This window comes from Hyla sarda, chromosome 2, assembly GCF_029499605.1.
Source record: "Hyla sarda isolate aHylSar1 chromosome 2, aHylSar1.hap1, whole genome shotgun sequence".
NCBI lineage: Eukaryota > Metazoa > Chordata > Amphibia > Anura > Hylidae > Hyla > Hyla sarda.
The window spans coordinates 436,846,204-436,918,292 of NC_079190.1; the positions used below are offsets into that span (position 1 = coordinate 436,846,204).

At 44.7% G+C, this 72,089-nt stretch overlaps 1 protein-coding gene and 1 long non-coding RNA gene across 2 annotated transcripts; one reads left to right on the top strand and one right to left on the bottom strand.

Moving 5' to 3' along the window:
- Positions 1-13,466: 13,466 nt before the first annotated feature.
- On the bottom strand, positions 13,467-53,817 carry ASB9 (ankyrin repeat and SOCS box containing 9). Its single transcript, XM_056559178.1, has 7 exons — positions 53,413-53,817; positions 33,279-33,358; positions 31,158-31,265; positions 27,542-27,692; positions 21,156-21,290; positions 17,041-17,232; positions 13,467-13,611 (listed from the first exon to the last, which is right to left on the bottom strand). Exons 1-7 carry the CDS (start codon positions 53,492-53,494, stop codon positions 13,487-13,489), a joined length of 873 nt encoding a protein of 290 aa, XP_056415153.1. The 5' UTR covers positions 53,495-53,817; the 3' UTR covers positions 13,467-13,486.
- Positions 19,001-33,272, top strand: LOC130356961 (uncharacterized). The gene is made up of 3 exons (XR_008889044.1): positions 19,001-19,580; positions 28,590-28,793; positions 33,067-33,272. It is a non-coding gene; the product is annotated as an uncharacterized LOC130356961 (long non-coding RNA).
- Positions 53,818-72,089: the final 18,272 nt, after the last annotated feature.

Genomic DNA, 72,089 nt, shown 5'->3' on the forward strand with positions numbered 1-72,089 from the left:
GTCATCCTTTTAGCTACATGTGTGTCCTCAGGATGAAGATGTAGTTTATTACTATGGCAGAACAAAAAAAACATCAGCTTCCTGCCCCACCATACTCTCTTGTCGGCCACAGGCAAGACTTGACATGAGGCACTGAGATTCAGTTAAGTCACCTGCCCATTGCAGTGCCTAAGGCCATAGGCCAGAAAAGGTAGAAGTCTTCATGGCGGTATGGACCAGAGGGAGATAAAATGGGAAAATAAATTATTCCAATCAGAGGAGACATCACATGTGGTCACTGGATGTAATTGCACTGTAATTACTTATACAGTCTGTGGAGCCTGTGTAGAACTTACTACAATGTACCTCTGCAGTTGTAAACATGTTAAAGGGGTACTTCTGTAGAAAACTTTATTTTTTTAATCATCTGGTACCAGAAAGTTAAGCAGAATTGTAAATTACTTCTATTAAAAAATCTTAATCCTTCTAGTACTTATTTGCTGCTGAATACTACAGAGGAAATTATTTTCTTTTTGGAACACAGAGCTCTCTGCTGACATCATGACCACAGTGCTCTCTGCTGACATCTCTGTTCATTTTAAGAACTGTCCAGAGTAGGAGAAAATCCCCATAGAAAACATATGCTGCTTCGGACAGTTCCTAAAATGGACAGAGATGTCAGCAGAGAGCACTGTGGTTGTGATGTCAGCAGAGAGCACTGTGTTCCAAAAAGAAAATAATTTCCTCTGTAGTATTCAGCAGTTAATAAGTACTGGAAGGATTAAGATTTTTTAAAAGACAAATTTACAAATCTGTTTAACTTTCTGGCACCAGTTGATTAAAAAAAAAAAAAGTTTTCCACCGGAGTACCCCTTTAAGTTTCAGGGCTCACACAGGACTCTGTTTTGTCCCTCCCCCTTTGTATCCCAAACACCTAGCAACTCCTCAGACCCTAACCATACCATACCTATGCTTGGCAAATGTTTATTAGCATGGTGCTCTCATGGAGTCAATCATAGTCATAGCACCAGCTTAAAAGTGTCATTCAGGCAGCCTTCCCTTTAACACAATGGCCCTCATTTACTTAGAAAATCGGGTTGTAAGTCTATCTTGCTTTCTTACCCGACTGCTTTTTTCCCCTGGTATTTATTATTATGTCGCATCCTGTTTGTCGCACGTGGGTTTTGTAGGTTTTGGTTTCCAACTCCTCTGAGTTGTCGGGAAAAAATCCACAACAATTCAACAAATTCGGGTTGGAAACCTTTATAAATACGTGAGATAGCTCAGAAATGTCGGGTTACGCCCCTTTTTCGGGTTTGGGAGAATCCACATCGGGTCCGTCGGGAAAAAATGTTGCATCGTGTTGCAGACTGGCGCACGATGTCTGCGACATGGCGCAGACAAAGATGCGACAAAAAAAATGACAAAACAAGTCGGGTTTAGAATAGTAAATGAGGGCCAATACCTTACAATATAATCGCTGCAGTAACCTTTAAAAGGGTTATCAAGCAATAGAAAAGCATAGCTACTTTCTTCCAGAAACAACAGCACTCTTGTCCCAGGTTGTTTGTGGTATTGTAAGTCAGTGATAGTAAAACAAATGGAGCCAAGTTGTAATACCACACACAACCTGAGGAAAAGTGTGGTGTGTGTTTTTTTTTTTTCTTAAATAAAGCAGCTATGTTTTTCTAATCACAGAAAACTATTTTAACATTGCCAGATACAATCCCACAAATTATGCCAGGCAGTGCCCTGAGTCAAAGAGCCAATTTACAGTTCTTTTACAGGGATTCACTGCTGTTGGTATCCAGCTCTGGGTAAGCAACTGTGACATCTAACACAAGAGGCATTCACTTAGGTAAGCTACTATGACATCACAAGTGGGTACTGGTCAGGTAAGCTGCTGCTGTGACATCACAAGTGGGTACTGGTCAGGTAAACTGCTACAATGACATCACAAGTGGGTACTGGTCAGGTAAGCTGCTGCTGTGACATCACAAGTGGGTACTGGTCAGCTAAACTGCTACAATGACATCACAAGTGGGTACTGGTCAGGTAAGCTGCTGCTGTGACATCACAAGTGGGTACTGGTCAGGTAAGCTGCTGCTGTGACATCACAAGTGGGTACTGGTCAGGTAAGCTGCTGCTGTGACATCACAAGTGGGTACTGGTCAGGTAAACTGCTACAATGACATCACAAGTGGGTACTGGTCAGGTAAGCTGCTGCTGTGACATCACAAGTGGGTACTGGTCAGGTAAGCTGCTGCTGTGACATCACAAGTGGGTACTGGTAAGCTGCTGCTGTGACATCTCAAGTGGGTACTGGTCAGGTAAACTGCTACTATGACATCACAAGTGGGTACTGGTCAGGTAAGCTGCTGCTGTGACATCACAAGTGGGTACTGGTCAGGTAAGCTGCTGCTGTGACATCACAAGTGGGTACTGGTCAGGTAAGCTGCTGCTGTGACATCACAAGTGGGTACTGGTCAGGTAAACTGCTACTATGACATCACAAGTGGGTACTGGTCAGGTAAACTGCTACTATGACATCACAAGTGGGTACTGGTCAGGTAAACTGCTTTTGTGGTACCCATGGGATGATAGTTGTTGTAGTGCAGGTCAGCTGGGAGCAGTAGTCTTGCAGGGACGCAGATGGTAGTGTCACATGGTAGGGTGGTGCAGCTACCCTGGTGGCCCCCTGTGAACCCGACAATCCTTTTGTCAAATATGTTGTCCCTGTCCGTAGTGCTTAGTGCTGATGAATAAGACATCTGAACAGCAGGATTAGGTTCAACTAACTTGAACACTTTTACTGAACCTTCTGTGCAAATCAAAATACAATACAGTCTCTTTGGCACAGAGTGGCATGTTACAGTCTGTAGAGCAGATGAATGGATATATTTGGTTGCTTTTTCAGAAGATATACTGTGGAAGGTACAGTGCATTTTGCATGTGTGGGGGAAGTTGCTAATGTAGATGCAGACAGGATACAGACATGATAGAGTCCAGTTAGCGTGTACTCTACCATGGAAGGCCTACACTATTAGCTTACTGTGGTTTAAATACTTGTACTTTTTAACTCATACATTTTTGCAGTATGATACCTAGTGCGTAGGGCATATGTAGGAAACTTCTGGGATGTGTTAAGTTACACAGAACTAACTCCTACATTAGGTCACTGAATAGATTAGTGTATGCAGAGGAACCCTTGTTCAGTATTATCCAACTCTGAATAAAATGATGCTCCTTCTTGGAGCTGGAACTTTATCACTTTACCTTCCTGAAGTGGTCAGGAGATGACCTCTTGGGCGACATCCTTCAAACTCCATACAGTGCCATACTCACTGCATACGCAGACCGAATCTGTTTCAGATGATGGAACTTACAACTGGAACAGGACGGTGACTTCCTTAAATCAGGCTTTATCATGAACAGAATTAAACTTAAAGCGGTACTCTACTGCCCCAGCGTTCGGAACATTTTGTTCCGACTGCTGGGTGAGGGCTGTGGAGGCCCCTTATTTAGACTTGTATTTAAGGGGGCGTGGCGGCTTTCCATTATCTGCTGTCACAACCAGTTTTAGTCAAGAAAGGTCCTGGTTGTAAATATCATGAACTATGAAACTCTCAGTTGGAAATCAGGGAGCCTCCAAATATAACCCTGTCAGACCTGTACCCCTTAAATATAATCCTGCTACACACTATGCCCCCTGAATATAGTACTGCCACATATTATTATATTTAGGGGCATAAGACTTTGAGCAAAATGTTTGTTTTGCATTGTTAAAAGGATAGGTGGAAGAGCGGGAAACAGGAGAACCTTAAAGGTGAGGCCATTAGGGAAGTGGGAGCTGAACACGTAATAGGGTGAAATATGGCACATATGGGGGGAAAAACAGGGCACATATGAAGGACTAGAGCTTAGTAGGTATGAAGAAGAGCAAGGCACATATAAAGGCATAGGCTTAGACCCCCCCCCCCCCCCTCCCTCCACATCCCCTGCCCTGTGTAAGAAAGGGCCCTGTTACGCCGAGCGCTTCGGGTCCCCGCTCCTCCCCGGAGCGCTCGCAACATCCTCGCTACTGCAGCGCCCCGGTCAGATCTACTGACCGGGTGCGCTGCGATACCGCCCCCAGCCGGGATACGATTCGCGATGCGGGTGGCGCCCGCTCGCGATGCGCACCCCGGCTCCCGTACCTGACTCGCTCTCCGTCGGTCCTGTCCCGGCGCGCGCGGCCCCGCTCCCTAGGGCGCGCGCGCGCCGGGTCTCTGCGATTTAAAGGGCCACTGCGCCGCTGATTGGCGCAGTGGGTCTAATCAGTCATTCACCTGTGCACTTCCCTATTTAACCTCACTTCCCCTTCCCTTCCTTGCCGGATCTTGTTGCCATTGTGCCAGTGAAAGCGTTTCCTAGTGTGTTCCTAGCCTGTGTTCCAGACCTCCTGCCGTTGCCCCTGACTACGATCCTTGCTGCCTGCCCCGACCTTCTGCTACGTCCGACCTTGCTCTTGTCTACTCCCTTGTACCGCGCCTATCTTCAGCAGTCAGAGAGGTTGAGCCGTTGCTAGTGGATATGACCTGGTTACTACCGCCGCTGCAAGACCATCCCGCTTTGCGGCGGGCTCTGGTGAATACCAGTAGTAACTTAGACCCGGTCCACTAGCACGGTCCACGCCAATCCCTCTCTGGCACAGAGGATCCACCTCCTGCCAGCCGAATCGTGACAGTAGATCCGGCCATGGATCCCGCTGAAGTTCCACTGCCAGTTGTCGCCGACCTCACCACGGTGGTCGCCCAGCAGTCGCAACAGATAGTGCAACAAGGCCATCAGCTGTCTCAACTGACCGTGATGCTACAGCAGCTACTACCACAGCTCCAGCAATCATCTCCTCCGCCAGCTCCTGCACCTCCTCCGCAGCGAGTGGCCGCTTCCAGCCTACGACTATCCTTGCCGGATAAATTTGATGGGGACTCTAAGTTTTGCCGTGGCTTTCTTTCGCAATGTTCCCTGCACTTGGAGATGATGTCGGACCAGTTTCCTACTGAAAGGTCTAAGGTGGCTTTCGTAGTCAGCCTTCTGTCTGGGAAAGCTCTGTCATGGGCCACACCGCTCTGGGACCGCAATGACCCCGTCACTGCCTCTGTACACTCCTTCTTCTCGGAAATTCGAAGTGTCTTTGAGGAACCTGCCCGAGCCTCTTCTGCTGAGACTGCCCTGCTGAACCTGGTCCAGGGTAATTCTTCCGTTGGCGAGTACGCCATCCAATTCCGTACTCTTGCTTCCGAATTATCCTGGAATAATGAGGCCCTCTGCGCGACCTTTAAAAAAGGCCTATCCAGCAACATTAAAGATGTTCTGGCCGCACGAGAAATTCCTGCTAACCTGCATGAACTCATTCATCTAGCCACTCGCATTGACATGCGTTTTTCCGAAAGGCGTCAGGAGCTCCGCCAGGATATGGACTTTGTTCGCACGAGGCGTTTTTTCTCCCCGGCTCCTCTCTCCTCTGGTCCTCTGCAATCCGTTCCTGTGCCTCCCGCCGTGGAGGCTATGCAAGTTGACCGGTCTCGCTTGACACCTCAAGAGAGGACACGACGCCGCATGGAGAATCTTTGCCTGTACTGTGCCGGTACCGAACACTTCCTGAAGGATTGTCCTATCCGTCCTCCCCGCCTGGAAAGACGTACGCTGACTCCGCACAAAGGTGAGACAGTTCTTGATGTTAACTCTGCTTCTCCACGCCTTACTGTGCCTGTGCGGATATCTGCCTCTACCTTCTCCTTCTCCACTAAGGCCTTCTTGGATTCCGGATCTGCAGGAAATTTTATTTTGGCCTCTCTCATCAACAGGTTCAACATCCCAGTGACCAGTCTCGCCAGACCCCTCTACATCAATTGTGTTAACAATGAAAGATTGGACTGTGCCGTGCGTTACCGCACGGAACCCCTCCTAATGTGCATCGGACCTCATCACGAAAAAATTGAGTTTTTGGTCCTCTCCAATTGCACTTCCGAAATTCTCCTTGGACTACCGTGGCTTCAACGCCATTCCCCAACCCTTGATTGGTCCACAGGAGAGATCAAGAGCTGGGGTACTTCTTGTTTCAAGGACTGTCTTAAACCGGTTTCCAGAACTCCCTGCCGTGACCCTGTGGGTCCCCCTGTAACCGGTCTCCCTAAGGCTTATATGGACTATGCAGACGTATTTTGCAAAAAACAAGCTGAGACTTTACCTCCTCACAGGCCTTATGACTGTCCTATTGACCTCCTCCCGGGCACTACTCCACCCCGGGGCAGAATTTATCCTCTGTCCGCCCCAGAGACTTTTGCTATGTCTGAATACATCCAGGAAAATTTAAAAAAGGGGTTTATCCGCAAATCCTCCTCTCCTGCCGGAGCTGGATTTTTCTTTGTGTCCAAAAAAGATGGCTCCCTACGTCCTTGCATTGATTACCGCGGACTTAATAAAATCACGGTAAAGAACCGCTACCCCCTACCCCTTATCTCAGAACTCTTTGATCGTCTTCAAGGTGCCCACATCTTTACCAAACTGGACTTAAGAGGTGCTTATAATCTCATCCGCATCAGGGAGGGGGACGAATGGAAAACTGCATTTAACACCAGAGATGGACACTTTGAGTATCTAGTCATGCCCTTTGGCCTATGCAACGCCCCTGCCGTCTTCCAAGACTTTGTTAATGAAATTTTTCGTGATCTCTTATATTCCTGTGTTGTTGTGTATCTGGACGATATTCTGATTTTTTCTGCCAACTTAGAAGAACATCGCCAGCATGTCCGCATGGTTCTTCAGAGACTTCGAGACAATCAACTTTATGCCAAAATGGAGAAATGTCTGTTTGAATGTCAATCTCTTCCTTTCCTAGGATACTTGGTCTCTGGCCAGGGACTACAAATGGACCCAGATAAACTCTCTGCCGTCTTAGATTGGCCACGCCCCTCCGGACTCTGTGCTATCCAACGTTTTTTGGGGTTCGCCAATTATTACAGACAATTTATTCCACATTTTTCCACTATTGTGGCTCCTATCGTAGCTTTAACCAAGAAGAATGCCAATCCTAAGTCCTGGTCTCCTCAAGCGGAAGACGCATTTAAACGGCTCAAGTCTGCCTTTTCTTCTGCTCCCGTGCTCTCCAGACCTGACCCATCTAAACCCTTCCTATTGGAGGTTGATGCCTCCTCAGTGGGAGCTGGAGCGGTCCTTCTACAAAAAAATTCTTCCGGGCATGCTGTTACTTGTGGTTTTTTTTCTAGGACCTTCTCTCCGGCGGAGAGGAACTACTCCATCGGGGATCGAGAACTACTGGCCATTAAATTGGCACTTGAGGAATGGAGGCATCTGCTGGAGGGATCAAAATTTCCAGTTATCATTTTCACCGATCACAAGAATCTCTCCTATCTCCAGTCTGCCCAACGGCTGAATCCTCGCCAGGCCAGGTGGTCGTTGTTCTTTGCCCGTTTTAACTTTGAAATTCATTTTCGCCCTGCCGACAAGAACATTAGGGCCGATGCTCTCTCTCGTTCCTCGGATGCCTCGGAAGTAGAGGTCTCTCCGCAACACATCATTCCTCCTGACTGTCTGATCTCCTCTTCTCCAGCCTCCATCAGGCAAACTCCTCCAGGGAAGACCTTTGTTTCTCCACGCCAGCGTCTCGGGATTCTCAAATGGGGTCACTCCTCCCACCTCGCAGGCCATGCGGGCATCAAAAAGTCCTTGCAACTCATCTCTCGTTTCTATTGGTGGCCGACTCTGGAAACAGATGTTGTGGATTTTGTGCGGGCCTGTACTGTCTGTGCCCGGGATAAGACTCCTCGCCAGAAGCCTGCTGGTCTCCTTCACCCTCTGCCTGTCCCCGAACAGCCTTGGTCTCTGATTGGTATGGACTTTATTACAGACTTACCCCCATCCCGTGGCAACACTGTTGTTTGGGTGGTCGTTGATCGATTTTCCAAGATGGCACATTTTATTCCTCTTCCTGGTCTTCCTTCAGCGCCTCAGTTGGCAAAACAATTTTTTGTACACATTTTTCGTCTTCACGGTTTGCCCACGCAGATTGTCTCGGATAGAGGTGTCCAATTCGTGTCTAAATTCTGGAGGGCTCTCTGTAAACAACTCAAGATTAAATTAAACTTCTCTTCTGCTTATCATCCTCAATCCAATGGGCAAGTAGAAAGAATTAACCAGGTCTTGGGTGACTATTTACGGCATTTTGTTTCCTCCCGCCAGGATGACTGGGCAGATCTTCTACCTTGGGCCGAATTCTCGTACAACTTTAGAGTCTCTGAATCTTCTGCTAAATCCCCATTTTTCGTGGTGTACGGCCGTCACCCTCTTCCCCCCCTCCCTATTCCCTTGTCCTCTGGTTTGCCCGCTGTAGATGAAGTGACTCGTGATCTTTCCACCATATGGAAAGAGACCCAAAATTCTCTTTTACAGGCTTCATCTCGCATGAAAAAGTTTGCCGATAAGAAAAGAAGAGCTCCCCCCATTTTTGCTCCCGGAGACAAGGTATGGCTCTCCGCTAAATATGTCCGCTTTCGTGTCCCCAGTTACAAACTGGGACCACGCAATCTTGGTCCTTTCAAAGTCTTGTGCCAAATTAATCCTGTCTCTTACAAACTTCTTCTTCCTCCTTCTCTTCATATTCCTAATGCCTTTCATGTCTCTCTTCTTAAACCACTCATCATCAACCGTTTCTCTCCCAAGCTTGTTTCTCCCACTCCTGTTTCCGGTTCTTCTGACGTCTTCTCAGTGAAGGAGATACTGGCCTCCAAGACGGTCAGAGGAAAAAGGTTCTTTTTGGTTGATTGGGAGGGCTGTGGACCTGAAGAGAGATCCTGGGAACCTGAGGACAACATCCTAGACAAAAGTCTGCTCCTCAGGTTCCCAGGCTCCAAGAAGAGGGGGAGACCCAAGGGGGGGGGTACTGTTACGCCGAGCGCTCCGGGTCCCCGCTCCTCCCCGGAGCGCTCGCAACATCCTCGCTACTGCAGCGCCCCGGTCAGATCTACTGACCGGGTGCGCTGCGATACCGCCCCCAGCCGGGATACGATTCGCGATGCGGGTGGCGCGCGCGCGCCGGGTCTCTGCGATTTAAAGGGCAATCGGCGGCGCAGTGGGTCTAATCAGTCATTCACCTGTGCACTTCCCTATTTAACCTCACTTCCCCTTCCCTTCCTTGCCGGATCTTGTTGCCATTGTGCCAGTGAAAGCGTTTCCTAGTGTGTTCCTAGCCTGTGTTCCAGACCTCCTGCCGTTGCCCCTGACTACGATCCTTGCTGCCTGCCCCGACCTTCTGCTACGTCCGACCTTGCTCTTGTCTACTCCCTTGTACCGCGCCTATCTTCAGCAGTCAGAGAGGTTGAGCCGTTGCTAGTGGATACGACCTGGTTACTACCGCCGCTGCAAGACCATCCCGCTTTGCGGCGGGCTCTGGTGAATACCAGTAGTAACTTAGAACCGGTCCACTAGCACGGTCCACGCCAATCCCTCTCTGGCACAGAGGATCCACCTCCTGACAGCCGAATCGTGAGAGGCCCCTTAAGGACTATGTCTTGGGCTGGCCTTACTAGAGCGCTGTGCCCTCCCAGCAAAAAGGGGGAGCTACTTGGCCAACCCTGTCATTATGTGCTCTGCTCATCTCCACATGAAGGACACAGGAGCACATGAAGCAGAGAGAAGCATTGCCAAGTCGGTTCCAGGCAGAAAATCCAAACTCTGCCGATTTACTGTAAATGACTATGAATGACTATGTATATATGTGACTGTATGTATGTGTCAGTGCGTCTATATGTGTGTTTATCTATATGAGTCTGCTTGAGTGTGTATTGGTATATATATATATATATATATGTATATACAGTAGAATCTCCCAATAGCGGACATTCATGGGGAATAAAAAAGTGTCTGCTATTGAGAGGTGTCCCTTATTGGGGAAAAAGGCTCAAAAATCTCCCTAAATGACAGAATACTGTAATCACTCCAGAGTGTAATTACCTATACAACACAATAAAAAGCAATATAACAGTAGAATCTCCCAGTGTCGCTTAACCTTCCCTTATTCCCTCCCTGTACCATTTCATTCCCCCTTTTATACCCTGTGCCATCTTATTCCCCCCGTGCATTGTGCCAAATGATCCCCCCTTACTTTCTGTACCACGTCATTTCCTCTTGATCCCCCTCCCCATGCCATTTAATTCCCCCTTTATTACCCTCTGTGTAAATTCATCACCCCCCTCTTTATGAAGTGCCACAGAGGGATAAAGTTGAAATAAAATGGCACAGGGAGTGGTAAAGAGGGGGGGATAAATTTGCACAGAGGGCAATAAAGGGGGAATGAAATAGCACAGTGGCAATCAAGAGGAAATGATTTGGCACAGGGGGATCAGGGGATCAGGGGAGGAGGGGGTGAATGATGTGGCCAGCGGACGTACAGAAGCAGGAGACCACTGTTTAAACATCGGTCTTCTGCTTCTGTGCTGGGGCTTCTGTAGGGGGATGCAGCGGGGGCCTGGGCCTCTTACTGGGGTATTGGCTGTACCCCCTGTGGGCGGGCTTGTGTACAAGGTAGGGCCAGCACATAAGCCTGGTTGTCCAGTAATGGGAGTGTTTTGTCCCCTAATGGGAGTGTTTTGTGACCTATTGTCCCCTATTGCGTGTGTCCGCGTCCGCTATTGGGAATGTTCCCTATTTGGAGGGTGCAAATACATAAAAAAGTCTTATGGGAACTCTGCCTGGGATTTAAAAACTGTCCACTATTGGGTGGTGTCCCCTATTGGTAGGTGTCCGCTAAGGGAGATTTTACTGTACAATGTAAAGTAATGAGTGCACAACCTGTATAACAGTGTTCAACCCCTAGAGGAAGCAGGGCATACAGGTACGCCCTGAGTCTTTGACGCAATTGCAGGAGCATCATAGACCACTGGTCCTGGCTGCTCTCAGCAGCCAGGGACCTGCCGGTAATGGAAGTAATGGCGGACATCAGCAATCGCACTGATGCCCGCCATTAATCCCTCAGATGCTGTGATCAATATTGATCACGGCATCTGCAGCTATGCAGCAGTTCCGGTGGCTGAGCTGATCACTCGTGGCATGGTGCAGGCATCAGATCAGCTAAGATGGTGGCTGGAGGTCTCCTTACCTGCCTCCTGCTGCCATCATGGGGCCTTCTGCTCAGGTCTGCCATCAAGCAGACCAGAGAAGTAGATCGCCGATTACAGGGTATGACACATATGGGGGATTACAGCAGGACACAAGAAGAATGGGGACATCTGGTCTGCCTGTATAAGGCAGCATTCACATCTCGTTTTGTACATACGGGCGCCGGATTCGGTGGGGGGAGGGGCAAACCGGACGCTCCCGTACCCCAGCCGGATCAGCCCGTAAGTCCATTTACTTTAATGAGCCGCCCGTAGCCTACCGGAGTCAAACGGTGACTCCGGTAGGCTCAGGTTTGATCCGTATGCGGTTTCCTGACCGGACCTCAAACCGTAGTATACTACGGTTTGAGGTCCGGTCCAAAACCGCAAACAGGTCAAAACTGAGCTGACCGGAGTCACCGTTTGACTCCGGTCGGCTACGGGCGGCTCATTAAAGTAAATGGACTTACGGGCTGATCCGGCTGGGGTACGGGAGCGCCTGGTCCGGCGCCCGTATGTAAAAAACGAGATGTGAATGCAGCCTAAGTAGGAGTTTGGAGAGGGGGGGGGTAGGTGAGTTTAGGGGGGGCAGGAAAAGGTGGAGCCAGACTTCCTACCGGGACTGTGAGCAGCCTGTCTACCCTAAAGAATGTTGGTGGACAGGAGGGGGCTTGTAGTGTCTTACAGGCCTTCTACAATTGGGTTAAAAAGTGGGGGCTATCAGAAATATAGTATTCCCTCATTTGTTATTATGGAGATCACAGGACAGAGTTGCTTACACTGAGATAGGTCCCTGGGAGCTGTGATGTAGGGCATACACTCCCGACTAGCTGTCAGACCTCCATAACATTTGCATATCATTTACATGGTTATATTTTTATATGTATATACATTTAAGAGAAGAGACGTTTAAGGGGGAATATGATAAACGTATATAAGTATATAAATGGCCCATACAAAAAATATGGAGAAAAACTGTTCCAGGTTAAACCCCCCAAAGGACGAGGGGGCACTCCCTCCGTCTGGAGAAGAAAAGGTTTAGTCTAAAGGGGCGACACGCCTTCTTTACTGTGAGGACTGTGAATTTATGGAACGGTCTACCTCAGGAACTGGTCACAGCAGGAACAATTAACAGCTTTAAAACAGGGTTAGATACATTCCTGGAACAAAATAACATTAATGCTTATGCAGAATTATAAAACTACATCCCTTTCCCTTATCCCCTTACACCCTTCACTTCAATTCCCTGGTTGGACTTGATGGACGTATGTCTTTTTTTTAACTAAGTTACAGGTTACCTCATTTTAAAGCAGTTTATTTTAAAGTTTAATACAGAGGTTTTGTGGCCATTCACTCCAACTGCAACAGGGTGTAGTGTGGTTTTATTATAGGGGATCGGGTAGTATAGGGAAAAGGTTTAGTAGGCTCTAGAAGGAATGGTTGGTTACACAGCTGTAATAACGTCAGTGATACCCAGGTCATGTGAGCAGACAGTTCGGGAGTGGGTAGGGTCTCACCACACTTTCTTTAATCAATGCCAGATGGATGTCTCTCCTTCTGGACAGCAGACAGATACAGGCACCATTTAATGTTCAAGTTGATCGGTTCTTGTTATAAGGATCCTTTACATGAAGTAGTAGTGGAAATGAACGGCCATGTAAACGATTGCTCGATTGTTCGTCCGGCCATTCACTACATCCCCTGTTTACATAGGGAGATGTGATCACTGGGTCTTTTACACAATGATCAGAAACAAATGTTCCTCCGAATATTCATTGGCCAATAATCACCTTGTCTCTTTTGGAAACTGAATGAATCAAGTTCCAGTGTACATGATCAACTCTATCGATTTCTGCCAATGAGTATCTTAAAGGGGTACTCCACTGGCCAGCATTCGAAACTAAATGTTCCGAACGCTGTTTTCGCACTGCGGGGGGTAGGCCATGCCCCTCATGACATCACAGCCACGCCCCCTCAATGCAAGTTGCGAAAACAGCGTTCGGAACATTTACTTCTGAACGCCGGCCAGTGGAGTACCCCTTTAATGTGGGTCACATGTACTGAATTTAGAGAAAAGTGACCTTGTTTACTCACAGCCACCCAACAAAGGCAATCTACAGTGCACCGAATAGATGAAATGTAACCTCTGACTAGTATAGTGGGTGACAAGGACGTGACAGTATAGGTGTAAAAATGTGAGTAAAGCAAAAAACAACTCAACCAAATGACATCACAATCACATCATGTGGTTTTCATAGTTTATATTGAAAATACAGCAGGGCTACAACAATTGTTCAAGTCATATCAGGATATTTCAATAAAAATAATGTATGCACCAACTATCCAACTATTTATTTGTGTAAAAGGTATTGTTTTAAAGTATCTGGGAGCACAAGCTGACAAATTTTATGATGTTGTTTTTGTCCAAAGCACTTCCTAATACAGAGGCGGCATATCTGCTTCAAAGTCAGCGGCCCTGGGAAAAGAATTCCATAATGTTAACAGTGTAAACTTACAAGGCCACAGAAAACAAGCACATCTGTTATGTACAGTAGTGTGTCCAGTCACAGCAGTACATCAATGATAAGTGATGGCATATTGTTACTATATCCCATTGCATTATGATCAGTGGGGGTCAGACCTATGTGACCCCCACCGATCGTGAGAATGAAGAGGACGCAGTATTGATGTATTTATAGGCCATTGTATACAGAGCACCCAAACTCCAATTTCTGCTTCTGGGGATTATAGTATTAGCTTTTAGAGCCTAATAGTATAGCCCTTTATTAAAGTCTAATAAATGCCTCTGCACACGGTAGTATAATAACTATGAAACCACCACAAATCAGTTCATTAAAGGGGTACTCCGGCGCTTAGACATCTTATCCCCTGTACAAAGGATAGGGGATAAGATGCCTGATCGTGGGGGTCCCGCCGCTGGGGACCCCAGTGATCTTGCACGCCACACCCGGTTAAAATCAGTCCCCAGAGCGTGTTCGCTCCGGGTCTGATTACTGTCGATCATGGGGACGGAGAGTTGTGACTATGGGAGCTGTCACGCCCCTCCCATAGGCTTGCATTGAAGGGGCAGAGCGTGATGTCACACGGGGCGGAGCCGTGACGTCACAACGCTCCGTCCCCGTGATCGACAGTAATCAGACCCAGAGCGAATATGCTCCAGGGACTGATTTTAACGGGGTGCGGCGTGCAAGATCATGGGGGTCCCCAGCAGCGGGACCCCCGCAATCAGGCATCTTATCCCCTATCCTTTGGATAGGGGATGAGATGTCTAAGCGCTGGAGTACCCCTTTAATTCATTCATTGACTTAGACAACAAGAGACACTGAAATTTTCCCCCTCACTGCCCTTGACCACCAAAGTCTGGTTTACTGACATTAAAGGGGTACTCCGGTGGAAATTATTATTTTTTTTTTAATCAACTGGTGCTAGAAAGTGAAACAGATTTGTAAATTACTTCTATTAAAAAATCCTTCCAGTAGGCGCCATGTATGCGCCATAGGAAGTTATTTTCTTTTTGAATTTATATGCTCTCTGCTGACACCTCTGTCCGTTTCAGGAACTGCCTGGAGCAGGATATATTTGCTGTGGGGATTTGTTCCTGCTCTGGACAATTCCTGACATGGACAGAGGTGTCAGCAGAGCGCACTGTGGCCAGACAGAAAATAAATTCAAAAAGAAAATAACCTCCTTTGGAGCATACAGAAGCTGATAAGTACTGAATGGATTAAGATTTTTTAATAGAAGTAATTTACAAAAGTACTAAGACTTAATGATAGTTTGGAATTTCTGGGTGTTAAGATCTCTAGCGCTGTCTTGGATTTTGAGAGATTAAATTTGGTACCTCTGTTGGGGAAGGTAAGGGGAAAGGTAAATACATGGAGGAAAATGAGATTGGGAATGGCAGATAGAATAGGACTGCTGAGAATGGTATTACTCCCCATGATAACACATGATTTGAGAGCTTCTCCCATATGGATTAAGTTTTTTTTTTTTTTCTTTTGTGATAATGATGTAAGCATTAATGGATTTTATATGTATAAAATTAATAATAAAAATTTTTTTTTTACAAATCTAAGATAAGCAAAGGGGCACGTACGTGCACTCACTGCTCAACGGAGATAGTTGCGTCTGGAAGTCCGGTATCGGGATGCCGGGTCAAGGCATAGGCGCAGGTGTATGGTGCTCAGAGGCTACGCCGGCAGTTTTGCACGTAAGTGCGTGCTTCTTCCGGCCTCAGAGAGGCCGGAAGAAGCACGCACTTACGTGCGAAATTGCCAACATAGCCTCCAAGCGCCATACACCTGTGCCTATGCTGTGACCCGGCATCCCGATACCAGACTTCCAGACGCAACTATCTCCGTTGAGCAGTGAGTGCACGTACGTGCCCCTTTGTTTATCTTATATTGATACTTCATACTGTCACGCTGAGCGTTCCAGGTCCCGCTGCCTCCCCAGAGCGCTCACGGCGTGCTTCTGTCTGCAGCGCTCCGGTCGGCATTGCTGACCGCGAGCGCTGCTCCCTGGTCCCTGGAGGGGACGCGATCCGAGGCGCCCGCCCTCGGATCGCGCCCCATGTCACTTACCTCTCGCCCCCGTCTGCTTCCTCCCGGCGTGCGCGGCCCGCGCCGGCTTGCTAAAATTTAAAGGGCCAGTGCACCACTAATTGGTGCATGGCCCAATCACTCCCTAACATATAAAAACCCACTTCCCCTTCCTCTCCTTGCCGGATCTTGTTGCCTTGTGCCCTGAGAAAGTGTTATAGTGTGTTCCAAGCCTGTGTACCCAGACCTTCTGCTGTTGCCCCTGAATACGAACCTCGCTGCCTGCCCTGACCTTCTGCTACGTCTGACCTCGCCTCTGTCTAGTCCTTGTGTACTGCGCCAGTCTCAGCTGCCAGAGAGGTCGAGTCGCTACTGGGGAACATGACCTGGTAGTTACTGCCGCAGCAAGTCCATCCTGCTTTGCGGCGGGCTCTGGTGAACACCAGTAACTGCTTAGAACCGATTCCCCAGTACGGCCCGCGTCATCGCCTCTCTGGCACAGAGGATCCACCTCCAGTGTCTTCACCAGCCGCTAGTCCGGACCCTGACACATACATTTGTATATGCACCCTGCAGGAGACATTGACATAGGTCGCCGAAGACGACGTTGCAGGTCGTGGAAGGTGAAGTTGCTTCCTCGGTGCTCCTACTACTTTTGTTCATTTACAAATCTGTTTAACTTTCTGGCACCAGTTGATTTAAAAAAATAATAATTCACCGGAGTACCCCTTTACCACTCAACAACTCTAGATCACCAGGGATTTAGACTTTTTGTGCCCTAGACAACCAGGGATCTTTACATTGATTTTCTCACTGTCCTAGACCTCCAGTAATATTTTTTTGCTATATTCTGGGTTCTCCTGGAATGCATTCCAATCCAAGTAAATCCAAGTTATTCACTGTAACAAACTACAAGTCTATAGGTACTGGTTCCTGATGTTTTCCCGAGTACTAGAAACATTTACTGATTTTAAAGATTGATCTGACCGCACTGAAGGAAAACTAAGGACTGGTCCTAGAGAGGCTGGTATGATGACATTGTGGGTTGTAATCCAACTGGCAGCCAAAAGAGAACGGTACAGGATGTGTGCCCATTGTTCCTATTTTATCAGGTACAATATCAGGAAAAGAGAATAAGTTTAAAAGTGTAACTGTGAATGAAGCCTGAGAAGGAACAACTTTTGTTTTACCGTTTTAATGGCCTAAAAACGTGTATAAAATGTACAGACAAAAATAAGAGTATAGTTAAACAGAGCAAATATGAAAATTGATACAAATATACTGTGTGATTCCATATTATCTAATACAAGACTACAAACTGTTTGTGACAGATTCATTGCTACCTTCTCTCTTTATAAAGAGCTGATACAAAGTGCTGTGCGGTGGGATGAGTTCTGAAGGCCGTTTCCCATCTGCGTTCTTGGATTGCGTTTTTCCTCCATAGTCAATGAGAAGATCTACCATTTCTGCATTGCCATTTCTTGCAGCAACATGTAAGGGGGAGTCCAAGTCTTTACCAACATTTGCGCTTGCCCCTAGGGATTAAAACCCAATTATTCAGTTCGTTGTTCAAAACATATATATATATTGGGGGGTATTTATCAAAGGATCTATGTTTTGTTTTTTTCACGTAACTTTGGCGCAATACTTTGGTGCAGTGTCTTTTTGCGACAAAGTTTGGCGCATCTTCTCCACTGTCATTTTTACAACTTTCTCAAAATCACACGGTCCTGTGTGTGATTTCAACCTTAGTCAGTAATTCATCATTTGCGCCAATCGATCTTTGGCGCAATCCCGTTTTTTGGGCGCAAATCCCCATCAAGAAATTTTGTACATGGAAAACACACTTAGCAATGTCAGAAAATGTAAAGGCGTCAAAATACATTAAAACATTTTTTTGGTGAAAGCAGCGACGCCTCCAGGGCCGCTCAATACTATCCTGCGACATAGTTGTCTCTGAGGAACCTTCACCCTCCGTTGAGCCAGCATTGGACATGGCCACACAGGTTCAGGAAAGGTAAAGCACTAAAGCAGTGGTCTCCAACCTGCGGACCTCCAGATGTTGCAAAACTACAACTCCCAGCATGCCCGGACAGCCAACGGCTGTCCGGGCATGCTGGGAATTGTAGTTTTGCAACATCTGGAGGTCCGCAGGTTGAAGACCACTGCACTAAAGTACATACACTCTCTCACACTTCTCCTCTCTTCTCTCAGTTCTGTCGGCTGCATATCTGTGTATTGTTCTCCTCACTTCCTTACACTAACATAAATGGAGTAAGAAACATCTCAAGTTTATCCAGGAAAAAACTTTTTTATATATAGATATATATATATATATATATATATATATATATATATATATATATATATCTCAACTGGCTCCAGAAAGTTAAACAGATTTGTAAATTACTTCTATTAAAAGATCTTAATCCTTTCAGTACTTATGAGCTTCTGAAGTTTAGGTTGTTCTTTTCTGTCTAAGTAATCTTTGATGACACCTGTCTCGGGAAACGCCCAGTTTAGAAGAGGTTTGCTATGGGAATTTGCTTCTAAACTGGGCGTTAGACACGTGTCATCAGAGAGCACTTAGACAGAAAAGAACAACCTTCACTTCAGAAGCTCATAAGTACTGAAAGGATTAAGATTTTTTAATAGAAGTAATTTACAAATCTGTTTCACTTTCTGGAACCAGTTGATATATAAAAAAACGTTTTTTCCTGGAATACCCCTTTAAATACACGCTACACCAGATACAAATATAGCAGAAGTCTTCTTGTGCCACGGCCAGCTAACATAACTCGACACTTAAAGGAGTTTTCAGGAATTTTTTTAATAAAGGCCTAGCGACAGAATATTTCTGAATAATGGCCTAGACACAGGATATTTTAAAACGTAATGAGATCGCTCCGTGGTGTAATAAAAGAGAGACAAGAATTCAATAAGAAAGCTGTGTAGCCGCTCACCTGAAAGTGTTGTGTAACCACATACACAACAATGGTGAGCACATGAAAATGTATAATGTCCGCAGCCCCCCGGCTAGAAATAGTAGAGAGAGGGATGGCTTCAACAGGAACGCCGGTTCCACATGGTGCAGGACACAAACAGCCAATGTAGGATAAAAGCAAGGGTAGTTTATTTCCCAGAATGCAACGCATTTCACTGCTTCCGCAGCTTCACCATGCCTGATTAAGCTGTGGAAGCAGTGAAACGCGTTGCATTTTGGGAAATAAACTACACTTGCTTTTATCCTATCTTGGCCGTCTGTGTCCTGCGTCACGTGGAACCGGCATTCCTGTTGAAGCCATCCCTCTCTCTAGACACAGGATAGGCCATTAGTTGCTGATCAACGGGGTCCCTAATCTGGCACCCCCACTGATGAACTGTTCAGTGCCCCACATTGTATAGTGAATAGGAAAGGCCATCATATGCTGATAGGTGGGGTGCTAACTTACGGCACCCCGACTGATGAGATGTTTGGTGCCCTGAATTATAAAGTGAGCTGCTGGACTGTTTATTGTATAGTTGTAGCGCTGGGTATTGTGGTTTGGAGTCCCAGAAAACCCCTCCGAGGTCACATTACATGGGCCAGTTATGATTATTGGCCAACTCAATGTTCATATGAATGGATGAATGAATAACTGACCCATGTAAAGGGCCAAAGATCAACAAACAAACAAGAAAAGGCTCATTTGGATATTTCCTGCAGAATTGTCATTATCAGTCGCACATCACCCTGTGTAAACTTAAGATGTACAGACCATGATGAAATTGAAGGGCCACGTGAACGATCCACAGATTGTTGTGTGTCCTGGCCTGGATTTACTAACTAAATGGTCACTCTTTATAGGGACCCGCTTGGCCTTTGTTAAAGAGTCCTTAGCAGGTAACAGTCTATGTCACTTGCTGATGTATTGTGCTGGAGAAGAAAAACGATTCTAATGGCAGCACACAGCACATTTCATATTTAACTCCATATCTGAATGGAACCTGTCGCACTACAGTGAATAATGCGGCATGAATCATTACTATCTTTGTAGATTACTATGTTCAAAGGATGGATGTAGTAGTCCAGGGTAGCTGAGGGTAGTAGTCCCTAGGGTAAGGCCCTCTGGGGAGAGGTTTGGACTTGGGAGACTCCTCCCTCAGACTTTTCTTGTAGTTTTTGCATAAAAGCTAATTGAGTAGAGTCATGTGACCAATGTTCCGTGCATCCTTACATATATTGCTCACTTGTGGTGGCAGCAGAGAAATGTTAACCCTTGCACATCCATAACAGCACAGTGTACGCAGTAGTAGCAATTTGACACAGAATATAGCAGATTATACTTACAATACTGGGACAATAGCTCAGCAAGATAACTCCTTACCCACACAACAACAATACACTTCAATAGCTGAGATGTGGTATCGGGGCACTGCCCAATAAAGTCAGTATAATTTTATTTCACTTTGGGGGAGATTTATCTAAACCTGTCCAGAGGAAAAGTTGCTGTGTTGCCCATAGCAACCAATCAATTCACTTCTTTCATTTTTAACAAGGCCTCTCCAAAGTGAAAGAAGCGATCTGATTGGTTGCTATGGGCAACTCAGCAACTTTTCCTCTGAACAGATTTTGATAAATCTCCCCCTTTGACCTTAAAGGGGTGGAAAACTTTTTTTTATTATTATTATCAACTGGTGCCAGAAAGTTAAACAGATTTGTAAATGACTTCTATTTAAAAATCTTAATAATTCCAGTACTTAGCTGCTGTTATGATCCACAGGAAGTTTTTTTTGCTTTTTGAATTTCCTTTCTGCCTGACCACAGTGCTCTCTGCCGACACCTCTGTCAATTTTATAAACTGTCCAGAGCAGGATAGGTTTTATATGGGGATTTGCTCCTACTCTGGACAGTTCCTAAAATGAACAGAGGTGTCAGCAGAGAGCAATGTGGTCAGGCAGAAAGGAAATTCAAAAAGAAAAGAACTTCCAGTGGATCATACAGCAGCTGATAAGTACTGGAAGGATTAAGATTTTTTGATAGAAGTAATTTACAAATCTGTTTAACTTTCTGGCACCTGTGGATAAAAAAAAAATGTTTTACAGTGGAGTACCCCTTTAAGTATAAAATGTATGTTCCAGGCACCCCCTTTAACATAAACAGGGATTTAAAGACAAATCATTGGATGCGTTAGGCTATGGTCCCACGTGGTGCTTACGCAGCGTATCTGCTGCGCAGTGGGAAATATGCTGTGTATTTTCTGTTGAGCATCACAGTCACACCGGCTCCGACCCACCTCCAAACCTTACTGTACACACAGGGCTGCCGCCAGGAAGCCCTGTGTGTACAGTAAGGTTTGGAGGTGGGTCGGAGCCGGTGTGACTGTGATGCGCAGCTCGCCTCCAAACCTCACTGAAAACACAGGGCTGCCGCCGAGTACGTGGGACCATACTCTAAAAGTGAAAATCATTTTCTTACCCAAATTGAGAAGTCTTTTAACTGTCTCCACTTTTCCATTTTCACATGCAACATACAGCGGAGAACCCAAGTGTTTTATATATTGCTCTACACTGACTCCAGCATTTGAAAGAGACTCCACACACTCTGTATGGCCTAAAAAATAAAGTGGAATATTAATAATAAGCATGACAATGATGTCGATGATAAAGATATTTCCTTCAGTTTTCACTTTTACATCCTGCTGGGATTTGTGGTGTGCTCCAGTCAAATAAATAAACCGCCAAAGTTAAACTTTTGTGCCTGTAGACTCCTGAGATACAATCCAGCCCTAGGACCAGACCACTGTTATAGTACAGTGGTCCCTCAACATATGATGGTAATCCGTTCCAAACGGACCATCGTTTGTTAAAATAAATCGTATGTTGAGGGATCCGTGCAATGTAAAGTATAGGACAGTGGTCTACAACCTGCGGACTTCCAGATGTTGCAAAACTACAACACCCAGCATGCCCGGACAGCCAACGGCTGTCCGGGCATGCTGGCAGTTGTAGTTTTGCAACATCTGGAGGTCCGCAGGTTGAAGGCCACTGGTAGAGGAAGTTGTACTCACCTGTCCCCGCCGCTCCGGACCGTCACCGCTCGTCACCGCTGCCCTGGATGTCGCCCTCCATCGCTGTCGCCGCGTCCCCGGGGTGTCCTCGACGCTCCAGCAAGGCCTCTGCTTCCCCGGCATCCTCGCTCTCCGTCGCCGCCATCACGTAGCTACGCACGCCGCTCCTATTGGATGACGGGACAGCGTGCGCAGCGACGTGATGACGACGATGGAGAGCGCCGACGATGCAGGGGATCCTGAAGAGGACGCGCCGGAGCCCCGAGGACAGGTAAGTGATCGTCAGCGGACCACACGGGGCACCGTAAACGGCGATCCGCAGATGAAGCAGTCTGCGCTGCCGGATAGCCGTTTATGCGATGGTCCCGAGATACAAAAGCATCGTATGTTGATGCGGCCTTCAACATGCGATGGCTTCTTAGAGGCCATCGTATGTTGAAATGATCGTATGTCGGGACCATCATAGGTCGGGGGGTCACTGTATATTGATAAAAAGTTTAGAAATGACTAAGAAGTTACTATTTGGCCAATTGATATGTATCTTAGAGAGTGTATCTTGGCTAATTAGTCAGAAATGAACAGATCTACCAGTTAGCTTATGTTAGATGAGTCTCCTTAGGCCATGTTCACACCTCAGAATTTCCGTGCGGAATTCCACATTGGAATCCCGCCGGAGATTCCTGAGCACTGTATTCAATGGGATTCTACTGCGCTGTGCACACGGCAAAATTTCTGCACCAGATGTTTCTGGCATGGAAATTCCTTTTTCCGTTTTTTGTGTCCGCCGAAAGAATAAACCTGTTCATGCTTTCTGCGGACCCTGCACGGAATGCGCATTCCCATGCAGTTTTAGTGCCTGCATATTATGCCAGTGTCCGCACTCTTCGCAATGTTCCGCACAAAGATATTCTGTGCAGACATTCCGGACATGTGAACATAGCTTTACTGAATTCATTGTATCTTGAAATCAAACAGAGGAGTAACTTGATGTTCCTGAGCCCAAATGCATAGGCATCCTCCTGATCCTTCCTTACTGTAACACTGGCCCTGATTGGAGTGTGGAGTGTAGTTTTTTTTTTTTTTTTTTGTGGGTTTTAATTCCCTACAAGTATTTTCCCACAGTATTTACTAAAGTTTCCCTACGTTTTGCACTTTTCCCAAGTTTTGCTTTTTTTTTTTTTACAACTGCTTTGAGCTTTGGGGTTTTCCAGAGCTTAAATCCAGCACATTTTATGTGGAAACCTTAGTAAAAATGTTGGGATTTTTCAAAAACAACCCCTTTTTCGGCGGGCACGCCCCCTTTCCTGGAGGCTACGCCCCTTTCCCGGGTTTTTATTTTTTATTTTTTTTAAGTAAAAGAGAGAGTTGGTCGGGGTTTTTTCAATTCTGGTGCAAATTCTGGCGCACACAGAGTTTCTGGTGCAATTTGCCAGAATCTGGTGCACAACCAATCAAAACACTTCGGGTTTGCAATAGTAAAATCAGGGCCATTGTCTCTTTTTAGGAGGAACAAGGAGTGACTGATACTTGTGCACCCCTTATAGCTACTCCCCGGAACCCAATGCAAAGCACAACTAACATGACGAAAGGAACAGATTTGCTCCCCTCCAAGGTCTGGTCAATTAAAATACATTTGGCAGAATATTGACTATGTTAGATAACCCAAAGGCCTGTTTACTGTTAGAAGCATTTAAATGACCAACGTTACTTATGTTCACTACAATGTAATGGGCTGAGGGAAATCCTCGGCTGTGTATGAATGACAATTTATTCCAGGTGTTCTGTACTTCAAAGCACATCATGGAGGCATCAAGGAGATACAATACCATGAGAATTTCCTCCCTGCACCTGGCTGCTTAATTATACACCTTACCTATTTTCCTACCTAACACCTGTTCTATTATCCCAATATACAAAGCCCTAAGGGCTATACTCAAGCCCCCATACCCTTCCTCCAAACCACGTCTTACCCAGACACCTAGCCCATGCGTGTTACTCCTCCTTAAAATCCCAATAGATAACGTTACTGATTATACATTATTATCTTGGTTCATTGAATAAGAAGTGTAGAAAGACCTGTAGTTTGTAAAAACTTTGCTAAGATCAATAATCCAATAAAATATAAGAAGTTTGGTACTATATCCCTGGTCATGTCAACACATAAGTATAACAGTTTACAAAAAAGAATACCGTATATACTCGAGTATTAGCCGTTCCGAATATAAGCCGAGGCCCCTAATTTCACCCCAAAAACCCAGGAAAAGTTATTGACTCAACTATAACCCTAGGGTGGGAAATGCATCATCCCCCATGTCATCATCCAGACCCCCGTCATTAACACCCTCATCATCATCACCCTGTCATCATCACCCCGTCATTATCACCCCATCATTATCTCCCCGTCATCTTCCCCCTCGCCATCATCCCCATCCAGACCCCCCTTTTGTTTTCTACTCACCTGGCCGTCCATCTTCGGCCATCTATGCTGCAGGGACCGTCCGGTGGGGAGGGTTAGTCGTTCCAGGCTGTCCATCTTCACCGGGAGGCCCTCTTCTCTGTTCTGGGCCGGCCACGAATTAATGACGTTGCGTTGACGACGATGTGCAGGGACGTACGTGCACAGCAGACGTCCGTGACGTCCCTGCGCATGAACGTCCCTGCACAGTGGCGTCAATGCAGTATCACTAGTTCGGAGCCGGCCCGGAGTGGAGAAGAGGGCCTCCCGGTGAAGATGGACAGCCCGGAACGACTAACCCTCCCCACCGGACGGCCCCTGAAGCATAGATGGCCGAAGGTGGTCCCCTCACAGCTAGGTTTTTATTCACTCAAGTATAAGCTGAGGGGGGAGTTTTCAGCACGAAAAATCGTGCTGAAAAACTCTGCTTATACTCGAGTATATAGGGTAGTAACTTTCTGAGAGCTGATGGTTCTTCCTGCAATGTAACAACCTGTGAAATGGACACAGGTTAGGAGTTCCTATAAAAGAGGAGGCGAAGCATCACCAAGGTCACAATAGCAAAGAATATGCTCAAGGCTCAATCCCAGCCGCACAGCTGAGAATACGTACACCTTCTTATCACTCTGCTGGCCTCAGACATAAAGATAACCATGTGAACAGAAGAAAAAAATGTTCTAAGACTAAGATGGTCAATTCACATGGGTGGAATTCTGCCTCAAATGAAAGCCCGATAGACTTCTATGGGATTCCACACTTCAGAATTTCCCAATTCCACACAAAATCTGCACAAGCCGAAACACCCAAGGAAACGGAAGCGGAATTGGTGTGGAAATTCCGCCCGTGTGAATAGACCCTTAGGTTATGTTCTCATGGCAATGTCTGCATGGAAAATCTCTGTGTTGACATTGCCTCTGAATGCGGAGCGCCGGCATGTTATGCCGGCGCTCCGCATTCAGGGGCAATGTCCACACAGAGATTTTCCAATGCGGACATTGCCATGGACAGATCAGGAATGTGCCATCTCATAGACAGCAATGCATTCTGTACGGAGTACACAGAATGAATAGACATGTCTATTCTTTGTGCGAGCACCGGAATTTGAATTTCCGCGCCAGATGTGAACAGCGCAGCAGAATTTCAGTAAAATCAATGGGTCTCTGCTCCTCCCATGCGGAATTTCACACGGAAATTCTGCCATGTGAACATAGCCATGTGAGAGATTTCAGGACTTGCCATTTAGGGTTATAGTGGTCATATTGGTTGTCACTTAGCCTATGCAAAAGCAAATAGAAGAAACTGCTTCAGAGCAATCTGAATAACTTATTTAGTGGACTTCCGAAAAAGGCAACTTAAAATATGCAACATGTCTGTTTTCTAGCAGTCTTCTGGTGGGCATCACTATTGTAAAAGATCATTTGGCAGCAGGGGCAGGCAAAGCTCTCTCGGTGCCCATGAGGCAAAATACACCAAAAAACAGGTGTGACCACATTGATAAAAAAAATTCTACCAAAATGTAGATTGTCCTATTATATTCCATCCATTTTCTTTTAGTTGCAAATCATAACAAAATTATTAATAATTATACTGATCCACAAAATAAAGTTAAAGGGGTACTCCGGTGGAAAACTTTTTTTTTTTTTAATCAACTGGTGCCAGAAAGTTAAACAGATTTGTAAATTACTTCTATTAAAAAAATCTTTATCCTTCCACTACTTATTAGCAGCTGTATATTACAGAGAAAGTTCTTTTGTTTTTGGATTACTTTTTTTTTTCTGTCCACAGTGATCTCTGCTGAGACTTCTGTCTGTATCAGGAACTGTCCAGAGCAGTATAGGTTTGCTATGTGGATTTGCTCCTCTTCTGGACAGTTCCTGATATGGACAAAGGTGTCAGCAGAGAGCACCGTGGACAGAAAAAAAAGAAATCCAAGAAGAAAAGAACTTTCTCTGTAGTATACAGCAGTCAATAAGTACTGGAAGGATAAAGATTTTTTAATAGAATAAATTTACAAATCTGTTTAACTTTCTGGCACCAGTTGATGAAAAAAATGTTTTTTCCACCGGAGTAGCCCTTTACAGGGTTATGCAGGAATTCATTTCTTTAAAAAACAGCTCCACGTCTGTCCCCAAGGTTGTGTGTGGTTGTGTGAGGTATTACAACTTGGCTCCATTCACTTCAATGGAACTGAGCTGTAGAACCACACCCAACCTGGAGACAGATGGGGAGCTATTTTTTAAAGAAATTAGCTCTGTTTTTCTATTCCTGAATAACCCCTTTAAAATTTTATTTCTACTGCACAGTTAACATAGTAAAAATTTAATAATGGCAGATTTTTATTGTTTACATTTGGCCCCACAAATATCTTTTTTTTCTTGGGTCTGCTATACATTATATGAAAAAAAAATAATAATAAAACATTATTGTTATTGGAAGGGAGGAGGAAAACACAAAAAATAATTTCCAAAAGAAAATGTAATTATGTTGCAAGAGCTGGAAGGTCCTCAGTAGACATATCTAAGGTCATTATGGTAAAAACATGCTTTAAAGGGGGTATTTACATCTCTAAAAGCCACCTCCATATATAGGATAGGGAATAATAAGTGACCAGGTAAGGTCCGAGCTAAGCACTTGTCAATGTTCAGAAGCCCCATAGAGAATAAATGGAGGGCAGAGCATGCATGGTGGGCTTCAATTATTTGGGGGACAGTTTCCGTGATAAGTTTGGGTCTCAGAAGTCAGATCCCCACCATTCAGCATAATATCCCCTTTCCCAGTGTTTCCCAACCAGGGTGCCTCCAGCTGTTGCAGAACTACAACTCCCAGTATGCCCGGACAGCCTTTGGCTGTCCGGGCATGCTAGGAGTTGTAGTTCTGCAACAGCTGGAGGCACCCTGGTTGGGAAACACTGTCCTATCCTGTGGATAGAGAATAACATTGAGAGTAGGAAATACCAACACAATGGCCATCATTTACTAAGAGAAGAGTCTAGTTTTCTTTGTGTCTTTTTTTTCCCCGACAGGTATTTTTCCATTTTTCCTATGTTTTATTTTTCTTACACATGCTCTGGACTGTCAGGTTTTCCAGAAATTATTATTTTTTTTTTTTAATGTAGCTTTTTGGGAGGCACGCCCCTTTTTCTCAGTGACCACGCCCCTTTTGGGGTGTTTTCTGAGTAAAGTAGAGAGCTAGTAGGGTTTTCTGTTTTTTCTTTTTTCAGAAATTCTGGCGCACGACACATGCGACGCAAAAAGCCCTACATAATCTACTCAGAAAAGCCTTAGTAAACCTAGGCCCGTAATGTGTAAACAGTAAGTAGGATAACACATATCTTCTTACCTCTCTTACATGCCTCATGAATTGGTGATGCCACATCACATGCTGCATGTGGACTGGCCCCGTGCTGTAGAAGTAACTTCACGCAAGACACACTGCCGCTGACACAGGCGTTAAATATCGGCGTCTTCCAGTCAATGTCATGAATATTGACCTGGAAGAGAAACAAGCACAGATCTCGATAAATTAAGACGCAGTTTAATTAACTCTGGTAAACATTTCTTAGAACTGGAACTAATGGGTTTGTAGAAAATCCCATTTGTGGCAAAGGTCTCTTAAAGAGTCAGTATCGCTGAAATAAGAGAATGAAATGAAGTACTGTAGATGCAAACCTTAAAGGAGAGCTGTCACCCTGATCACCAACACTAAACCCAATACAGTGGGTTATAGCGTGGATGACCAGAAGTCCAAAGAGGGGTCACTTACTAAATTCTGTCCAGTGGTTCATGGGATATGGGTTCCAGAAGATCAATTGCTATATTCACTTAATTGTGCGTACAAAGCGGAACGCTCACGTGACTGGCAACTCCACGTCACTGGATCGGCGACTCCACGTCGTAGGGCAAAGCCATGCCTACATGCTGCTATAGAGGTGCCCAAAATAGAAGAAGATTGTTTTATATGAAAGCACCACACAGCAAGATATTCTTCAAGATGTCAGTAGTTTATTGCAGAAAATAGGCAATGCGTTTTGGGGTTGGATTGGTCGCTTCATCAGGTTCTCGAGAGAGGATATGATGAAGGGACCGATCTGACCCCATAACATCTGTTGCCTGCAATAAACTATGGACATCTTGAAGAATAACTTGGTGTGTGGAGCTTCCATATACGGTGATCATCTTGTATTTTGGACTACTGGTTATATCCTTTGCCTAATTCAGGCTAATTCAAAGTGCTTTAAAGGGGTATTCCGGGGGATTTTTTATTTTTATTTGACTATGTTACAGAGGCTGTAAGGTTAGTGTAGTTCATAATATAGTGTCTGTACCTGTGTTTCATGGTGGTCTCACAATTCTTCTGTGATTTTTGCCCCTTCATTTATTTTTAACAGCATACAAAATAAGTGTCGTCTCAGGTTTTCCCAGGTTGCAGTGCAGCTGAGACATTACATCTATAGTCACGTGTTCAGAGGGAGCATGTCTTTGCTTCAATTGGTGGAGAGAACATTGGGTGGGAGATCATTCTACAAGAATTTGCAACACCTGGAGGCACCCTGGTTGGAAAACACTGGTCTATTGGATTGAGGACAGCACAGGTGTGTATAAAATGGCTGGGGTGGCTAATGTGTGGGAGGAAGAAAAATGACCTCACACTTACAAACATGGAACTATGGGACTTGTAGTTTGAAAAAATGAACTCCAACGGGAAATCCAGTTCACAAAAAGATAGCTATAGTGTTAGGGAATCTCACAACATAACCATTTAACCCCAAGACAAGCGCAGATCCTTCCTAAGCATGTCCATTACTGCCTGCCAGGTACATATTAAAATCCCCTTCTGGTGGATAACCCCTTTAAGGCCAGATCAGGCACAACCACTCCAGGTGAGCATGATTCTTGCAGTGTGTTCGTCCTGTTTTTCCCTTGGTATCCCTCTATTGGCCCACTGTGCCTCCTCCTGTGCTCTTTGCTTTTAAGGAATTAGAGAGTGCATTAATACATAGTCATAGAAGATAGGTTCCATAAACTATGATGCCACATGCTATTGTCCCACTCCACTGTGAGGCTAGAATTCCACAGAGGTTTTTGCACAGTTTTTTTTTTTGGCTTAAAAACGCCAGAAAAAAACACCAGAAAAACTGCCACTGTTTTTCCCTGCATTTTTTTCTGGTGTTTTTTCTTGCGTTTTTACCTTTGTGTGGAATTTGCCTTTTTTTGCCCCTTTGGCGTTTTTGCACAAAATTAGTTGGGTACCAAAAAAAAAAGAAAGGATGCAGTAGGGATGTAAAATTTTTTTTATTTACGGCAACTGAATGCTTATTTTTTTTTTTTTTTGTATAACAAAATTTTTATACATTTTGTTATAAAGTGTGTGTGTGTGTTTAACTTTTTTATTTCTTTTTTTTTTACATTTTTTATGTAGTACTACTACTCCCAGCATGGAACACACTGTTCCATGATGGGAGCAGTAGTACCTGTTATAATAGACATATCACCCCGGGTGTCAGTCTGACACCCAATGCGATCGTCCATAATATAGCAGAGATGCGGAGCTGCTCTATACAGCGCTCGCATCTCTGCACTGTACTCCGGCCAGTGATGTGAATAGAACATCACTCATTCATATTTTTCACATAGGGTGGTGATTGGCCGGATGGTTGCAGCCAATCCCCGCTCTCTGACGGAAATATGAATGAGTCAGTGGCCGGCCAGAGTATAGTGCAGAGATGCGAGCGCTACATACAGCCGCTCGGCATCTATGCTATAGACAGGACGATCACAGCGGATGTCAGTAGTGATACCCGCTGTGATCTGTTCTTACCTGCAGGTACTACTACTCCCAACATGGAGCACACTCTGCTCCATGCTGGGAGCAGTAGTACCTGCATTAATAGACAGATCGCAGCGAGTGTAACTTCTGACACCCGCTGCGATCTGTCTATCAATGCAGGTACTACAGCTCCCAGCATGGAGCAGAGTGTGCTCCATGTTGGGAGTAGTAGTACCTGCAGATAAAAACAGATCACAGCAGGTATCACTACTGACATCTGCTGTGATCCTCCTGTATAATGTATAGATGCGGCCGGCCGCTCTTCTATGGTCCTCTGCACTGACATATATATACGCCTATTAATATTTCCCACAGAGAGTTGTTATTGGCCGGAACCATCTGGCCAATCACAGCTCTCTTCGGGAAATATGAATCGGTGTATATATACGGCAGTGCAGGGGACCATAGAAGAGTGGCCGGCCACATCTATAAATTATACAGGAGGATCGCAACAGGTGATCTGTCTATTACCACAGGTACTACTACTCCCATCATGGAACAGTGTGTGCTCCATGCAGGGAGTAGTAGTACTACCCAAAAAATGTTGGGGGAAAAAGTGAAAAAAACACACACACACTACATTTTTATTATTGTCGGCTACATTTTTAGTGCTTTACCCGCCCACATAAATTGATCCCTGTTTAAAAATGAATAAAAATTTTGTTAAAAAAAAGATCAATTTCATTAAATACAATTTTTTCCATCACTACTGTATCCTTTTTATTTTTTAATGGTACCCTATGAAATTTTAATTAAAAAAATGTATCTTTAATTAAAAAAAAACGCCAGAAAAAACGCCAAACTAGGTTTTTTCGGGCGTTTTGAAAAACCAGCCTCTGAGCCCAAAATTGCTGAAAAACGCCAAAAGGATAAAAAATTTAAAAAAAACGCCAAACTGAAAAACACCAAGTGGATCTGGCATTTTGCAGTTTACTATTGATTTGCAGCTAACATCTGGACGTGGCGTTTTTTTTGCTGAAAGAACGCCGTGTGGGAAAATTGGCGTTTATTATAGCGTATTTTTTTCTGATGGCAACATGGCCTAACCAATAGTAATTTGAATGTTTCCTCCCCAGGCATATACAATTCACACTCAAAACAAAATACGTTTTGTAGAGTTACTATATACCTTAGCTCCATGTTCCAGTAATATTGTGGCACAGCCAGGATGACCCCCAAGGCAGGCTTCATGAAGAGGAGTCACATGATCAGCAGTCATCAAATTTACATTGTAACCCTTTGGAGAACAAAAAACACAAAATAATATAAAGTGTTACTATGTTTAACTTTTAATCTTATTCTGTATCATCTACTTGTCCCAAAAGTGCTGGTTACATTTATTTTTTGATCAAGCACATCTATAATTTTCAATACAGGTGTATTCTATAGTCCTCCTTATTGATTCCAGCTATGCCAACCCCCGTCTCTGCCGGACCTGTTATGTACCTCATTCACTTCAATGAGCCTGGCGAAGTCAGCTACGGACTCCGGTCAGCTCATATTTGGACCGTATACCTTTTTTTTGTTTGTTTTTTGTGCCTAAAACTACAGCAGACTACAGTTTTCAGTTCAGCAACAAAAACAGGTATGATCCAAAAATGAGCCGACCGGAGACACTAGCTGACTATGTCAGGCTCATTGATACGAATGGAGTATGGCACCGGTACGGTGGGAATATGGAAGTTTTCAAATTCTCCCACTGGATCTGGCTGCCATGTGCCCCAAACTTTATGTGAGGGGTCTAAATATAGGCCGATTCGGGCAGCCTTAATTATTTCAGGTGTCAAAAAGAGTAAGTAACTTTACCTATGGTCACAAAACCCCTTTTAGGGTGCATTCACATGCTAGTAGCTAGCAGCAAGTTTCTGGCTGCAGGAAACCCGCTGCGAGTTATGCTACCATTGATTTAAATGGGTCCGCAGACAGTCCACAAATCTGACACTTTTGCAGACTGTCTGTGGATCCATTCAAATCAATGGTAGTGTAACTCGCAGCAGGATTCCCGCAGCGTTAAACCCGCTGCTAGTAATAGCGTGTGGACACACCCTAAGAATATAAAATTATTTTTTTACATGGTTCCAAAAGTTTTTTTAATCAATATAGAGGGTTGTGGGTTACACCTGTTTTGAAAATTCTTGATTTAAAGGAAAACTGTCATATGTTTTGTCCCGCACTATCCTCGGGTACCTGTGGATAGTGCGGGTGACGTTGAACATTTTGAGTCCTAGCTGATTTTCGGTATATTCAAATTAGCTGCTAACTGCAACGGGCGGGGTTACTGCCTTCAACTGGCACTGTGACATAACCGCCGCCCAGCCCGCAGCACCGCTGGCTAATGAATATTCATATGTTGTCTTACACTCTCTGTCTCATCTCGGCCGAGTCCTGGACGATACTGCGCATGCGTGGGATTTCCTACTATAACCGGAAGCGGTCTTCAGCATTGCTTCGTTTGTCCGGAGAAGCGCTGGAGTAAGGGTGCATGCGCAGTATCGTCCAGGACTCGACCGAGATGAGACAAAGAGTGTAAGACAACGTATGAATATTCATTAGCCAGCGGTGCTGCGGGCCGGGCGGCGGTTACGTCACAGTGCCAGTTGAAGGCAGTAACCCCGCCTGTGCCCGTTAGCAGCTAATTTGAATATACCGAAAACCAGCTATAACGGGCGAACGGCGCAATGGATCCGGACAAGGTAGGACTCGAAATGTTCAGTGTCACCCGCACTATCCACAGGTACCCCGTGGATAGTGCGGGACAAAACATATCACAGTTTTCCTTTAAAAGAATATGTAATGGTAAATGTTAGTGCAAATGCACATAGATTTGTTGGGTGGATCTGTTACCAAATAAGCTCTGTGCAAGCTTTATATGTGTAGATGAGTGTAGAAATGTTTTCAATGTCTTTTTTTATAATAACAATTTATTTTTAGTTTCATTAATAAATATTTCTTAAGGAGAATCAAATGGCATCATCTGGTAAGCATTGGTATTTTTATGTACTTTCAATAAATATGGAATATTTTTATGTACTCCATAGAAAGCGCACAAATGGGATCCCTGGAAGCCCCATCCTCAATGTGTCAAAATCTAAACACTGTGGAAGCTTGGACAGCAAATCATCCGTCTAGATGTAAATGTAGCTGAGCTGTAATATCAGACACTGAACAAGGATGATTTGGGTGCTAAGTCTGGTAAAGCCTGAAGAGGCCCTTTGTTCTCACCTACTGATCATATCACCTGTTATATTACCTGGATAATGAATTTGTTTAATGTTACTTGTCGTCCATGCATTGATGCTTCATGTAACAGAGACCAATCTGACACAAAATCTGCAGGAAAAGAAAGAAACTCTGTAACATACCTTATAGAATATCTCTGTTACTTTGTGATTAAATATGACAACAAATTACCTAAAGGAGTTTTTCCATCCTTTAAGTTATACAGGATAAAAGGTAACAAGCAGATCAGTGGGGTCCGACTGCTGGGACCCTCCGCCAATCCTTAGAACGTGGACATAATTGTCCCTGGAATGAATGGTCGGATCACTCCCGTTATACATATTCACGGCCATCTGACGGATTCCCTGATTTGTCAGACAAAATATTAAACCCACAGATCTGGGGAACATGAGGGTGTAAAAAAAAAAAAAAAAAAAAAAAAAACATAGTAATTATAGTAAAATCTTGCTTTTTGTGGGTCCTATTTAAAGGGGTACTCCGATACTTAGACATCTTATGCCCTATCCAATGGATAGGGGATAAGATGCCTGATTGCGGGGGTCGCGCCGCTGCACAATGCACCCCGTTACAATCAGTCCTCGGAGCGTGTTCGCTCCGGGTTTGATTACTGTTGATCACGGGGCCGGAGCGTTGTGACGTCAAGGCTCCGCCCCGTGTGACGTCACGCTCTGTCCCCCCTCAATGCAAGCCTATGGGAGGGGGCATGACAGCTGTCACGCCTCCTCCCATAGGCTTGCATTGAGGGGGGCGCAGCGTGACGTCACATGGGGCAGAGCCTTGACGTCACAACGCTCTGGCCCCGTGATCAGCAGTAATCAGACCCGGAGCGAACACGCTCTGGGGACTGATTTTAACGGGGTGCAGCGTGCAATATCACGGGGGTCCCCAGTGACGGGGAAGATGTCTAAGCGCCGGAGTGCATAAAATCTGAATCTTTTTTATGTCAGCAAAACTGTCTGTGCTTGTAGATATGGATAAAAAGAAAATGAAAGGGGTTATCCAGGGAAAACGTTTTTTGTATATATCAACTGGCTCCAGAAAGTTAAACAGATTTGTAAAATACTTCTATTAAAAAATCTTAATCCTTTCAGTACTTATGAGCTTCTGAAGTTATGGTTGTTCTTTTCTGTCTAAGTCCTCTCTGATGACACGTGTCTCAGGAAACGCCCAGTTTTGAAGCAAACCTCCATAGCAAACCTCTTCTAAACTGGGCGTTTCCCGAGAGACAGGTTTCATCAGAGAGCACTTAGACAGAAAAGAACAACCTTAACTTCAGAAGCTCATAAGTACTGAAAGGATTGAGATTTTTTAATAGAAGTAATTTACAAATCTGTTTAACTTTCTTGAGCCAGTTGATATATATAAAAAAGTTTTTTCCTGGAATACCCCTTTAACACATAAAAAAAAGTGTCTGTTTAATGTCAAACATCACATAAAATTTGTACTGCTTTCAAACAATGGAAGTGCCCTTTGAGCCAGAGAAGCATTTTTACACCAATATTACACACTTGGCTGGTTGTTACTAAATGCATGAAATCCTGATCACCACATTAGCCACAAGAATGTGCACAAAAAGAGCATAAAATCCTATAAAATCACATACATTCAAACTCCAGGATGAGATTACAAAAAAATCCTGCTCATTCATGTGAATGAATTCAGTCTTACACAACTGGTGATGGTGGAGTAGACTGTCTATATAGTTTATAAGAGAGAAGAGGGGCAGAACCTCAGCAGACATTACCCACACATTAATATATAACGTACTCGTACCATGCTGCGCCATGATTAAATGAGAACATCAGAAACAGCAGAATGTGAGCACTCAGCAATTTTCATATAGACAGGGACTAAGCAAGCACAGGCAATTCATAGACCGGGAATGGTGGGGGTGCCAGAAGTCAGATCCACACGTATCCATAAAACATTGCTATAAGACAACCTCTTTAGCTCTTCTCCTCAGCCTTTTGGGTATACATACGTGCAAAAGATAAATGATGAACCTGCTGTATGTAAATGTACCCTAAAGGATGTATTCACCCGTACAGTATCCTGCGCATGTTTGTTGCTGCAGATTTGATGCTGTGTTCAGTCATTTAGTTTACCTTCAAATCTGCAGCATAACATTTGCAGCTTTAGGGTAAGCTCCCACGTGTCTATTTTCTGCTGCAGATTTGTTTCAGCAGATTGGGCTGCCCATTGAAGTCAATGGGCAGCAAAATCTGCAGCAGAAAATACACACTTGCGAACATACCCTTAAGGGTACGTTCCCGCTTGGTGCATACGCAGCGTATTTCCCGTATCCTTCATTCCTAATACACTGCGTATCCCTCGCTCACCATACACACAAGGCTTTCCGGCGGCAGCCCTATGCGTGTCGAGAGTTTTTGAGGCGGAGCCACGCGTCACAGTCACGCTGGCAAATGGCTCCTCCTCCAAAACTCACTACACATATAGGGCTGCCGCCGGAAAGCCTTGTGTGTATGGTGAGCGAGGGATACGCAGCATATTTCCTGCTGCTGCTGCAGATTTTGCGCAGCGGGAAATACACTGCATATGCGCCAGGTGGGAACGTACCCTCAATCTGCAGCAACAAATATGCACAGGATACTTTACATGCGAATATAACCTAAGGGTCTGTTCACGCGAGATTTTGTGCGGCTTCTACTAACTTTAATGGGTAGAATTAGTGGCAGAATAGTGGATTTTCCACTGACCTATTAAAGTCAATGGTAGAAAAATAGAACAGACCCTAAAGCTGAATCCTGGATTATAAAATCATGTAAATTCAATATCATTACTCACATCACTCGAAGATAAGAAAAAGAAAGATTGCGGAGCAGCTCACCAGGTCCTAGTACTTGAAGTGTCGGATGTCACATTGCGGTCAGGCACATCACGGTCAGGCAGAAGGAGGACGGGGAGGCTGTGATGGTATCGGGGGAATCAGACGTCAGGGCCACAGCCGTATCGCACCGTTCGGTGCGATACGGCTGTGGCCCTGACGTCTGATTCCCCCGATACCATCACAGTCTCCCAGTCCTCCTTCTGCCTGACCATGATGTGTAGCACCACCCACAGTGAGCCTACTTTGGCAGTCAGCAGACACAGTATACAGACAGTGGAAATTTTAGGATGATATAGCAGTGCCGGATTTTATTTTTCTTTTGTGGCTATATATCAATATCATTACTGTTTGTCTCACAGGGCATGTTATTGGTTTCTATCTCCTGGTTATGTAATGTCCCCCAGGGCTGGACTGCCAATCTGTCTTATCTTGCAAATATCAGATGGGCTAAATCGTGCTCTGGGTCGCTTTCCTCTGCTCCCCAACACAGCTGCTGCCAACACAGAATGCCCTGATGCCAGACAGCTTTGGGACATTCTGTGTGCTGCTCTCTCCGGTGTAGAGGATCACATAGCTCTAAGCTCTCTATTCCTCCACCCTGTGTTGTGGGCACTGTCGTGCACCATTCAGGACATCTGCAACCTCAAGTAGCAGTGTGGTGATGCTCACTACACCAGATCGAGTAGCAGTGTGGTGATGCTCACTACACCAGATCGAGAAGCAGTGTGGTGATGCTCACTACACCAGATTGAGTAGCAGTGTGGTGATGCTCACTACATCAGATCGAGTAGCAGTGTGGTGATGCTCACTACACCAGATCAGAGTGGGATGGAAAAGTTGAATAAGTCTAGATATTATGATAGCACTCCCTACTCTACTACCTACCAGCCTAGCTATTATGGGGGGGGGGGGCTATTTACTACCTGTCTAGATAATATGGTAGGGCTATTGGGGCTGTCATGTCCCGGTATAGAACATGGTTCTGTACAGTTGCTAAAGTCCCCTCAGGTAGAGTCCCTCAAGTCCACAGGGCTCTCCTGCAGGGTTTCCCCCTAGGTCATTATTATGATTTCTATTGTACATTGATTCTGTATGTTTATTTCAGGTGTTGTACAGTGAATATAAGCTATGTGCAAAGGTTATTAGGATATTTCAACTGTATAGGACCTTCCTAAGGTCATGTGATAGGGTCATGTGATCACCTGATACCCAGAGTTCCAGAGGCACAGGTAACCACAGGCAAACAGCTACCAATTGGTTTTAGTCCAGCCCCGATATATAAAGGGCTGTAGTCTCCACACTTGTTCTCTTTTCTTGTCCCTTCACTTTCTGGAATGGCTGACTGTAGTCAGGGTACGCCAGGATGGGTGGTTCTGTCAGCAGACGTTTAAAAGCTCGGAACGCTGTCTCTTGCTCTTCGGCTCATTCAACAGGTAGTTTCCCGTTGTAGTTCTCCTATGCCTTACCCCGTAAGAGAGCTGTGAGGGGTTCTGCAATCTGAACGAAGTGGGGAATGAATTGGCGGTAGTAGCCGGCAAATCCCAGGAAGCTCCTGACATCTTTGACCGTGCGCGGGGTAGGTCAGTTCTTGACAACTTCCACCTTTTCAGGATGGGGCTAGACTCCCTCAGCGCTGACATTATGACCCAGGTAGTGTACCTGAGGTTTAAGCAAGTGACACTATGATGGCTTGATCTTCAGCCCATGCTTGATCAGGATTTGGAAGACATCTGACAGACGACTGAGGTGTTCCTGGTAGGACTTGGAATACACAATTACATCATCCAGGTACAATAGGACACTTTAAAAATGTAGATGTCCTAGGCACCTTTCCATCAAATGCTGAAACATTGCAGGGGCATTACATAGCCCAAGCAGCATACTTTTAAACTCAAACAGTCCCATGGGTGTCACGATGGCGGTCTTCTCCCGGTCTTCCATGGCCATCGGCACTTGCCAATATCCGCTGGTTAAGGTCCCAAGGTCTGTGAGTGACTCCTCGATCCTTGGCAGAGGATAAGCATCCTCATGTGTGACATTGGTCAGTTTCCTGCAGTCGACACAGAAACGGATGGTTTCCGTCTTTTTTCTTGGCCAGGACAAGTGGCGCCACCGAGGGACTCTGACTTTCTTGGATGATGTCTGCCTCTTTCATGTCGGCCAGCATCTTCTTGACAGTATGATACATGTCTGGTGCGAATGGGCGGTGTCTTTCCTTGATAGGTGGGCTGTCGCCTGTAAGGATTCAATGTTGGATCATGGACGTATGCCCGAAATCTGTGGGGTGTTTGCTAAAAGCTTCATGGTACCTTTTGGCGACATTGATGACTCCCTTGACTTGGTCCCTTGGGTTAGCGTTGTCTCCAACTTGGAGTTGTGCCCACCAGGGCTTGGGAGGACTCGTACTGGATCCTTCAGCCATTTGGGCTGCATGCTGTCAGGCCACCATACATTCTGTTAAGATGCCCTTTGACTCTATGAGATACAACTGGGCTACTGGGGTTTATTTGGGTAACACAGTAGCAGCATCGGACACGTTGACTAACTGGACTGGATCTCTCCCGTAGGTAACGGTGACAAGGCTTCTCGCAGTTCGGACAAGAGGGTAGTCTTCTAAATGCAGAGGCTCCAGCAGGGCTTGATAGTCTCTATAGCCACCCGAAGGTATACCGCTGGATCCTGGGCTAGGCACGGGGCCAAGTTATGGACAATGGTAGCTTTACTGAGGGTAGACAGTTGGTAAAGTCTATACAGTTCAGCCAGGGCCCAAGGAGGTGACCAGTGATGCAGAGACCTTAAGGGCTTAATGGGACTTGTAGTAGGACAAGACAATTGAATGCAGACCACGCTGACTTGACAGATGACAGGGACTGACTTGACTTGACTCATAAAGCTGTGACTTTAGCTTACTTGACTTAATGGTGGCTGCAGGACTTGACTTTGAGGCCTCCAACACTCTGGAAACACACACTAGGCACGACTGCACTGGACCTCAGCTTAGCAGAAGAGCAGAGGTCAAAGAGAGAGAAGCTAGCCCCACCCAGGGCTTATATAGGGGAGACTAGCAGGGAGCCCATAGGTCAGTCTTGGGATCACCTGGTCACTGGTACCTCCTGGGTAACAATCACATGACATATCACATCGTATAACTCTTAAAGCAACATTATATTTTATAACACTTTACATGGTAAAACATATTTACAATGGGGACACTGAAGGAGGCTGCCTGACAGGACAGCAGGAGCACGGGGTAACACCTCCCATACTGGGACACCACATGTGTATACCTTTAGTTTTCTTAAAAAGCAGAAGGAGGATAACACAGATTCTACCATTGACAATAGGTGACAGTTTAGTCCCCTACTAAGTAAAAATGCAGATAAAACATGACAGCTCCCTCCTCCCCCTCTCTGCACAGTGACCTCTTTACACATCACAAATAGTGTTGCTCGCGAATATTCGCAATGCGAATTTTATTTGCGAATATCGCATATTCGTGAATTTGCGAATATTCACGAATATAGCACTATATATTCGTAATTACGAATATTCGTTTTTTTTTTTTTGTTTTTTTTTCTTCACAGTACACATCACAGTGATCATCCCTCTCTGCTTCCAGCTTGTGTGGTGTAAAGAAGGCTCTAATACTACTGTGTGAGACTGGTGCTCGAATTTTCGCATATGCGAAAATTATCATATGCAAATTTTTTCATTTGCGAATTTTCGCTTATGATAATTTTTTTATATGCTAAATTTTTCATTTGCAAATTTTCGCTTATGCAAATTGAGTATATGCTAATTTTTTTATTTGCGAAATTTCGCTTATGCTAATTTTCGCATATGCTAACTTTCGCATACGCGAATTTCGCATATGCGAAAATAAAACGCGAATATTACAAATATGCGAATTTAGCGAATATATGACGAATATTGGTCCATATATTCGCAAAATATCGCTAATTCGAATATGGCCTATGCCGCTCAACACTAATCACAAAGCATACCTAAAACTGTTAAAATATGTCAATGAGGTGTTTTATAAGATATGTGTTACGCCTAGCGCTCCGGGTCCCCGCTCCTCCCCGGAGCGCTCACGGCGTCTTTCTCCCTGCAGCTCCCCGGTCGGTCCCGCTGACCGGGAGCGCTGCTCTGTCATGGCCGTTGGGGATGCGATTCGCACAGCGGGACGCGCCCGCTCGCGAATCGCATCCCAGGTCACTTACCCGTTCCCGTCCCCTGCTGTCATGTGCTGGCGCGCGCGGCTCCGCTCTCTAGGGCGCGCGCGCGCCAGCTCCCTGAGACTTAAAGGGCCAGTGCACCAATGATTGGTGCCTGGCCCAATTAGCTTAATTGGTTCCCACCTGTTCCCTGGCTATATCTAGTCTCCTCCCTTGCACTCCCTTGCCGGATCTTGTTGCCTTAGTGCCAGTGAAAGCGTTCCTTGTGTGTTTAATAGCCTGTGTACCAGTACTTTTGCTATCTCCCCTGACTACGAACCTTGCCGCCTGCCCCCGACCTTCTGCTACGTCCGACCTTGCTACTGCCTACTCCCTTGTACCTCGCCTATCTTCAGTATCTTCAGCAGCCAGAGAGGTGAGCCGTTGCTAGTGGATACGACCTGGTCACTACCGCCGCAGCAAGACCATCCCGCTTTGCGGCGGGCTCTGGTGAAAACCTGTAGTGGCTTAGAACCGGTCCACTAGCGCGGTCCTCGCCATCCCTCTCTGGCACAGAGGATCCACTACCTGCCAGCCGGCATCGTGACAATATGTGCCCATGTCTATGTGTCTACTGTAAACTAAACCTCTGGAACTGTAGTCCACTGCTTAGCAAAAAAAATGGCTGCCCTCATAATCATATAAAGTAACTAAAGTAACAAAATACAGAAATGTGTTAAGATAAATTTAAAAGAAATAAAAGGTGATAAATATCCATTTTGTTCTTTAAGGTTTTGGATATATTAGCAGATCACTGTAGCTTATTGCATTGTAGGGTATATATAAATGTTAATGTAATGCTAATACTTGCTTACAGGGAATCTTTCATATTTTAAGGAATGTTTTCTATCCCATTGGGACATCCTCTGTTTGTGTATAGAACACTTGGTTCTATTTTGAGGGAAGTCTGTAGTAAAGAAGAAAACATCTCCAGTACACGTCTTTTAGAGATGAGCGAACTTACAGTAAATTCGATTCGTCACGAACTTCTCGACTCGGCAGTTGATGACTTTTCCTGCATAAATGAGTTCATCTTTCAGGTGCTCCGGTGGGCTGGAAAAGGTGGATACAGTCCTAGGAGACTCTTTCCTAGGTCTGTATCCACCTTTTCCAGCCCACCGGAGCACCGGAAAGCTGAACTAATTTATGCAGGAAAAGTCATCAACTGCCGAGCCGAGAAGTTCGTGAGGAATCGAATTTACTGTAAGTTCGCTCATCTCTAACGTCTTTTATGAACATCTGACTGTTCTCTAATCTTGTGAAACGTTAGATTTTTTTATTTATTGTTGCTTACTGTATTTTTCGTCCTATAGGACGCACCGGCGTATAAGACGCACCCTATTTTTAGGTGCAAAATCTAAAAAATTAAAGATTTTGAACCCAGTAGTGGTCTTCAACCTGCGGACCTCCAGATGTTGCAAAACTACAACTCCCAGCATGCCCGGACAGCCGTTGGCTGTCCGGGCATGCTGGGAGTTGTAGTTTTGCAACATTTGGAGGTCCGCAGATTGAAGACCACTGGTATAGGAGGTAATACTCACGTGTCCCCTCCGCACCGGACCCGTCACCGCTGCCCTGGATGTCGCTCCATCGCTGTTGCCGTGTCCATGTCGCTCCGGAACGTCTCTGCTGCCGGCCGGGTATCCTCGCTTTCTGTCGCCGTCATCACGTCGTTACGCACGCTGACGCACGTACGCGACAACGTGATGACGAGGAAGGATAGCGCCGGCCATACAGGGGATCCCTGAACAGAGAAGACACCGAAGAGGCAGTTAAGGTCCCCCCCGGTGTCCTGTAAGCACTAGTCCAGCTATTCAGTCGGGCTGTTCGGGACCGCCGCGGTGAAATCGCGGCGGTCCCGAACAGCCCGACTGAGCAGCCGGGTTAGTGTCACTTTCCCTTCAGACATGGTGGTCAGCTTTGATCGCCGCGTCTGAAGGGTTAATACAGGGCATCACCGTGATCAGTGATGTCCTTCAGTGATGTCCTGTATTAGCAGCGGGTCCCGGCCGTTGATGGCTGCAGGGACCACCGCAATAGGGGTGTATTCGCCGTATAAGACGCACCGACTTTTTCCCCCCAGCTTTGGGGAAGAAAAAGTGCGTCTTATACGGCGAAAAATACGGTATATTGTAACATATTCCATAGGGCTGTGCAGATATTGTCCTCAGTCCCTTTACCCAGTGGAGATCACACTGTAGAGATCGGTGACAAATTTCTGACTAACCTTAGATTTTACCTGCAAATTTGTAGCGGATTATAGCATCAGACATGTGGAATGCTGCAGAATGTACCACATGATAATGGACCAGCATGGTAATTTTCATTTCCCCATATAGGGGTAAAATCTTCAATGAATCTGCATCAAAATTCAAATGTAAGACATGCAGATTGTGCTTTGGATTTGCCTCACATTTGCTGAAGAAATCAGTGGCAAAAAATGCCACCAGATGTGGACCCTCCTAAGTAACTTATCTCAGATATACACATTCTAAAACTAATTTTGTTCGATAGAGTATAAGGATGACTTTAGGCATCATTTCTCATTTTTTGCTTTGCAATTTGGGGGGGGAGTGGCTCCCTCTGTAGCCGTGCATCCCCTCCCCTATTTCACAGGAGGTGGTTTGGATTGATAGTGAATCTAACATGCCACCCAGTCAGAGGTTGTATGCCCAGCAGAGGTGGGTTATTGTTAGGGTCCCATCCGATATGAGGCCACTTCCGCGTGGTGGATGGGGGGACACGTTTTGATCAAAAAGTGCACTAAGAGCCTCCATTTTGTTGACCAAGTGTGCTGCTGCCATTTTCTTTTTTTTTTTACATGTTTTGTACTTGCCACGGCAGCGTGCACCCGTGTATTGGGTTTAGATGCTGGCTACATTTTTGTTTTTTTGTTTTTCCTGACCTCCAGCCTGTGACCTGACCTTGTTCCTCTGCCGCCTGCCTCCTGACCTAATGCCTGTGACCTTGCTCCTTAGTCGCCTGCCTCCTGACCTAATGCCTGTGACCTTGCTCCTTAGTCGCCTGCCTCCTGACCTTGTGCCTGTGACCTGCCTACGCTCTTTTGCCGCCTGCCTTCTGACCTGTGGTTCGTCTGACTACCCTACCATCTGTGTCAAGTTCAATCTGGGCAACCTGTTTAGACGGATCGTGCCAGGGGTAGCGACCTCGGTGCTGTCTGCCGCAGCAAGTCCATCCCACTTTGCGGCGGGCTCTGGTGAAAACCAGCGGCACCTTAGACTCTGCTCCCTGGTATGATTTAGTCATAGTCCACACAGGACAGTGGATTCACTTCTCTGCCGTCACGGTAAGACCATTACTCTTTTGGTTCCCAGAAAAAAATATGTATTGTGCCCATTGAAATCTATACAGGGTTAGTCATGTAGTAAAAAGCCACAGCCATCAAACACTGTCCTTGTAAATTAAATAGGTTATTCAGGTTTTTATATTCGATCAGTGGAGGTCTAACACTGCACCCCTACTGTTTGAATAGGTCATTGCAGCTTTAAACAGCTGACGGGTGCCCTATTCACTGGGGGTACAAGGGCAGTATGAAGATAAAGACACTATCAGCCTCAGCAGTTTCTGGGGATTGGAGGATAATGAAGGTAGGGTTTTGGGTATATGTACCCACTGATGTAATACTATGTGTAAAGGAAAGGGGTACTACCAAGGGTTCAGAACAATTACAAACAAGGTCAAGCTGATCTAACAGAGGATCCCGGCCCAGGCACTTATACAGTGATAATCCTCAAAGGTCAAACTAAAGAAAATCCTTTTTGGAGATGACTTTGGATCACTTGTGGCTGAGGTGTATTTTCTTATGGGTTGATTTACAAACAACCTATTGGACCCTATTGATTTCTGTGTATAATGTTTACAAGGCAAAAATATTGTTAATTGAGATTTAAACATGGAACGTGTGTACAGTATAAGAATGTGCATTACTTTTCAGCTTAGTGCAGAGTAACCAGTTCAGACTTGTCCTGGAACAAAATGATCCGCTTTCATATGCAAAAAAGTTCAGCTCTCTAATGTATCAATCTGGACAAGAATATACCATTTTAATGGACTATATTCAGATACATGTCATATAATTGTACTAGCCCGGGCCTTGGACTACAGAGTTGCTTTGGTGGCCAGTTGTCTAACATGCATATGTCTGATATTATTTCATGTTTTTGTTTGTTTGTTTTGACTATGTTGCACAATTTCAATTTGATTTTGATATATATATCATTCTTCCAACTGTAAACTCTATAGAAACAGGAACTAGAAATGAACGAATCTGCAAAAATTTGCTCTGCTAAAGTTTCATAATTTAAAGGGGTACTCCGGTGGAAAACATTTATTTTTTAAATCAACGGGTGCCAGAAAGTTAGACAGATTTGTAAATGACTTCTATTAAAAAATATTTGTCCTTCCAGTACTTATTAGCAGCTGTATGCTACAGAGGAAATTATTTTCTTTTTGAATTTCTTTTTTGTCTTGTCCACAGTCCTCTCTGCTGACACCTGATGCTCAAGCTTACATTTGAGCAGAAATTGGCAAATCTTTCAATTTTGCGCATTTCATTCCACTACAGTGGGCCAGGCTTCGTATGCTTGGTGAAAGGAGCATGGATTCCTACAACCCTACAGAATTACTGGTTCAAATTAGGCCTAAAATCTATTACATTACATTGAAAAATATATTAAGAGCCTTGCACCTCTTAATACTGTGGTGTTCCGGTACCGTATTGCTACCGTACCTAGTGTGGTGGTCCCCAAAGTCAGAGTAACTATGCTCAGGTAGGGTCCCCCAGGTGGGACAGGCCCTAGTCGCCTCTTCTCTACTCTAATTCTATACTGTTAATACATGTACATATTTGGTAATAATGTATATTTAATATAATGTATAGTACTTATCTTGTTTAGCATTGCAGGACCTTCGGTCATGTGACTATGTTAATATCCTCTATGGTATGTTGGAGGACCTTTGGAGCTCCTTGGGTCACATGTTACCCATAATCCTCTGTAATGGTGATTGACATCAGTATTGGACCAATTAGCACTAGTCCAGCCCCTGCCCATATAAGGGAGCTGTAGCCTGCTATCAGACTAGCAGGACGGATCTGAGCAACTTGCAAATACACGCTAGGCCTGAAATCCTACTGGCCTCAGCGGAACTTAAACCGTGAGTTCTAATCTACCCCCCCGCTAAAGCGCGCGTGACTACTGGACCGCAACTAAATCCCCTAAATCCAGTGGAACTGCGCATATTATCCTAAAGACTCTAAATTGCTAAAGTCCCAACCTTTGTCAATCTCCAAAGAAAGCTTGCATGTATAGCAACTGTTCCGGTTATGAAGCTTGCATAAAATCTTCAGTTAAGTTACAACTGTTTCAGCAAACTCTGCGGTTGTGGACATTCCAATATTATTTACCTCCCTATCGCTCTTGAGAAGGGTGGCAGTAGGACAAGCATTACTGGGGAGCCCACACCCTGGCGTCACGAATAGCAAGGGTTATCAAGCACCCTTTAGTAACCACACAGCTACACTCCCCATACCCTACTCCCCCAGGCTATCACAATACATTTTGTACATCTTACTCCAGTTTAGTTGTACTTAAAGGGATAATCTCATTTGAACATTTATGAGATATCTATGTTATACAATTTGTGTAACTCCTGGTCTTATGATTCGTACACAACAATCATAAACCTCTAAGCAGGACTGGTGCAATAATTTTTGCCACCCTAGGCAAAAGCTAATTTTGCTGCCCCCTTGACACTGCCCATTGGCTCCACCCTTTGACACGCCCAACCTTACTACTGGGATGACACGCTGTAACAAACCTCCTCCTCATGCTGCTGGCTGAGCGAGTGGTTCAGATACTGGTTGTCTAACTTTCTTGAGGCAGGCAGAGCTGCGCCCCCCATCAAGAGATCTCTGTATGAGATCTCTGTAAACTGCAAAACAACCACTTTGGCAGTTTACAGCTACCTGACCACCTCTGGTAACTGCAAGTAGGTGGTGAGGTAGGTGTGGCTACTGTTCTAGGCAAAAAAAACTCAAATTACAAGGGGCACTCCCTCCGTTGACATTTGCATTTTAATAATTTTTTTGTCGTTTTTTCAGTGTAGCTTCATGAGGGATTGTTTTATGAGGGATAAGCTGGGTTATTCAAATTAATTCTATATGTTATTGCACCTTCCTCTGAAAACCATCAGTAACTTTCTTCAGTAATTTTGCTACCAGGGGCCGACTGACCGGCCCGTCCGTTCGGGCATGGTCCAAGGGCCCGGCCGGATAAAGGGCCCGCTGCTGCTGCTGGGGATCCAGGACACTTGTCCCGGATCCCCAGACAGACGAGCGCTGCCTTTCAGGTACGGCAGCTAAATTCAGCCTGTGAGCTGCAGGCTGCCGCACTCCAGTCCTAGACCCCGGCCCCAAGTCCTATCAGCTGGGGAAGGGACACCGCCACTTTAAGAGCAGCAATGCTTTCTGGGAACAGAAGTGCCGTGTTCACATCTGCTCCCTCCCTCGATGTGTCCCTGCCTCAGCTGCTGTGCTCCACCCAGTCTGCTGGGGATTCCTGGGTGAAAAGTTCAGCCTCCTCAGATGGGTCTGGAGGAGGACATAGTGGTCTGGGTGGACATATAGTTCTGAAGGAGGACTTATGGGGTCTGGGGCAGAGGGGTCTAGAGGAGGATTTATGGGTGCAGGGGACAGATGGGTCTGTAAGGGATGCAACTTGACCTCAGCAGAAAGTGAAACACAAGAGAGAGATTGTAGTACCTCCTCTTCTTGTAAAGGGGGGCTGAGCAAGGAGCCCATAGGCCAACTGTGGGTCACATGATCACCTGGCGCTCTCTGGGTAAAAAAAACATATGACTTGAACATGTGACAACCCTTATGATGTGACTAACAATCATGTGACCATATCAAAGGTCCTTTACCCTTAATATATAACTTATACACATTATGAGGGAAACACTGCAGATGAGCCCTGAGGACGTACAGGGACTCAACCAGACAGGACTGTAGGAGCATATCCCGTACTGGGACATCACAGTTATATTTAGGGGACACAGCATCTGTGAGTTATAATGATTATTGTTTTCTTACAGAGGATGGGGATCTGCAGACAAAGTGAGAAACCAATGATGTTCGTGCGTCAGACTCTGCAGAGAAAATGTTGCTGGAAGAAGACCTGGTGTCTGGACCAGATGAAGAAGAAAAGAAAACTCAACAGAGAAGACGTCTCTAGGCTCATTATATTATATTGTATAGTGTCTCTCATTTGTAAGTTCTGCAGGAATTATGGGTGACAATATACCCCAATCTGTGGCTCTGCAGCTGTTACAAAACTACAGCTCCCATCATGCCTTGGGCTCTCCAGTATAGTCTAAAATTATGGGACTTTTCAAGGTCGTACAGGCACACTGGGTGGGCACAATCCTTGGTAGTGGACACTATGTTTTGAGGGGCTTTTGTATGGTACTATTATGTACTGAGCACACAGTCTATGATACTACTATACTATGCCATGGCACACAGTATGGAGCAGAGTCTTACAGGGGGCCCTTGTTTTATTTGGTCCGGGGGCCCTGAGTGTTGTCAGTCCGCCCCTGTTTGCTACAGTAGGTCTTTTGTGGGATAGCACCAGATAGGCTTACCTTTGCTCCCTACACAAATTGGTAACCTTTGGGAGCCCATGATCTTTTGCCAGTTCACCAGCTGCTTGTACTAACCCACTGCATATTAAAAACACTCCACAAAACCTGCCATTTTGGAGAAGCTCTGACCCTGTCATTTAGCCACCACAATTTTGTCCTTTAGCTTCCTTTAGTGTGTGAAGAACATGAAGAACATATGTAGTTTGGGAATGGCTATGATTGGGGGGGGGGGGGGGGGGGGACAGGCTCCACAACACTTTTAGCTAGTGCAGCATGTGGGCCACATTACCTGCCAGCTGTGAGGGCTCCTTTAAGAAAGGTATGATCCATACAAACAGGGCTCCCATCTTGGGGAAAAAACTAGTGAACTGTATGTTAAATGTTAGGGGCAAAATGTGCAAACACCAGAAACTATCATGTATAGGTAGTGGCTGGATGGCCTAGACTTTTCTTTATGTTGATGTGAATACAAGCACATACGCTGACTTACATCATTTTCAACAAACACACTTAGCATTAGAGTAAATAAGCCCACTTAACCGACTATCCATAAAAATGTGCTGATCACTTTCTGCAGGAAAAAAACTTGCTTGTATAAGCTTTAGAAATAATAAATAATAAATAACAACAAAAAAATTAAAACAAGATGCTGTTGGTAGGTAGAATGGTTTGGACCAAAAGAAGTAGAAAGAGAAGACAAGTAATAACAAGCAGGAGAAACATTGACTATGTTTTATTAGGCACCGGTAATGGGGTATAGTTTGGTCAATGAACTATATGCTTCTGTTATTGGACATAGACCCAGTGGAGATGGGGGAGCCTTAAAGGGGTACTCTGACCCTAAACATCTTATCCTCTATCCAAAGATGTCTGATCGCGGGGGGCCAGTCGCCGGGACCTCCCGCGATCTCTGGTGCGGCACCCCAGTCATCCAGTTCACGGAGCGAACTCCCCTCTGTGCCGGATGACGTGTGACCACAGCTCTCACGCAACCCTCCATTCATGTCTATGGGAGGATGCGTGATGGCTATGTACTAGCCATCATGCCCTGTCCCATAGACATGAATGAAGGGGGGGGGGGGGGGTGACATCTTGAACACAGAAGCTCCAAGTCTCCATGTTCAGAATGCCGTGGTGTCGGCCCGAAGTTTGCGGGGGTCCCAGCGGCCAGACCTCCCGCGATCAGACATCTTATACCCTATGCTTTGAGATAGGTGTGGGTCCTAGAGTTGGGATCCACTGCTATCAGACATTTATGGCATGTCCTGTATACATGGAAATACCCCTTTAATATTATTGCAAGGGAATCCTAGAGATGTCCCCCTAGCACACGAAAGCACCGTAATCCTGGTAAGATAGAATTTTGATGTAATTGTTACAGAAATATACCATGGAAATCCTGGACCCTGTGCAAAATCTGTAAATAAATAAATCAATTAATTAATTTTAAAAAAGGCCCTCCTAGAACTATTTGCTGTATATATACATTTTTATTTTTTACATAGTTCTGTGCAGCCTCAGACACCAAGGCCCTGGGGGTGACTATTACCTCTACAGCAACCTATAGCTGGTTCTGTTATATGAATGGGACATTCTGTAGCTGTCACCATAGTTGTCACTATATTGCATTAGCTTGACCTGAAAATGTTTGGTTTTAATTCCAGTTTCCAAGTTAATGACAAACACAGATGACTCCAAAACTGAGTCCAGAGTTCCCGACTCTGACTAAAACAACAGTCATTTCTGTCACTCAGAGCTCCCGATAACCAGTAGTTTTCCTGTTGGATGAGCCAGCGCTGAATGTTTTCTGTCCCAGAGGTGTTCTGGCCCATGTACAAACCACTAAGTGAGAATCTGGCTCCGTAAACCTCATGAATGCTCTGAGCTCAATGCTCCTTTCTGATTGCTGTCATACGATTTAAAGGTGAAACAGACAAAATTGCCACAAACGAAATGTTTTTTTTATTTAAAGATATAATTGTACATAGTAATATATGTTCTGTGTTTGTCTATCTATATTTCCACATTATAAAATTAGTATTGCTATTATAGTTAGATTGGTTGCCGGGTGCATACAATTCCTATTTGGGGGTCGGTGCCATGAAGCTCCATGACTAGCTATAGGAGATACTGCATATCCCTTATTATGATTATTATTTTATATTTATATATTTATATATTATTTTATATTTATATATTTTATTGCACTTATTTAAATGTTTGTTTTTTTTTGTTTTACAATCTAGATCACATTATGTAGGATCTTGCTGTGCTTTATTGGATGTCTACTTATGAAGTGAGTTCCATAAAGGAATAAGCAGCCAAGTAGTTAAAAGGGGATGTCACGAACCTCTGACGCTCCAGTGCTGCACCCAATGCTCTAAACTAACGCTGGGTGCAACAGGGAGACATCTTATCCCCTATCCTTTGGAGTACCCCTTTAATATAGATATATAAAGATTTAAGGATTAGTTAGACCAACTAGATTATATTGGTACCCCTGGAAAGATACTGTAGATCTTATCATGTCCATCAGGGTCAAGGCCATATTAGATGGACATATATATTATAGCAAACAAGAATATCCTGCACTCACCGCTCAGCACAGAACTCAAAGCTACTATTCGGACCAGCCGGGGACCAGGACTGCAGAAATGTGTGGGCACTCAGACGTGACAGCCAGCATTTTCGCGCAAGGTGCGCTTCTTCCGGCCTCAGAAAAAGCGCACCTTGCGCGATACCACTGGCTGTCGCCTCTGAGTGCCCACACATCTCTGCAGTCCTGTTCCCCGACTGGTCCGAATAGTAGCTTTGAGTTCTGTGCTGAGCGGTGAGTGCAGGATATTCTTGTTTGCTATAATATATAAATCTATGCTAAGTGTTATCCTGACATTACGTCCTAGCACCTTCGTGGACTCATTGTTTACGTTGCGTACCTGCCTCACTACTACACACCATTCCCACCTGTATACCAATGAGAGTGCATTTACAGTGGTGCCATCCCGTCTCTTCTTACAGACACGTAGCCATATTAGATGGCCCGAGCTGACCTATAAATGAGCACCAACCTCAATGATCAACCTTTCATTTACAGAGCCTAATAAAACGATGTGCGTGGATCGCTAGATCATTCGAGTGGCACTTTGTGGCAAACAGCCACTGGCCACGTATTCTCTATTACACGGGGAGATGTGTGACTGACCCGATCAGCCGAGGAACATGATTTTTGCTAATTTCTTGGCTGACAGCTGCCCTTAAAATTGGCGAATATTCAGCTGATGATTACCTCAAGTAATAGGGTCCATAGCCACCAACTAAAAAGAATTTTGTCTCACTAAAGATAATACATTGTTTTATGCCCGGTGCAGGCCATGAGGGCTGATGCACAAGTCAGACTTTTGAACAACATATAGAAAAGCCTTACACATTGTTGTATGTATAAAGTTGTAATGACATTCCATGTTAGGATCTTGCCACCTTGAGTGGTATAATATATCAGGGAGTGTTCTATGAAATGTACCATGTAGAACTTAAAGGGGTATTCCAGGAAAAAACTTTTTTTTATATATATATCAACTGGCTCCAGAAAGTTAAACAGATTTGTAAATTACTTTTATTAAAAAATCTTAATCCTTCCAATAATTACCAGCTGAAGTTGAGTTGTTCTTTTCTGTCTGGCAACAGTGCTCTCTGCTGACATCTCTGCTTGTCTCGGGAACTGCACGTAGAAGAGGTTTGCTATGGGGATTTGCTTCTACTCTAAACAGTTCCCGAGACAGGTGTCATCGGAGAGCACTTAGACAGAAAAGAACAACTCAACTTCAGCAGCTCATAAGTACTGAAAAGATTAAGATTTTTTAGTAGAAGTCATTTACAAATCTGTTTAACTTTCTGGAGCCAGTTGATATATAAAAAAAAGTTTTTTCCTGGAATACCCCTTTAATACTATATGTTGTGGTGATATAGAGTACCATGATTCCCAAATGTTTCCCAAGCGCGTTCCTCAAGTGCCCCCAACAGGTCATGTTTTCAGGATTTCCTTAGTGTTTCACAGGGAATATAACTGTGATGATGCCTGATGAAATAACCATAATGGCAAAACCTGCATGACAGTAGGTAAAATCCCTTGGTTCAGTAGGGACTTTGCGTGTCAACACATGCACTGTACAGTGACCCCCCCGACCTACGATGGCCCCGACATACGATCATTTCAACATACGATGGTCTCTCAGAGGCCATCGCATGTTGAAGGCAGCATCAACATACGATGCTTTTGTATGTCGGGGCCATCGCATAAACGGCTATCCGGCAGCACAGACTGCTTCAGCTGCTGCCAGATAGCCGTTTACGGTGCTCCGTGTGGTCCGCTGACGATCACTCACCTGTCCTCGGGGCTCCGGCGCGTCCTCTTCGGGATCCCCTGCATCGTCGGCGCTCTCCATCGTCGTCATCACGTCGCTGCGCACGCCGTCCCGTCATCCAATAGGAGCGGCGTGCGTAGCGACGTGATGGCGGCGACGGAGAGCGAGGATGCCGGGGAAGCAGAGGCCTTGCCGGAGCGTCGGGGACAACCCGGGGACGCGGCGACAGCGATGGAAGGCTACATCCAGGGCAGCTGTGACGAGCGGTGACGGTCCGGAGCGGCGGGGACAGGTGAGTACAACTTCCTATACCAGTGGTTCCTATACCAGCCGCTGGCTGTCCGGGCATGCTGGGTGTTGTAGTTTTGCAACATCTGGAGGTCCGCAGGTTGTAGACCACTGTCCTATACTTTACATTGCACGGATCCCTCAACATACGATGGTTTCAACAAACGATGGTCCATTTGGAACGAATTACCATCGTATGTTGAGGGACCACTGTATTCTGACCTGGAAATATAATAACAGTACGCAATGGGAAAAAGGTAGATAGAGAAGCAGTACGGTCTCGTCGATTTCTATGGAATATAGACATGAATCTTCTATGGTTATGTGCATGGACCCATTCATTCCCTGTAAGTTATTGGATAGATTACCAGTTTTTCTATTCCCTTTTGTTCATTTGATGCTAATACAGACCTTTCTTATTACAACTACCAAAAAGGCAAACAACACTGTGATACGCACATTAAACTATGGATAAAAAAAATATATACATGCATCCCCATTACACAATTGTAGCAATACTTTTCCTTTTTTTTGTGCCTTTGTGTCTTTTTTTAGTGCCTTAGTACAGTGGTCTTCAACCTGCGGACCTCCAGATGTTGCAAAACTACAACTCCCAGCATGCCCGGACAGCCGTTGGCTGTCCGGGCATGCTGGGAGTTGTAGTTTTGCAACATCTGGAGGTCCGCAGGTTGAAGACCACTGCTATAGTAGATCTATTCTAAAGCAGGGCTATTACATAGTCATTGCTATCACTTTAGGTATACTCACCACTCATCACCGGGTTAGAGATGTACGTTCCTGGCGACTGACCCCCATCATCCTGAACGCGTCCAGCACCTTGAGACTCCATCCTGACTTTATAAGATCTTGGTGACACCTTGAGAGTCCAGGTTTCCCTAAGAAGATAAGTACCTGGTTACCCGAGTGACGTCGAGTTTTACATTAGTCCTGAGGGAAGCTGAGGATCATGGTTGCGTGCAGAGCCCAGTAATATCTGTGTAACCTGAGAGCAGACACTCAGCAATAAGAACATCATCCTCCTTTCAATCAGTCCCAAAAAAAACTTCATGGATATGCAGGCAGTTCACACACACAAAGCTGCATTGATGTCACATCCTTTACAAAACCACGGCCAATCATCTGGAGAATGTAACTGGCGTGGACTTTCTTTCAATGAAAAATATATCTTTGCAAAAAAAAAAAAACGTATGAGAGAAGAGGGAGGGGTGGAACACAGTAATCCAGTTAGACAACTTCAGCAAAAAAAAATAAAAAAAATAAAAACGCCCGAGGAACATAGACAGGGGGGGGGGAACATATAACAACTCTGCTTAATACAAAGAGGACACCGCCAACCTGTCAGCACCTGTACATATAGGATCACATGTTGTGTCCAGGACACTTAAGGGATTGGCAATAGGTAACCTTCAGTTTATTTATGTGTCTACCTGTTCGCTGGATATAATGAAAACACTGACCACTTCTAGCTTTTGCTGGACAACTGGGGGTCGGCCACAGCGTTTAGTTAATAACCATTTAAAATAAACCATTTATATCCAAACTTCTGATTGAACACTCTCGGAGGTAAGCGGTCAGCCGGCCGCCCTCTTCTACGGGCATCACACTCTACTCTCCAGGAAAATCTCCTCCAAATTCCTCCTCCGCCACACTGTGACTTAGCCTAAAAGAGAACAACGTTAAAACGGGGAACCAAAACCACAACCCGCTCCATATCACTAGTGTTGCTCGCGAATATTCGCAATTCGAATTTTATTCGCGAATATTGCATATTCACGAATTCGCGAATATTCGCGAATATAGCGCTATATATTCGTAATTACGAATATTCCTTTTTTTTTATTTTTTTTTATATTTTTTTTTTCACAGTACACATCACAGTGTTCATCCCTCTCTGCTTCCAGCCTATGTGGTGTAAGAAGGCTCTAATACTACTGTGTGAGACCGGTGTGCGAATTTTCGCATATACGAAATTTACATATGCAAATGTTCGCACGCGCATATATACGAAATTTATATATGTTAATTTTCGCACACGTGAATATTCGCATATGCGAAAATAAAACGAGAATATTACGAATATGCGAATATTCGCGAATATGACGAATATTCGTCCATATATTCGCGAATATTCACGAGTTCGAATATGGCCTATGCCGCTCAACACTACATATCACCAGTTCCCAAGGTCACAAAGACCCAACAGGCACCATTCAGCCGAACAGCCCTAACAGTCCCACGGGACTCTCCTATAACCAAGGAATAAAAACACCGACATATAATTTTTATTTTTTTTTATACACATCAACTATTACAAAATGTTTTTTTTTTTTTTATTTATTTTTTTATATAAAAACTAAAACATAACGTAAAAATGTTTTACGGGTGGGTGGGCGGGAAGCTTCACACTTGCCGGGGACTCCACAAAGAGGAAGCCGGAAGCCCAGGCAACACATTTATCCCCTTTTTCTACTCCTCCCCTTCCTACTGACCTAGCCTATGCCTGGACTCCTACACCTAAGTCCCACCCCTAATCCTCCAGCTCCTTATTCAATTTATTTTAACTCTATTTTAACCCCCCTTGTCAGTCCGAGACGCCGCCTCCTAAACGGCGCGGCGTCGAACAGACCGTTATACATTGTTTACAACATATGCTTATATACAGGGGTCAAGTCCTGAGAAAAAAAGATTTCCACTTAAAGGGGTACTAGACATCTTATACCCTATCCAAAGGATGGGGGATAAGATGTCTGATCCCGGGGGTCCCGCTGCTGAAGACCCCCACGTTCTCCCTGCTGCACCTTGCGTACGTTTAGAGCATTGAGTGCAGCACCGGAGGCTCGTCACGTCAAGGCCCCTCAATGCAAGTCTATGGGAGGGGGCGTGATGGCCGTCACGCCCCCTCCCATAGACTTGTATTGAGTGGGCATTACTGGGATATCACAAGCCTCTGCACGCATCACCAGCCATCCGGCACGAAGCGAAGCTCACTCGGTGCACCGGATGTCTGGGGTGCCGCAGCCGAGATCGCGGGGTCCCCAGCAGTGGGACCCCCGCGATCAAACATTTTATCCTGTTAGAAAGAGGGGTAGGGGAAAAAGTGTCAGGGAGGCTAGTCCTGAACTGGCACACCCCAACAAGTTTGCCCGCTTGGCAGATGAGGGGGATGCCATTACAGAGCTAGCAGAACTGCAGCAGGATACCGCCTCTGACCGCCAGGGGGGTGTCTGCTCCAGTAAGGAGGGAGGGAGGAGTACAGGGCAGGCCAGACAGGTACTAGTGGTGGGGGACTCAATTATTAGGGGGACAGACAGGGCAATCTGTCACAAAGACCGGGATCGCCGAACAGTGTGTTGTCTGCCTGGCGCACGAGTTCGGCACATCGCGGATCGGGTTGACAGGTTGCTGGGCGGGGCTGGAGAGGACCCAGCAGTTATGGTACATATTGGCACCAATGACAAAGTAAGAGGTAGGTGGAGTGTCCTTAAAAATGATTTCAGGGACTTAGGCCGCAAGCTTAAGGCAAGGACCTCCAAGGTAGTATTTTCTGAAATACTACCAGTACCATGAGCCGCACCAGAGAGGCAGCGGGAGATCAGGGAGGTAAACAAGTGGCTCAGAAGCTGGTGTAGGAAGGAAGGGTTTGGGTTTATGGAGAACTGGGCTGACTTTGCTGTTGGTTACCGGCTCTACCGTAGGGACGGGCTGCACCTCAATGGGGAGGGTGCAGCTTTGCTTGGGGAGAAGATGGCTAGAAGGGTGGAGGAGTGTTTAAACTAGGGACTTGGGGGGAGGGAACCTACAGCAAAGAGGGGAAAGATAGTGTAGATAGAGAGGTGGAAATTATAAATGTACCTGGGGGTGGAGCGGAGGGAGGGGTTAGAATAGTTAATAGGAATAGGCTTCATAGGAAAATAAAACTTACACCCTTGAATCCCAATAACATAAAGGATGGAAATGTAAAGTGTATGTTCACAAATGCCAGAAGCCTAGCAAATAAAATGGGGGAGCTTGAGGCCTTGATACTGGAGGAACATATTGATATAGTTGGGGTCACTGAGACATGGCTGGACTCCTCACATGACTGGGCTGTCAATCTGCAGGGGTTTACATTGTTTCGCAAGGATAGAATGAACAGAAAAGGTGGTGGAGTCTGTCTGTATGTAAGAAGTGGTATGAAAGCCAGTGTGAATGATGCCATAGTGTGTGATGATTTTGAGGAGGTGGAATCACTGTGGGTAGAATTACAAAAGGAGGGAAATACTGAAAAAATAATATTTGGGGTAATCTACAGACCCCCTAATATCACTCAAGAGATAGAAGGTTGGCTTCATAAACAAATAGAGAGGGCCGCCCGGGCAGGTACAGTGGTAATAATGGGAGATTTTAACTATCCAGATATAGATTGGGGTCCGGGGTTGGCTAAAACTACAAAGGGGCGACAATTCCTAAATTTATTGCAGGATAATTTTATGGGCCAGTTTGTGGAGGACCCAACAAGAAGTGATGCCTTGTTGGATCTGATCATTTCCAACAACGCAGAGCTGGTTGGTAATGTAACTGTGCGGGAAAACCTTGGTAATAGCGACCACAATATAGTTACTTTTGACTTAAAATGTAGAAAACAAAGACAGGCGGGGAAGGCAAAAACATATAACTTTAAAAAGGCAAACTTCCCTGGGCTGAGGGCTGCACTACAGGGCATAGACTGGGGGAGGTGTTCTCAAATACTGATACAGAAGGTAAATGGGACATCTTTAAATCAACTCTAAATAACTATACATCTAAATATATACCAAAGGGGAACAAATATAAATGATTAAAACTAAATCCTACATGGCTGACAAATGATGTTAAAAGAGCAATAAACAACAAAAAAATAGCCTTCAAAAAATACAAATCTGATGGGTCAGCGATAACATTTAAACAGTACAAAGAGCTTAATAAAATCTGTAAAAATGTAATAAAAACAGCAAAAATTCAAAAGGAGAGACAGGTGGCCAAAGAAAGCAAAACTAATCCTAAATATTTTTTTAGATATATAAATGCAAAAAAACCTAGGACAGAGCATGTAGGACCCCTTAATAATGATAATGGGGAGGTGGTCACAGGCGATCAAGAGAAAGCGGAGCTACTGAATGGGTTCTTTAGTTCTGTATACACTATGGAAAAAGGAGCTGACATTGGCCAGGTCAGTGCTGGTAACACATCATGTACAGGTCAGTGCTGGTAACACATCATGTAATGTACTGAACTGGCTTAATGTAGAGATGGTACAAGGTAAGTTAAGTGATATAAATGTAAGCAAATCCCCAGGGCCGGATGGACTACACCCAAGAGTTCTTAGAGAGGTAAGTTCAGTAATATCTGTACCCCTGTTCATGATATTTAGAGATTCTCTGGTGTCTGGTATTGTGCCAAGGGACTGGCGCAAGGCGAATGTGGTGCCAATCTTCAAAAAGGGCTCTAGGTCTTCCCCAGGAAACTATAGACCGGTAAGTTTAACGTGCATTGTGGGTAAATTATTTGAAGGACTTATAAGGGATTACATACAGGAATACATAGGGGATAATTGTATTATAAGTGATAGTCAGCATGGGTTTACTAAGGATAGAAGTTGTCAAACCAATCTAATTTGCTTTTATGAAGAGGTGAGTAGAAGCCTTGACAGAGGAATGGCTGTGGATATAGTGTTTCTGGATTTTGCTAAAGCGTTTGATACTGTCCCTCATAGACGTCTGACAGGTAAGTTAAGGTCTTTGGGTTTGGAAATTTTAGTTTGTAACTGGATTGAACACTGGCTCATGGATCGTACCCAGAGAGTGGTGGTCAATGATTCGTACTCTGATTGGTCCCCGGTTATTAGTGGTGTACCCCAAGGTTCTGTACTGGGACCGCTGTTGTTTAATTTATTTATCAATGATATAGAGGATGGTATTAACAGCTCTGTTTCTATCTTTGCAGATGACACCAAGCTTTGTAGCACGGTACAGTCTATAGAGGATGTGCATAAGTTACAAGATGACTTGGATAGACTAAGTGTCTGGGCATCCACTTGGCAAATGAGGTTCAATGTGGATAAATGTAAAGTTATGCATCTGGGTACTAATAACCTGCATGCATCGTATGTCTTAGGGGGGATTAAACTGGCAGAGTCACTGGTAGAGAAGGATCTGGGTGTACTTGTAGATCACAGACTACAGAATAGCATGCAATGTCAGGCTGCTGCTTCCAAAGCCGGCAGGATATTGTCATGTATCAAAAGAGGCATGGACTCAAGGGACAGGGACATAATACTCCCCCTTTATAAAGCATTGGTACGGCCTCACCTGGAATATGCTGTTCAGTTTTGGGCACCTGTCCATAAAAGGGACACTGCGGAGTTGGAAAGGGTGCAGAGACGCGCGACTAAACTAATATGGGGCATGGAACATCTTAGCTATGAGGAGCGATTAAAGGAGTTACAATTGTTTAGTCTTGAGAAGAGACGTTTAAGGGGGGATATGATAAACGTATATAAGTATATTAATGGCCCATACAAAAAATATGGAGAAAAACTGTTCCAGGTTAAACCCCCCCAAAGGACGAGGGGGCACTCCCTCCGTCTGGAGAATAAAAAGTTTAGTCTCAAGGGGCGACACGCCTTCTTTACCGTGAGGACTGTGAATTTATGGAACGGTCTACCTCAGGAACTGGTCACAGCAGGAACAATTAACAGCTTTAAAACAGGATTAGATACATTTATGGAACAAAATAACATTAATGTTTATGAAGAAATATAAATCCCATCCCTTCCCCAATATCGCGCCACACCCCTACCCCTTAATTCCCTGGTTGAACTTGATGGACATATGTCTTTTTTCGACCGTACTAACTATGTAACTAGATTTTTATTGGTATTTCAATTGTATAACAATAGGCTTTGTAATAGTTTTGTTATATAAAGTTTGTGAATGATAGCTTTATATTGGAATACAAAGTCATAATAAAATTAACTCTTGCAGTCTTGCAGGACTCCTACTAATGGGAACTGCGTTCCTGCTGTGGAAAAAGTGCAGGAACTCCGTTCACATGGGTTCCTGCAGGACTTGAGCCCTGCTTATATATGAAATATGTTACACTGTGTAGTCATAGGTGAAAGTCTATGGAAGAAGCAGTGTTCATATTGTGCACAGTACTGTATGGATACATATGTGTGACATGAATCTTCTAATCTTACCACTGCTGATGTCTATGTATGATATAAAACAAACTCCTTAAAGAGGTACTCTGCCCCTAGACATCTTATCCCCTATCCTTTAGGGGATAAGATGTCTGATCGAGGGGTTCCTGCTGCTGGGGACCCAAGCAATCCCGGCTGCGGCACCCCAGACATCTGGTGCACAGAGCGAACTTTGCTCTGTGTCGGATGACTGGCGATGTGGAGGCGGAGGCTTGTGACGTCACAGCCACACCCGCTCATGAGGTCACAACCACACCCCCTCAATGCAAGTCTATGGGAGGGGGCGTGACGTTACCAGCCTTCAGTGCTGCGCCCGACGCTCTAAACGAATGTCAGGTGCAGCAGGGAGATCACGGAGGTCCACAGATGTCTAGGGGCGGAGAACCCCTTTAAACATTTTTGAAGGTTTGTAAGGGATATGGGGAGCATCATGGTTATGTTAGGGTACTCTGCCCCTAGACATCTTATCCCCTATCCTTTAGGGGATAAGATGTCTGATCGAGGGGGTCCTGCTGCTGGGGACCCCCGTGATCCTGGCTGCGGCACCCCAGACATCTGGTGCATGGAGCGAACTTCGCTCCGTGTCGGGTGACTGGCGATGTGGGGCAGAGGCTCGTGACGTCACAGCCACGCCCACCCATGATGTCACAGCGATGCCCCCTCAATGCAAGTCTATGGGAGGGGGCGTGACGTTACGAGCCTTCGGCGCTGCGCCCAACGCTCTAAACGAACGTAGGGTGCAGCAGGGAGATCACGGGGGTCCACAGATGTCTAGGGGAGGAGTACCCCTTTAAACATTTTTGAAAGTTTGTAAGGGATATGGGGAACATCATGGTTATATTAGGATCCCCTTGTTATCACATCTTTTGGAAGTGGTCTCCAAACTGTAGACCTCCAGCTGTTGCAAAACTACAATGCCCAGCATGGCTGAAGATCCACAGTTTGGAGACCAATGTTCTATAGTAATGCCTCGTTGCTGGTACTTGTTGGTGATGCCTCATACGTGCCTTTTGCATCGTACCATTAAAATAAACATATGTTTGGGATTTATTCATCAGGATTCGTATGCATGATACTTGGCTGTGTATGAAGTTGTCATGTATACATACAAATGTGTTTTATTTTGTGTTTTACGCTGTACATTTGTATTTACAAGAATGCTTTGTTTCTATATTATATTGCTGTCAAGGGTTATACTAGAGAGGTTGCTTGTCATGGTGCTTGAGATCACAGCCAGCCGGGCCTTGTGTCACCCTAGAGCAGTGTTTCTCAACTAGTGCACCTACAGCTGTTGGCTTTCCGAGCATGCTGGGAGTTGTAGTTTTGTAACAGCTGGAGCCACAGGTTGATCCCATGTTGGGGAAGTGTGCTAGTTTTGTGCCTTTCCAATGGGTGCTTACTAAACTTAAAGGGGTTGTCTCATCTCGCTGTTTCAGTTTTCTGGCCTGTCTGAGGCCACAGGAGGCGGTTGGAAAAACTGTAAGCAGCCAAAGCTGTAAGCAAAGCAATATGAATGATTTCCCATTGACTATGATGGGAGTGACGCAAATGGCATAGCTCTGTGATCTACGCTGTTAATGTAACTTCTGGAATTTTGTAAATTGCATGGCTGTGCTATTTGCACAACTCCCATTAAAGTCAATAGGAGTTCTGCAAATTGCCTGCTTTGACTGTTTCCGGATTTTCTGACCTCCTCCCGCAGACGCAGACAGACAAAATGAGTTGTTTCACATCCCATCACATTTGTGCCCACAGATATGTCAACAAAATAGGATGCTGACAAATACATGCACGGATCCAGGTCTGATGCAGATGAAGACAAAAAGTCCATGTATTATAAAATGTTTATACATGCTCTGAACTGTAAAAAGACTTTCTAACAGTATGACTACTGAAGGATAAGACATTATACATAAGATTAGATACTATTCTGACCGGTTGGGCTGCCAGAGGCTTTTTACCCAATGCCTTAGCTAGCGGGGTCCCTCGGTGTACACACTTTTCCCAGAACTTTATGTACATCACTAGACATCACTAGATACGTCTTTCTCTTGTCCTGACCATCTGATACTAACTGTGTTTTTTTTCCTTTCATATCCCTATGGCCGACCTCAAGATTGCCACCTTTAACACTAAATAAAGGCCTGAATACACCTGAGAAACGTTCTCAAGTGCTCCATCATTTCCACAAGCAGAAGGTACACCTGATCTGCTTTCAGGAAACTCACTTCAAGGTAGGACACGAACCCTCCCTTAAACACCCACACTACACAATGTGGTTCTGCGCCAATAATCCTCAATCCAGGTCCTGTGGGGTAGTGATTGCCATTCATAAATCCCTGCCTCATCAGGTTGTGGATTGCACGGTTGATCCCTCTGCCCGGTACGTTGTCCTCACGCTCTTAGTAGTGGTCATGAACTCACTCTCCTGAATGTCTATGCTCCTAATCTCAACCAGATCCCTTACTTACTGAACTTTACTGACGTGGTCCTCCCACTGCTCAAGGGCTCCGTGATTCTATGTGGCGACCTCAACCTCACCCTAAATCCCACTTTAGACAACTCCTCTGGTCGCTCTTCTATTTCGTACTCTGCCATTAAATGGTTAAAATGGGCTCCTTCCCTCCTACAACTGCAGGATACGTGGCGTTTGCTTCACCCCTCTGATAGGGACTACAGCTTTTTCTCCCCTCCCCATAACTCCTATAGCAGACTACATCTTCCTACAACACAGTGCTTTGCCCTGGTTGGTTTCCTCCACCATCGGCAATATACTTTGGTCCGATCATGCACCTGTCTTGTGCACACTGAGGTTGCCATTTTTCGTCAAGGGGGAGAGGACCTGGGGCTTGAATGACTCACCTACTTGACCCTGTTTGTATGGCTGACGTCGTTTGCAAATTTCCTCCTTGATCATGCCCAGGATCCTACTTCCCCTGTCGTGAAGTGGGAGGCTGCTAAGTGTGTGCTCCGGGGAATCTTTATCAAGCATGGTACTCATCTTAAAAAAGAAAAGGCTGCTGCCCTGAAATGGGCCATGAAGCGGGCCATGACATCACGATGCTCCGGCCCCTGTATTGACGGTCATTACGCACAGAGCGAGTTTGCTCTATGCAGTAATGATAGCGGGGCGCTGCAGCGGAGATCCTGGGGGTCCTCAGCGGCGGGACCCCCGCAATCTGACATCATATCCCCTATCCTTTGGATAGGGGAAAAGATGCTAGGGGTGGAGTACCCCTTTAAGGACTTTATTTATGCATTAATAACTCTGAGACCTTTTATTCTGATTCCGAGATTGTTTTTTTTTCGTGACATATTCTACTTTAACATACTGGTAAATTTTCATTGTTACTTTCATCCTTTCATGAAAATTTAGCATTTTTCTAACTTTGAAACTTTATGCTTGTAAGGAAAATGGACATTTCAAATAAAATATATATTGATTCACAAATACAATATGTCTACTTTATGTTTGCATCATAAAGTTGACATGTTTTTACTTTTTGAAGACATTAGAGGGCTTCAAATTTCAGCAGCAATTTTCTAAATATTCATGAAAAATTCAAAATCGGAATTTTTCAGGGACCAGTTAAGTTTGAAGTGGATTTGAGGGGCTTTTCTGTGAGAAATACCCCATAAATTACCCCATTATAGAAACTGCACCCCTCAATGCATTCAAAATGACATTCAGAAAGTTTGTTAACCCTTAGGTGTTTCACAGGAATAGCAGCAAAGTGAAGGAGAAAATTCAAAATCTTCATTTATTATACTCGCATGTTCTTGTAGAACATGTAATTTTTACAAGGGGTAAAAGGAGAGAAACACCTCCAAAACTTGTAACCCAATTTCTCTCGAGTAAGGAAATACCTCATATGTGGATGTAAAGTGCTCTGTGGGGGCACTAGAGGGTTCAGAAGGAAAGGAGCAACAATGGGATTTTGGAGAGGACATTTTTTTTTCACTAAAATGCTGGATTTTTCCCCAAATTTTACATTTATATAAGGGGTAATAAGAGAAAATGCCCCCCCAAATTTGTAACTCCAAATATCCCATATGTGGATGTAAAGAGCTCTGCAGACGAACTACAATGCTCAGAAGAGAAGGAGCGCCATTGAGCTTTTGGAGAGAGAATTTGTTTGGAATAGAAGTTGGGGGACATGTGCGTTTACAAAGCCTCCATGGTGCCACAACAGTGGACCCCCCCCCACATGTGACCCCATTTTGGAAACTACACCCCTCACATAATTTCATAAGGGGTGCAGTGATCATTTACACCCCGCTGGCATTTGACAGATCTTGGGAACAGTAGGCTGTGCAAATGAAAAATTACACTTTTCATTTCACGGACCACTGTTCCAAAAATCTGTCAGACACTTGTGGGGTGTAAATGCTCACCATACCCCTTATCAGATTATGTGAGGGGTGTAGTTTCCATGTGGGTCACATGTGGGGGGGGGTCCATTGTTCAGGCACCATGGGGGCTTTGTAAACAAACGTAGCCTTCAATTACGAAAAATTTTTCTCTCCAAAAGCCCAATGGCGCTCCTTCTCTTCTGAGCATTGTAGTGCACCAGCAGAGCACTTTATATCCACATATGGGGTATGTTCTTACTCAGAAGAAATAGGGTTACACATTTTGGGGGGCTTTTTTTCCTATTTTCCCCTGTGAAAATGAAAAATTTTGGGTAACACCAGCATTTTAGGAAAAAAATGTTTTTTTCATTTTCCTATCCAACTTTAATGAAATTCGTCAAACACCTGTGGGGTATTTAGGCTCACTATACCCCTTGTTACATTCCGTGAGGGGTGTAGTTTACAAAATGGGGTCACATGTGGGTATTTATTTTTTTGCGTTTATGTCATTGTAGTACCCCTGTGCAAATCTGTAAGAGTGCGCTATCACTCCTGAGCCCTGTCGTGCGCCCGCAGAGCATTTTATGCCCACATAATATGTATTTTCGTACTCAGGAGAAATTGTGTTACAAATTTTGGGGGGGTCTTTTTTTCCTTTTACCTCTTGTAAAAAAGGAAAAGTATGGGGCAACACCAGCATGTTAGTGTAAAAATTTTTTTTTACAATAACATGCAAGTGTAGACCCTAACTTTACCTTTTCATAAGGGGTAAGAGGAGAAAAATCCCCCCAAAATTTGTTAGACAATTTCTCCCAAGTATGGAAATACTCCATATGTGGCACTAAATTGTTGCCTTGAAATATGACAGGGTTCCGAAGTGAGAGAGCATTTGAGGCCTGAATTAGGGATTTGCATAGGGACGGACACGGATGCAAGAATTAGATACAAAATTTACCCTATGGCTGAGGCTCCGTTTTGGAAACACTGCCATACCAGATGTTTTTCATATTTATTGGGGGGGGGGGGGGGCGTAACTGTGTAGGGGTATGTGTATATGTCATGTATTACCTCTTATTTTGTGTAGGTGTTGTGTGGTGTTTTTAGGGTACATTCACACAGGCAGGGGTTTACAGCAAATTTCCCGCTGGGAGTTTGAGCTGCAGCGGAAAATTTGCTGCATCTCAAACTTGCCGCGAGAAACTCACTGTAAACTCGACCGTGTGAATGTACCCTGTACATTCACATGGGGGGGGGGCAAACCTCCGGCTGCTGCAAAACTACAACTCCCAGCATGCCCTTTGGCTGTCCGTGCAAGCTGTGGGTTGTAGTTATGTAACAGCTGGAGGCCCATTGTTTGCAAAACACTGAGAGTTTGTTACACAACCAGTGCAAGACTACATCTCCCAGCATGTACGGTCTATCAGACTGGTAGACCGTACATGCTGGGAGTTCTAGTTTGCAACAGCTGGAGCGACACTGGTTGCGAAACACTGATTTAGGTAACAAACTCAGTGTTTTGCAACCAGTGTACCTTCAGCTGTTGCAAAAAAGCTACAACTCTCAGCATGCCCAGGCAGCCAAAGGGCATGTTGCGACTCATAGTTATGCAACAGCTGGAGGCATACTACTAAAACTCCCAGCATGCCCTTTGGTTGCCCATGCATGCTGGGGGTTGTAGTTATGCAACAACTGGAGGCACACTGGTTGCAAAACACTGGGAGTTTATTACTTAACTCAGTGTTTTGCAAGCAGTGTACCTTCAGCTGCTGCAAAACTACAACTCTCAGCATACACTTACAGTCGAAGGGCATGCTGGGACTTGTAGTTATGCAACAGCTGGAGGCACAGTACTGCAACTCCTAGCATTCCCTTTGGCTGTTCGTGCATGCTGGGGGTTGTAGTTATGCAACAGCTGGAGGCACAAAAATGTGCCTCCAGCTGTTGCATAACTACAACCCCCAGCATGCAAAAACTACCAAAGGGCATGCTGGGAGTTGTAGTTGTGCCTTCTGCCGTTGCATAACAACTCCCAGCATGCCCATGTGTGCATGCTGAGAGTTGTTGCTAAACAACAGCCCGGTGGCCAGCCTTACCTCCTGCCATCACTGCCACCTCTGCTCCTGGGGCCCTGATCCTGCCATCGATGCTGGGGATCGGGAGCCCCAGCCACAGGTACACACTCCCGGCACTTGCTCTCGCCCTCCGGAACAGGGGCAGAGCGTATGCCATTAGAGACACCCCTACAGCAGACGTCCTGATTCGGCGGCCGGTAATCAGGAAGTGGCACCAGAGCCACCTCACTACTGCTGCTGGGGACCTGATTGACCCGGAATTGCCGCAAATCGACGATCTGAATCAGGACCCCCCAAGGCGTTGTCATGGGATGCCTGCTGAATGATTTCAGAAGGCATCCCGGTCCAGTCCCTCCCGTGAGCAGCAGGGACCGGAAATACTCAGGGCGTACAGGTACATACGCCCTGCATCCCCAAGAGGTTAACAAGATATGCACTTTAGACAAAGCCTTGTTTTTTTTTATCCCTAAGCCAGCTGATGTATTAACTCACAAGGATGACCCTAAATTAATTTTACCATTCAATAAAGAATATAGAAAAATCTGGCACTTTCTAAAAAACAATAAAATCATCGGGCAAGACATCCCCTTCAACCCACCAATAGTCTACACCAAGGCTCCCAATTTGGGCATTCAGGTCGCCCCCACTATCAGACAGCGCCTACCCCACATCTATCTTCCACATGGCTACAAACCAAAGCGTTCCACAGATGCGGATCCTGTCTGGGCAGCAAAAACACAGATTTCCCCCAAAAAATTACAGAAATCTCATCTACCTCTAATCAATTTATACACAATATAATATCAGAATGCCTCATTTGCCATAGCAAAGGAGTAATTTACCTAATTCAGTGTAACTGCGGCAAACAATGCATAGGCCGCACAAAACGACAATTAAAAGACTGTATCTCTGAACATATCTACAATATAAAAAAAGGAATAAAAACACACCCAAAAACATAATCAGAACCCCTCTGACCTTTTCTTTGTGGCCATTCAAAGTGTGAGAGGCTGTTGGAGAGGCGGAGATTTTATCACACGTATGTCAAAAGCTGAGTCTAGGAAGATCTTCGAGTTCGACTCATTGACACCAAGAGGACTCAATGCTGAGCTCGAAATTTTCGGTTTCCTATAGAATTTCTTGTGGTTTGGCTCTTCTCCACAGCTCGTCACTGGCTGGTCAAATGTCGACGCAGTGACGGCCCCGGGGGTCTAGCCCACCCAATATAACCCTAATGTTTCTGGACTATACATTTCTATACAATTATTATACATAATCTTAGGTATTCTATTTATATCTTAGTTATCAGAGGTTGGAATCTATTATGTAGTTCTGTATTATTTTCATTATGATCTGATTTATATTTATTCTCAACTAATGCCGTTTATTTTAATGCTATTTTTTTATCCGTATGTATCTCTTTTATTTTCCTTTTTCTTATTCTTTTTATTCTTTCAATCTAATACCCTTTTGTCTTTAATTAGATCCAGTATGTATTTATCTTTTATCTTACTTAACCCATATGTATTTATCTTTAATTTTACATAACCTATATGTCTCATTCCATGTGTCTTTTCCATGTTTTGCTCCCCTCACTATGTATTACATCATCACATTGAGGCTATATAAAGCACACCTCTTTTACCTGTATGCATCTCAAAACTGCTACTGAAGAAAAGGCCTGCGGCCTTGAAACGTGTCTAGCTATTACATTGATACCAACTATTAATCCTTTTCCAGCATTTGTAACAGCTGGAAGCACTCTATTTGGGGACCACTGCCACTCCCTCACCACCATGTACCTATTGCTGCCTCTATTACAAGCTTGCTAGCCGCGGACATTACCCCGCATCAGGACGGACATAACCCATGCCAGCTGAGGACTGCCAAGTGACAAGGTGACACCACGTTCTTTACCACCATTCAGACGGGCATCATTTCCAGTGCCGGACGCAGCCATGCCAGCCCGTCTTGCGATCTTCAGAATCATTCCCTGTGCCGTTCACCAAACCCCTTTTAAAGACACTGTTTTAAGGTAGAATACTGCTTTTTCTATGCCTCACAAATGGAACTTTAAAGTTATTTCATTATTCCATCAACAAACTTTTCTATGATTAATCCTACAACCAGTTGCTGCTATTTATATATTCTAACACAAACTACAGGAAATCTACTAATACGCTATCCAGCTGCTATTATATTGTGATATCTAGTTGGTATATATGCATGGTTTTATTTCATTTTTATTATTGCACATTTGTATTAGCCCATATAACTCATGCTGAAGTGATAGGAGGCAAAGTCATTTTATACTATATTACATCAATAAATAGTCACTTATTTTACCATATTTTCTCTCCTTTATTACTTGATCTAATCTCTCTTTCCCCACTCCTATGTACCTTTGAGGACTGGTATATATAATTTATTCTCTATTTTATATCTCCTCCACATCTTTATCCTTGGCCGATTTTGGGTGTAGGCAACACCAGTAACCTTGGGTACATACTTGGTCCTAAGTGAGCTACACACACTTTTCCTTTTTCTTTATAAAAATGCGACTTATGAAAATGCAACACAATAAATCTCCACCAATGTTTTATTTTATTTTTTTAGGGAGACAATCAGCTGTCAGAGCTGCCTGGCAGCAGCTTACCCCACCCCCCCTCTCTCCCCCATTCAGAACGTCAATGTTTGGTCGAGCTAAACATTCATGTGTATGAGGGGATCAGGTGAGATAGCTGTCAGCCAAATAAACAGCCACCAGCTATTAAAGGCGTATGCTTTATACAAATGTGAAAGCATAAGGTACAAACCATATTTCATGTTTACAGTTCTGGTGATCTTTTGGTTACTTTTCTTCTTTTACATTTTTTTACATAAGGTTCCTGCATCTACAAAACAAAAAATGGATTATTTGTCATATCATCGTGAGCTGAATATTAATAGCTAAAGCCCCGCAGTTTCTTAAGAAACAAGGAGTCAGGCCGATAACCCTGCAAGTTAATTCTGCAAATAATTGCCTCCCAGGGGGAGCGCTGAATACACTGCAGATATATGATCATGACATAATAATACTCATAGGATCACTAAAAAAACCTGTTGCGTGGCCCCCCATCCCCCGTCTATGCCCTGCAGCAGATAAGCACAGACTAATGCTAATCTGTAAATTGCATACAGAACCATGACTTTAGCAGCAGTGACAGTAGCACACACCCATGGGTATACACAAAGATGTATGCACTGGTAATGTGAAAATGGTTTGCACAGCCCTTCACATTCATCACTGTGGGTCCCATAGCCTCTGTTTATTTGATGTGCGGCCACTGATAGCGATAATTTAAATGACCGACAAAAGATCTAATCCACCAACAAATGAGTGTATACTTGTAGGTCAGCTGATCGTTGGCCCTTTTACACAAGCCCTTTTACACAAGCCCATTATCGGAAACAACAAGCATTCCTAGGTCCACTATATCTCCCCCTAAGCTTTCTAATAATACCAAAAATTGCATATTTTGGAAGTGACCACGGGTCCTCGCTAAGAAAGTAGGTGGATACAATACATACGTACCTTACCCATACCCAAATAATGCAACCATACTTCCATAACTTCTCTCTGTTCACACACATTTATGCAATATCAAGGTGACATCCACATAAATGTCAGGACCTGAATTAGGCCTTAGACAGTAACCAGTTTGCAGTTAAAGGGGAATTCCGGGCAAAAACATTTTATCCCCTATCCAAAGGATAGGGGATAAGATGTCTGATTGCGGGGGGGTCCGCTGCTGAGAACCCACTGCTGCGATCTCCCTGCAGCACCCCCAGTTTATGCTGGTGCTGAATCTCCAGTTTCGGAAACCTCTGGGTTTCCGGGACTGGGGACGTCACACTACGCCCCCTCCATTCATGTCTATGGGAGGGGGCGTGACGGCCATCACGCCCCCTCCCATAGACATGAATGGAGGGGGCGTGGCGTGACGTCACGTCCCCAGTCCCGGAAACCCAGAAGGTTTCCCAAACTGGAGATTCAGCACCAGCATAGAATGCGAGTGCTGCAGGGAAATCGCGGGGGGTCTCAGCAGCGGGCCCCCCGCAATCAGACATCTTATCCCCTATCCTTTGGACAGGGGATACAATGTTTTTGCCCGGAATACCCCTTTAAAGTTACTACAAGCCCCTTGCAATGCCACTAACCATATGTCTAGTTCCAGTTGCCAGTGTCTAACCTGAGTCAGATCTGGGTGTTCATTTTGTGAACATAGATTGAAATGATTAATTAATATTTGTTAAATTGTAGGAAATTTGTGACAACACTAAATGTATTTTTATTTGTTTAACATTTGTATTAAGTAAAGCCACTTTATGGGGGGGGGGGCTTTTTATTGTTCACATTTCTTTTTAAAATAAACATTATTTAAATTATTATTTTTTATTTCCACTATAGGTCTTTATTTTATTTAATTTTTTTACCTTTTATATAATGCGTTTTTATACCTTTGGGATATAGGCAAAGAGACTGATTTTGTGGGTGATGTTCAGCTCACTGTATATTCCATCACAACAGCTTGACACATCCAACAGACCAACACCATACCTGGGACTCACAAATACATCCATTGCTACGTACACTGTTGCTTTGCTACATGTATACTCAATACCCGCTACAATAAAACAATAACTTAATTCCTGTACACATACAACGACATGATCCTCAATTCCATTAATATTTTCAGTTGTGTATATCTATATACATTGTCTGTGGAATATTTGATGGTTTTACGACTTCAAGACTCCTACATATCAACACCCCACACCAGTTTTTCCTGTGTACACATTCCTACTGGAATTAACACAGGATTAACTAAGGTGCGGTGGACATGCAAGAACCACACGTCACACCCTTACCATCGAGGGTGAAACTCTGACCACCAATTTGAGCCCCTTGATATAACTTTATATTAGTTGTTTGATTTCTATAAAGAAAAAAGGAATAAGTAATTATTCATATGGTCAGAGGCGCAACCTGTGCCTTCTGAGCCCCAATGCAAAATTTGCAACAGGGCCCCATGTGTCAATTATAATTCTGGTCTCTTTTGGAGCAGATGTGCTTTGAGGCCCCCTTAGGCACCAGGGCCCGATGCGACTGCTACCTCCATACCCCTATAGTTACACTCCTGCATGTGGTAACAGTTATAGAGTAATTTACACATGAAAGTGTGTGCAGTCCATTTACACAGATTCAGAGCATGTGTAATAAGCTGAATTAATAATATTTATCATAAACCATATGTCCAATGATGGTCCAAGTGGCAAGATATCTGTTCAAAATTCCCAGCAACTTCTGAGCCCAAGACTTGCCCCAAGACTCTCGCAATCTGAGACGGATTTGCAGGAAGTTCCATAGGATTTTCAGCATCTATATCTCCAGATCACAAAATGATTGTGCTTAGATGTTGCCCGGAAATGTAAACAGATACCACAGGGTGCCATGATTGGAAGACTGGTTTAAGGTCATCAATATTCTATTTGGCACTGTACTGTAGCAATGCTTATGTTGAGAATTCCACTGTAATGCAATACACTGAAACCTTTCCAGAAGACTACAATTTTGAGGAGTCCACCTCCTTTTCCATTTTTTCCTGTTAAACAGTACCTCTCATGATCTTGTTACATTTTATAATGTCCTCAGTTCATTGCCCAATCATGATAAAACACCCCCTGCCCTTATTTTTTTATTTTTTTGGTAGTTTTCTACCTTGATATTGTTCTGTATT

Bases quoted from the DNA above. Each gene is read 5' to 3' on its own strand.
- ASB9 (XM_056559178.1), bottom strand. From the start codon at position 53,494: ATGGAGTCTCAAGGTGCTGGACGCGTTCAGGATGATGGGGGTCAGTCG. The intron at 33,359-53,412 runs GTGAGTATACCT...CTTTTCCTGCAG, and splicing joins CTCTAACCCGGTGATGAGTG to ATTTTGTGTCAGATTGGTCT. The intron at 21,291-27,541 runs GTAAGAAGATAT...TTTATTTTTTAG, and splicing joins TCATGAGGCATGTAAGAGAG to GCCATACAGAGTGTGTGGAG.